General features: G+C 34.2%; 2 protein-coding genes and 1 pseudogene across 4 annotated transcripts; all 3 read left to right on the top strand.

The window, feature by feature from the left end:
• Positions 1 to 29,107: 29,107 nt before the first annotated feature.
• Positions 29,108 to 37,572, top strand: MMT (methionine S-methyltransferase). 3 transcript variants are annotated; one of them, XM_090307532.1, is made up of 12 exons: positions 29,108 to 29,492; positions 30,488 to 30,681; positions 30,894 to 31,100; positions 31,241 to 31,336; positions 31,923 to 32,115; positions 32,186 to 32,370; positions 32,454 to 32,690; positions 33,589 to 33,723; positions 33,906 to 34,223; positions 34,413 to 34,592; positions 35,029 to 36,000; positions 37,012 to 37,572. In XM_090307532.1, exons 1-12 carry the CDS (start codon positions 29,255 to 29,257, stop codon positions 37,306 to 37,308), a joined length of 3,252 nt encoding a protein of 1,083 aa, XP_090163658.1. In that variant the 5' UTR covers positions 29,108 to 29,254; the 3' UTR covers positions 37,309 to 37,572. The 3 variants fall into 3 exon arrangements, with proteins under 3 accessions (XP_090163658.1, XP_090163660.1, XP_090163659.1); XM_090307534.1 differs by lacking the exon at positions 29,108 to 29,492 and adding an exon at positions 29,809 to 30,004; XM_090307533.1 differs by lacking the exon at positions 29,108 to 29,492 and adding an exon at positions 29,809 to 30,374.
• Positions 37,573 to 43,727: 6,155 nt separating this feature from the next.
• On the top strand, positions 43,728 to 44,601 carry LOC120091588 (22.7 kDa class IV heat shock protein-like). Its single transcript, XM_039049683.2, has one exon. It carries the CDS (start codon positions 43,873 to 43,875, stop codon positions 44,440 to 44,442), a length of 570 nt encoding a protein of 189 aa, XP_038905611.1. The 5' UTR covers positions 43,728 to 43,872; the 3' UTR covers positions 44,443 to 44,601.
• A 1,038-nt stretch (positions 44,602 to 45,639) lies between these two features.
• LOC150032555 (uncharacterized) lies at positions 45,640 to 48,189 on the top strand (annotated as a pseudogene).
• Positions 48,190 to 72,089: the final 23,900 nt, after the last annotated feature.

The following is a 72,089-nucleotide window of genomic DNA, read 5'->3' as shown; positions in this document are numbered from 1 at the left end:
TCAGTGATACCTGAATGAGCTTACAGATCTGATGCATACTTCACTTAAGATAGGTAATATCCATCAGAGCATAATGAAACTTAAAGACCAAGGAAGTAACTGAGTGGTCCTAGATCTTTCATCTCAAAATGTTCTCCTAGATAGCATCGGTGATCCGAAATAGCCTGAGGATCATCACTAGTTATAATCATATCATCCACATATAATAGAAGGAGAACATGTCCACGAGAAGTTTTTTTAGTAAACAAGACAGAGTCATGCGCGCTGGAAGAAAATCCAAGCTGAGTAATAGTAGAATTAAAGGTTGCAAACCAGGCACGAGGAGCTTATTTGAGCCTATATAGTGCACGATGAAGAAAATAGACCTTGTTTGGTGGAGATGATGCGCCAGGTGGTAGTTGCATATACACTTCTTCAGACAATGTGCCATTGAGGAAGGCATTCTTAACATCCATTTGAAGAAGGGATCACTGCCTGGCAGCTGCTACGATAAATAGATTATGGACAAATGTCATTCGTGCAACTGGAGTGAAGGTTTCCTCATAGTAAATACCATATTCTTGTGAATACCCTTTGGTCACCAAACGGGCTTTATAGCGTTCAACAGATCCATCAGAGCGGGTGTTGATTTTATAGATCTACTTACATCCAATAGGTTTCTTGCCAGGTGGTAGATCAACATACTCCCAAGTGTAAGTGTTTTCTAATGCCTGAAGTTCCTCATCCATAGCTTGCTGCCAAAGAGGGTTAGTACAAGCTTCGTGATAGGACTGTGGTTCAACTAAGGACATAATAGTGGAAAAACAATGATAGTTATATAGATACTCTAAAGTTTCTCTTACCCGGACAAACTGACGAATAAGTGCAGGATCATGATCATCATCAGGGACAGATGGTAGGTCTAGGAGTGCAACAGAAGGAGAAGACTGACCGAGCTCTGGGACGAGTGGGATAGAAGATGCAAGTTTTGGTATGGGTGGAGTGGAAGACTCATGCTTTGGTATGGGTGGAATAGGAGACTCAGATGAAGACTCACAGGCGGAAATAGATCTGTGGTAGGACTAGTGAAGAATGATTGGGTACCAATAAAGAAGGCATGGAAAGAAGAAATACTAGAAAACATATGATGTTCCTATAAGGTGACATGGCAAGAAATACGTAACCGGTTGCATATGGGATCCCAACACCGAAATCCCTCGTGTTCAATTTCATAACCAAGAAAGTAACACAAACGAGCCTGAGGTTCAAGTTTGGAATGTTCATGAGGATGGAGTAAAACAAACAAACACAACCAAAAACTTTAAAAAGAGAATAAAAGGGTGGAGTGTCATACAATCGCTCAAAACGAGACACATTGTGGAGAATAGTAGATGGAATGTGGTTGATAATATAGACATATGTGAGTGCAGCTCCCCAAAACTTTTTAGGACAAGATGCGGAGAGAGTCGAGAATACGACGATGCTTTCTTTCAGCCCGACAATTTTGTTGAGAGGTATAAGGACATGAGCATTGGAAAAGAGTGCCCTATTGAGTTAAGAAGGAAAGCAAGTGAGAGTCCTTATACTCCATGGCATTGTCAGTCCAAAGAATTTTGATGGTTTGAGAAAATTGAGCTTGAATCATTTTAGCAAATATAATGTAAACTTGGGGTAAAGATGAACGATTCTTAAGAAAATATATCCAAGTAAAAAGAGAGTAGTCATCAATAAATAAAACAAAATACCGATAACCATTTATTGTAGGGGTAGAAGCATGGCCCCAAATGTCGGAATGAACAAGCCTAAATGGTTTATCACATAGAGATGCTGAAGTAGAAAATGACAAAATAGACTGTTTTGCCAACTTGCAATGTAAACAATCAAATTAATGAAATTTAGAGGCATTACTTAAGGTACCAAAAGAAATTAAGCTACAAATTTTGTCAGATGACGCATGGCCAAGACGAAGGTACCACTGATACGTATTGGCATTTGTGACAGTTGCAGATATAGATGGTAGAGCAAGAGGCTGAAGGGATGTAAGCTCAAATAATCTTCCCACCTTGCGACTCGTGCCAACCATCTGACCCGTCTGCAGATCCTGAACCTGAGAACGATGAGAGGAAAAAAGAATAGTTAGTCCCAGGTCACATAGTTCTCCAATAGAGACAAGATTAAAAGTCAAGTGCGGGACATGATAAGTAGTAGATAGACTAATACTCGGTGTACTAACAGTCCCAACATGTGAAATAGGCATGTGGTTACCATCAATAGTAAAGAAAATCTAAATAGAGACCCTTTGAGTGCGGAAATTGATCGTTCCAAATTCCATTCAGAAATAACACAACAATTACAGTCTAAATGGAAACAAACAAATTATGCATAATTATAAATTACAGCATGCTACAAGAAGATACAAGGGATAGAGTATGCGAACCTTTGAAGAACTCTTCTTTAAGTAACCCTCAATCATTCAACAAATGGTTCATAGCACAAACTTGAACGCAACGAACAGAATATAATCTCAACGAATGTCTGAATGAACCTTGAACCCAATTGAGTCCAACTCAATCCACGAATAGATTTAGAATACCACCACAATGATTACCTTGGTATCCTCGGTGTGAGAATCCAAGAGTAAAAGTCTAGAAGATCGCTGATCTGGATACTTGGAGAATTGGAGGGGGGGTACCACATCCGAGGCAGTGGCAGCCGCCGCGACAGAAGGACAACTTGTTGAGGTTTGTGCCCTAAAGTCTCGTGTTCTGTAGTCATGCTTAGGGGAATTCTTGGATTTATTAGTGTATCCTGGAGATCGAGGTGGTTTGGTAGGACAGTTGTCCAAGATATGACCCCTTCTGCGGTAGTACCTGCACTCAATGGTGGGGCAATTGGAAAACCTATGACCATGTTGTTTGCAATTCTTGCAAAAAATTGACTCAGTTGGAAATCGTGAATGGCTGGTTACGAGAGCAACGTCCGAGGAAGGAGAGGAGACTAACCCAAGTCGCCTTTCCTCAAAAAGAATTTCCTGAATCGTTGCATCAAGAGATGGTAGTGGACTACGATATAACAAGGTAGCACGAACAGACTCATACTCAGGACGAAGTCCTATAAGGACCTTGATAAGTCATAGATGATCTCAACTGGTCTAATTGAGTCTAAATAAGTTGAAGAATAGCCAGATACTCATTCAGGGATTTCCCGATCTTCTGACTATGCCAACTAGAGTAGTATGAAGTTGATAATAGTGAGTAAGACCCACAGTTTAGAATCGCCCGGATAGAAAATACTAAAGTTCTTTAGTTGTGTTGAACGCATCAAACTAAGTGTGAATGGCTGGGATGAAGGTATTACCCAACCAGGTGATTATCTGATGGTTCTTATTGTCCCAGTCTTCTATTCTATCCACAAATTTACTGTCTTCTTCAGTGGCTCCTTTGATAGGTTTAACGACATCACCTGTTACCACTCACCACAATTTATGACCAATCAGGAAACTCTTCATTTTATAGGCCCAGGTAATATAGTTGGTGTCATCAAGGATTATACTGATAGGACGAAAGATGTCATTTTTCTCCATTTAAAACGAGAAAAAAAAACCAGCAGTATGAGTAAAAAAGAAAAAAACTAAAACCAACTAGTAACAAGATCAACTCAGGATCGGCTAAAAAAACCAACAGGATCGGCTCAGGACTGGCTTAGCTCCCTCCTCGGCTCGATGACTTGGCTTGATCATGGCTTGATGTGCGGTTCTTCACGAGCTCAAGTGTGGCATGGGTCATGGCTCTGGTTGCCTCCAAAGTGGGGCACGAGCACCGGCATGGGTGTGGGTCAAGGCTCGGGTCAGGTTTTTTCACGTGCTTTGGATGTGGAGCATGGATTTGTCTTCACGGGTCAGGGGGCTCATTTTCACAGGTCTATTCTTCTTCACGTCGGGCAGGGTTCTTCCGAGTAAACAAAGGCCAGATCTGGGTTGCTTTCACTGGTGCGATGAACAGACGACACAAGAGGGATAAACGGCTGCAATCTGGGTTCTGTCTGGATCTAGGTTGCTTTAACTAGTTTGTTCTTTGGTAGCAATGAACGGACGAACGATGCGAGAGGATGCATGAGAACCAGATCTAGGTTGACGGCAGCAATGACAGAGAACAAGGAGAAAAAGAAACCAACTAGTAAGGCTCTAATACCAATTTGAAAACAAGATCTGAATGAATGGTTTCTGTGTGTTTCTATTGATTAATTGTACAGGTATAAATAGCCTGATACAAGAACTAAAATTAGCTAACAGAATTCCCTAGCTCAACCTACTATATGAAAATCCTAACAGAAGAAGTTTATAATTTAACACTTTAGATGAACAAACGCATAGTAAGAGGGAAGAGTCAGAAATGCGCCCAAGATGCAGCCGCAATATGCAAAACTAGAAAGTTTCCATATTTTTTGGGATTTGGATATTCTTTTCCAATTCAGTCCAAATCAGATAAAATTCTTCATTATTTTCATCCAAAGTCCAAACTAATAAGGAAATAGATGAAATTAATTTTTATGGAAACTCTAGCCAATGGAGGTCTATAAAAGGTCTTGTTCTCATCCTCAAATCAGTCTTCTCCTCCCTAGAAGAAACTCTTAATTTTCAAAAAAGAAAGCAAGACATGAGTTGAGTTGAATATGGAACGCAACCGAAGTTGGATGCCCACATGACACACGTAGGGGTAAGCCAAAACGAAACTCTTAATTTTCAAAAAAGAAAGCAAGACATGAGTTGAGTTGAATATGGAACGCAACCGAAGTTGGTTGCCCACATGACACACGTAGGGGTAAGCCAAAACGAAGAGCGTAACCAGGCTTCTTTTAAGTTTATAGGAGTTTCCATTTATGTTTTTAGCTTCTTCTTTTTTTTCATTCTTTATTTTCTACTATGAGCTAATCATTCTCTTGAGATTCAAAGATATAGATACTCTAAGAATGGAATAAAAACTCATGTGTTCCTATATTTTCATTCAACACTTAGTATAAGTTTACATGTATTACATATTATTAACTAAGCTTGATCACTTAAGTTGATATATAATGTTGACCATCATGGATTGAACCCATGACCCCTTAACCCCTTTGGCATTTTTTTAATGTTCCCACTGCCACTAGGCCAATCCATGATGGTTAATTGCATGCTTAATTATTTAAGTTTTAAATTAACCATAGATATATGTGTTTAATTGATTTTCAGTCTTCTAAAGGTAATTCTCTAAGAGAGGAATTCGATTCATGTTGTTAAATGTCAATTAGCATAAATTGTGAATGCAATTTGATTGCATACGACTTAATTTCTCTCGACTTGAAAGAGCAAAGATGTGAGCACATTTGGGTCAAATGCTAGATTGTGTATGAGTCTAGTTGAGCAATATACTCGCGGCCACATAATAGACGCAATGTCCCCCTAAAAGGTTGAAATGTTTTTTTTAAATCAAGTCGTTTACTTATGTTTTTTTTCTCTACTAGTTTATATTGTTTTCTAGCATTTATCATATAAAATTGCAAAAGCAAACCACATATTAAATAATTTTCTTGGGAGGTCTTTCTTGTGTCACAATTAATTTAATTTTACTTCGTTCTCATGGGATTTAATACTTGAACTTTGTCCATTTTATGCAGTCATATACTTGCACCTATGAAGATTGTTCCAAAGCCTATTATGGCTGCATAGTGGGTGCATATCCTCCGGAAGGTTCTTTTTTCTTTCATATCTTTTTACATCACTTTTTTTTACTGTTTTCTTTAAGTATTTGATCCTCTTTATTTCAAAAGTCACAAATCAAATCATTTTTTTGGTTATCCGTTGGTTTGAAAACTTAGAGGAGACATTTTTTGTATTGAATTTGATTTATTGTACTTCGTTTTCTTGGAATTCGATATTTGGGTTTTGTTGATTTTATACTACTTATCGACGACGTATACTTGCACCGAGGGAAATTTGTTCTAAAGCCCATCATTCAAGTACTAACATATAATCTTGTTAAAATATTTAAGATCTATAAGGTCTTTTGATGGTTCAACTATTTTCTTTCTTCTTGCCATGACCTACAAACCTTAATTGAAGACAATAGTTTTAAAGATTGGGAAATGAAAGAAAGAGAGTAAAAGGGTAACTTACGTAGATACCTTAATTGAAGACGGTAGATTTAATTATTGGGGAACGAAATAAAGTGAGTAAGGGTATTAAGAAGGGATAAGAAAAAGGGAGAGAAAATAGGAATGTGTTAATAAATTGAACCAAATGAGAGAGAGAAATGGAATAGTGTGGTGATGTGAGGTGTAAATAAATGGTATTTCTTTGATTTTTTTTTAAAATAATGTTTTTTAATAAATAATGACAAAAATAGGGTTGGGGGGAAATATTTTCAAAAGTAGGTGTTTTTGGAAAGTATTGGCAGATTTAGGGTAGTAAAATCGTGTACCCGGTACACGATTTCCATGCGGCATACTCGTGTACCGGGTACACGAGTCCATTTAATCCAGTCAACTGACCACGTCAGCTAACTGGTTGACCGGTCAAGCGAACTCGTATACCCGGTACACGAGTTCACTTATTATTATTATTTTTTGTTTAAAGTATAAAAATTTCTTTGGAATTGGGAAGCCCTTAGATTCTTATGATTTATGTTTGTATTATTTAGAAGAACGAGTTTTAGAAGGATTGCATAATTTACAAGCTTGAATTTTGTAAATATTTGAATGTACAAATTTTTTAGATGAGTTTTGAATACTTTTGTACTTCTATTATTTCAATTTACTAGTTTAAGTAAAACACAAAATTATATTTGGCTTACAAAACTAAAATTCATGAATGAAAAATTTGTAATCCAAATGTTCTAATTTATGTGTTGGACAAACAATGCTAAAATTAGTATAACTCAACGGACATAAAATTTGTACTTTCAACGGATACAATTAGTTATTTTGAGATTTGCAATTTGAAAATGATACAATGTGGGATTTAAAAACGACCCCCTGGCCCTTACTCCTCATGGGGGTTGTCTTCGTGTCCTTCTAAATTAGGTTCACCCCGTTTTCATGCTCGTCTACGACGAATACGTCTTTGATCGGTGTCAGCAACATTGAGTCAACTTGTTTGTTGAATAATACTTTCTACGTTCATTAATGTTTGCTGACACATTGAACCCAATTCTAGAAGGTTGTTCTGTACTGAATATTGTTGAACTTCGTCGATAAAATTATTTTGTAGAATAAAAAAAAATATTAAACAATATTCATATTATATATATGAAAAATGTCTAATTTGAAATATCTTATCATGCAGTAATAGTAAGCGCCGTCTGGTAAGATAAATCGCCTCGTGATCGAATTGTACCAGAGAAAGTAGTCGTCTAATATAGTTGATCCATCTGTTAATTCTCCCTGTGCACAATGATCACATCGTCCATGCCAGTAGAATAAATATTCCGCATGGATTCGACGCCAATCTTGGTTGTACTTACCCCTTAAATCGATCTGGTGTAGTTCTGAGAGTGTATGGACAACGAAAGTATCGTTTGTCGCATCCCGAATTGTCTAAGCACACGATCTGAATGATGCCACTCTACTATATGGAAGCATATAAGAGGCTAACAGTCAACCAGATGTGTTCACCATCACGACAATAATCAGGTAATGATGACCAAATCTGTGAGTATGGCGTCCAAATAACCTGACAAAAAAAAGTATACATATAAAATTTTTTTAATATTCATTTATATACATATTTACTACCTGATTGGGCATCAACATGTTGAATGTTTTCCAGTACACGAGTAACATATTTGTTGACTTTTCAGAGGCAACTAATACACCACTCCATCTAAAATTATAAAAAAATACAATTAATTTATATTCTTACATAAAATAGAAACAAAATAAATATATAAATAAATTAATACTTGGCACTAAGTGGCCGATGATCTGGGACCTGTAGTTGGACTTGTGGTGCTACGATTGGAAATCGATTATAAGCCCACATTTGTAATAGTATCAGTGGTTCCGCTATTCCCAACGCTTATGCATTGGAAGCCCGACAAAGTTCTTTGTATAACTATAAAAGACATGCACCACCCCACGAGTACGTACTAGCGTGCTCGAAATCAGAAAATAATGGGAGGAACATGAGATGCACTAGAGTATTTGACTTGTCGGCAAATAAAAATCCTCCAATAAGCTGCAGGATGTATGCTCGTGCGTACCTACGTACGCTGATGTCATCGGCATCGGGAGGTAATTCGGGAAACTGGGATGCCAACTAAGGGATACTCAATCTTGATCCCTTCAAATCCTCTAGTAGAATGCCTAAGAGCTCTTCACAGATGTTCTTCCAGTCATGTTGTAGTGAGCTTGTCAGTGGTTGCCCGTCCACTCTTAACCCAAATTATATGGCAACATCCTGCAGTGTAATAGTGCATTCCCCACAGGGCAGGTGAAATGTGTGGGTTTCTGGTCTCCAGCGCTCAACTATAGCAGTAATCAGGTGCCAATCGAGCTGGATGAAACCAATTTGTGCAACCCCAAGAAAACCTGCTTCTTGAACGTATGGAATGATGCGATGATCAAATGGGATAGTACTCTATGCAGTCACCTCCCTCCTTCGACAACTCAACACTGTAGTGGACGAACTATCTCATACTGCCTGTGAACGATGCATGTTTTATTAGTACAATTAGACAAGATTAGAAGGACCAGGCTCCATTACCTAAAAAGTTCAAATTATATTACATAATAAAATTGATAATATAAAAGATACATAAAAAGTACATAAGAAAATACAATTACATAAAATAAGTTTATTACATAAATTCATTATAAATACATAAAGAATACAAATACATGAAATATACAATTACATGAAAATTTATTATTTCTACAAAGAATACAATTACATGAAAATTTATTATTTACACAAAGAATACAAGTAAAAAAATCAAAAATCAAAATCCTAATGACCCGAAGACGACGAAGTACCAAGTGTACGGTGTGGACAAGTGCGTCTGTTATGTCCTTCTCTTTTACAAATTGCACATCGCACTTTTTGGCTTGCTTCTCTCCAATCCATTTCATTATGAATTCGCGTACTTTTTGGCCGACCTTGTTCTCTGAGTAAGTCCGCATTTGGACGAACTTCTGTAAATGATAATTCTGGCCAATAATCTGGGTGTTGAATTGGATGGAAGCAGCCTTTGTAACAACGCTTGAAATTGGACAATTTGTAGCATTCATCAATAGGTGGTAGGTATGTCATATGCATGTAATTACAAACTGCAATAACATGAGAGCATGGAATCTTGAATGATTGCCAGTTATTGCAAGAACACGTCCCTTCTTTCAAGCTTAAAACTTGGGTGTGTTGTCCTAATGATTGCTTCCAAATAATTCATCCACTTCAACGTCGATGTCACTATCTCCATCATTTCCAGGTTCAAGAATTACTAAATCTTCAGGATGCATCGACATATTTATTATGTTTTTTTTCAACTGTTATAGTTGACAAAAAAAAAATATGTTAATATGTCAATCCAACAAACTCTAATTTCTACGTTATCTAAGTTTTCAAAGTTTTCTAAGTTTAAATCAATCATATATAAACTATATAATACACTATACATAAACTATACATAAACTATAGTCTATACATACATACATAAATAAATTATACATGCATACATACATACAGAAACTATAACTATATATACATAAATACATACATACATAAACTATACATACATAAACTATAACTATTTACACATACATAAACTATAACTATAACTATTTATACATACTTAAACTATAACTATTTATACATACATAAACTATAACTATTTATACATACATAAACTATAACTATAACAATTTATACATACTTAAACTATTACTATTTATACATACATAAACTATAACTATACATAAACTATACATACATAAACTAAACAAAAATGTAGGAATATACCAAGCAAAATTCAGCCCAAAAACATGCAAAAACATACATATAAATACATATCAGCCCAACTAGAGAAAAAAAAAATATACCATGCAAAATTTCGCAGCAAAAAATGTAGGAAAATCGAGAACCACGATCGCTAGATTCGGTGAAGATCAAATGGAGGACTGAAAGTCGAGCAAAATCAAAGTTTTGAAAGATTTTGGTGAAATAGAGGCTTTGTTGAGGGAAATCAACGATGATTTTGGTGAGGGATTGACGGTTTGGGCGAGGAAAATCGGCGGTAGGGAATATGAGTAGCCGTTTCGGTGAGGAAGAAGGGTTGGGCGTAGGTTTTAAAGCGAGGGAATCGTGTACCCGGTATAGGATTTCCTTAGTCAAACCTGCATGACTGCCATGCCAGACTGGGCGTGCTAGGTGGCTAGGGAATCGTGTATCCGATACACGATTTAGGTCTTATCGTGTACCCGGTACACGATTTAGGTGTAATCATGTACCCGATACACGATTTAAACACCTATTTTTGGGAATACTTTCCCCCCAACCCTATTTTTGTCTTTATTTATTAAAAAAACATTATTTAAAAAAAATTCTCTTTCTTTGTATACTAAAAATAGGCAAATGTTTAAATATATTTAGGTTAATAGAACTAATGCAACTTTTGAAAGTTCGAGAATAATTTGAAACGAATTATTAACCGTTTTCTTGCTTATCCTAATGATAAGAATATCTTTTCTCATTTATTTAAGTTCAAGGATATTATTGAAACTTTAGAAAGTTTAGAGGTACTTAAAACTAATTATAAGAGTATTTTTTTAAAACTTTTTTTAAAATGTTTAAGGGTATTATTTAAATATTGGAAGTTCAAGGATATTTTTGAATCACAAAGTACAAAGTTTAGGAGTATTTTCTATAACTTAGCCTAAAATATATTATTTACTAAATTAAATTTGTTATTTAAAAACAAACTAAATATAAGGTTATTTAAGGAAAAATTGACAAAAATGACCTATTTGGAGTATGATTTTATATTTTTGACCTACTTTTGAAAAACAATTTTTTTTACCCCTTGATGATGAAATGATGTAAACATGGAAAAGATTTGTTGTACAATTACTTTTATGCCCCTTACTAAATTCTCACTTTCATTTTCAACAACCAACCTACCAAATTAATTCAAAAAAATTCTCCACCTCAAAGATTTATTCACAAAAAAATTATTTTATCCAAAAATAATTGACAAAAAATTATTTTTCACATTCCAACATTAAAAATTCCTCTATCAAATTTAATTTGTTTACAACCCCATAAAAAGTTACACCAAATTATTTCCAGAATGATATTTTATATAAAAAAAAAAACATGAAAAAATAGTTAGACGATCTTATAGCAATGTGAAGAAAAGTTAAGACAAATATTCACCGAAGCTGAGCGATTATTGGGACTGGGTATGGGGAGGGCACCGGGTAGAGAGGGGGCACATATTGGACTAAACGATCGTTTAGTACCATCGCCTAGTACTAAAAAATCGCTTAGCTATGATTGATGGGAATGGGAGGGCACTGGGTAGAGAGGGGGCGCGCAGAGAGGGGGTGGGTATTGGACTAAACGATTGCTTAGCTATGATCGATGGGAACGAGAGGGCGCCAAGTAGAGAGAGGATGCGCAGAGAAGGTGCGGGTATGGGACTAAACGGTCGCTTAGTAGTACTAAACGATTGCTTAGCTATGATCGATGGGAACGAGAGGACACCGGGTAGAGAGGAGGCGCGCAGAGAGAGGGCAGGTAGTGGACTAAACGATCGCTTAGTAGTACTAAACCATCGCTTAGCTATAATCGATGGGAACGGGAGAGTATTGGGTAGCGAGGGGGCACGCAGAGATGGGGCGGGTATGGGACTAAATGATCGTTTAGTACCATCGCCTAGTACTAAACGATCGCTTAACTATGATCGATGGAAATGGGAGGGCACCGGGTAGAGAAGGGGCAGTATTGGGACTAAACAATCGCTTAGCTATGATCGATAGGAACTAAACGATAATGTTGGATTTTCTAAACGATGGCACTACACGATCGCGCTAAGTGATGCAATGAAGTACTACGCGATAGAATTGAGCGATCGTTTAGATGTAGTCCTAAGCGATCGTGGCGTGGGAACTAAACGATACGTTGGATTTTCTAAACAATGGAGCTAAGCGACCAGTTTTCCAATCTGGTTCAGCCGCCCCTTATTAAATGCCCACTTTCAATTTCAACCACCCACCTACCAAATTAATTTATATTCCACCTAAAATTAATTTATCCAAAAACTATTTCTAGACTTGTATATCTTCATCAAATTCTCCACTAAGAAGTTCTCTTCATCAAAAGTCCAAAACTTGAATCTCACGAAGCTGTAATTTTGTACACTTCGTCATAAGAAGGTATGTATTTCATTTTTATATATATTCTCAATAGTTCACTAATTATTAGGAAAATTGGCAATGCCCTTCATTTGATATTTATTTATAAATTTTTGGAGGTTGATTTTTGGAGTTTAAGTTATGGTTGCTTTGTTAATTGTATGTTTTTTTTTTTTTTGTTAATAATGCCTTGTATTTGATATTTATTTATCAACTTATAAAAAAAAAAAACATTAAAAAAACATATTATTTTTTGATACCCAGTCGGGCTTCACCGGGTAAGAAGCAAAAGTTAGATTCCCGATCATGCTTCACCGGGTTATCCGACCGGGTGCACACAAAGTCCATGCTTCTGTTTTTTGGCCCAGTGGTGAACCCGGTCGGGTGGACCACCGGGACAAAAAACTGAATCATGTTTTTTTAAAAAAAATTATTTTGATTTTTTTATTGCATTATATTAATACATTTTCTATATAAAATGTAGGAGAATGCCTCGTGTTTGGATTTGTTTCTATGACATTTGGAATGAAAAGGAAAAGGATTACGATGGAGGAGAATTACGGGGGTTTGACATTGAGTTGGGCACGACCTATAATGAATTCCTGACCGAAGTTTATAGGATAAGTGGTATAATGTCGGATGAGTATGGTCTTGTTATAAGATGTATACTTCAATTGAGATCCAAAACCCCTGCATTTTTAATTCGTAATGATGAATATCTACACACATTCCTTACATGGGAAGAGGTCTCAGTAATACCTCTTTACGTATCCACGTTTCCAAAGTGTTCAACAAATCAAGGATTTCATCCAAATAATTCATATGTAAGAAATCCCTTCAACATCTAGGCCAGTACTGTGGAAGATGAAGTCAGATAGTCAATTTTCTCCCACATATTTTAACCCATCACTTACTTCGTTGCCTAGTAATTTGGCGACTCGTAACTTAGGGGATGATGTAAACCAAGGTCAATATTTCAAAGATTGGTCTTGGAGGGAGAATGACGATGAAGAGGAACCCAAGATTAACACCCACTAAACACATCATGCAGAAGAACGAACAATCGAAGACTATGGAGGCTCGTCACATGCAACGGGTCGTGACTTGTCACATCCTTCTAATAACACAATTAACATGCAGGTCAGTCTTATTCTTCTGAAGATGTGCAAGTTGGTGACATATTTATATCTAAGAAGGATTTAAAGATGCGGTTATTTATGTCAGCAATTAGAGGTAACTTTCAGTTTAGGGTGAAGAAGTCGACCACAACATTATACAAAGTTATATGTTTAGTTGAAGAATGCAAATGGAGACTGCATCTGACCCAAAGACTTCGTCTCTATCACTCCATATGGAGGAGAATGTGAGCATGACCATCTCAAAATGCGTGGTATCACATTGTCATTTAATATGTTTGCAATACGTCCGGATAATGATGAAACCGTTTCATATGCCCATACCTATATGAAATGTAAGTGTATATCAGTGGTGTACTTTTATGAATATTCAAACAAATGTAAGTGTAATTCAAACAAATTAATTAAGTTACTTGAAAAGCATGGGGAAACCCGTAAAGACTGTACGTCTGTTGTTTTCTATTTGCATTGCCTTGCATGTGTTTTATCTTTCAATCCTTGTTTGAATCGTTTAATTGTATTGGCAAAAATTTTCTTGCTCCAATCCTCATTACAAAATCTATTCCAATCGTCTATGATTGATAAATTTTCAAAATTCATTTGCCTTTTCCTCTCTCTACCCATCATAGCAAACTCAATAAAATAAAACAATGCAATTTTCACTACATCAAAATCATTTTCAAACTCAAGAATTGGAAAAATATAGTCCAACTCGTATGTCGTCATACCCTCATTGTCGTTCAGATACTTGGCTTTAAGTCTAACAAAATAATTTTATCCCCTCACATTTCTAGTTTGATGTTTTAGTCCTGTGATAAGGTTAAACTCTACTTGGCTGAAGGATACTTTATTCCCCATAAGATTAAAGTTAATCACATCTCTCCTAGGTTCCTCTACCTCCCGAAGAAAAATATAATGAAAACTGGTCCATTGAATATGTTGTTTGTGTCAAGGAGAGGACCAAAACATGTTTGTCTAAACATGACTAATTGTGTCAGAGATAGTTTTTTTTCTTAATTTTAGGGATAGCCTTTCCTATGTGGGAACTACATGAAAGGGTCGCAGGAAAATGGTCATTAGGATGTACCTTCATATCTAGTTCCATTATAACCTACATTTTTCATGAAATAGATAAATTAGAAGACAACACATCATGATCATCAATGCATACTTAAAAAAAATAAAAAAAAAATTATATATAAATATAAATAAATAAATAAATGGCCTAGCCTATACCCAGCCAGGTATGACGTCAGGCGAAAAAATAGAATACCCTACCCGGTCCAATATCCGGCCGGGTCAGGCCAGATCAAATTCCAGAAGCACCCCCCATGGCCCACCCCCCTCTACACAATCCAATACCTGGCTGAGCGATTGTGTAGTGCCATCGTTTAGAAAATCCAACGTATCGTTTATATCCCACGCCATGATCGTTTAGGTCTACATCTAAACGATCCCTCAGTTCTATCGCGTAGCACTTCATCGCATCACTTAGCTCGATCGTGTAGTGCCTCGTTTAGAAAATCCAACGTATCGTTTAGTTCCCATTGATCAAAGCTAAGCGATCGTTTAGTACTAGGCGATGTTATTAAGCAATCGTTTAGTCCCAATACCCGCCCTCTCTCTACCCGATGCCCTAGTTGAAAAATGAATACCTAACATAAACTAATACATTGAGTGAAACAAAATGAAAATTCATACCTTAGTTGAAAAATCCCAATGATCTTTAATGAAAAGGAGAATGACAAGGAAATGTGGAATGGGAAAAGTGAAATGGAGTGAGATTGAGCTTTTGAAATGGAGAAGAGTGAAAATGGAAAAGAAAAGTGAGGGTTTAGAGGGTTTGAGTGAATTTTGATATGTGAGGGTTATTAGGGTAATTTTTATTCATTTTCAAAATTATGGGGGTAAAAAAAACTTATTTTTTAAAAAGGGTCCAAAAATCAAAATCAAAGTCCTTATTTAAGCCCTTTGTTAATAAGCATCGATTATGGGGGTAAAAAAAACTTATTTTTTGAAAAAGGTCATTTTTGTCAATTTTCCTTATTTAAGCCCTTTGTTAATAAGCATCGATTTATTTTTTTTAGTTTCTCCTCCTTTTATGGGAAAAAAAGGTAATTCCCCATAATATGAATGAGAGAATAAACCGACGTTAAAATTCACCGAAAGTAAAAGTTTTTTTCCTTGATAAATATGTACCTCATTTGATTGGTCGCTTTGAGCCTATTGGATTCCTTCACCAATATATACCTTTAAACTGATAATCAAAGTCACTTCAGCTAGTTTTACTCAATTGACTTGATTTTCGGTCTATGTTGCTTTCTCCTAAATTTATTTAAGCATGATAAAGATGATTTTAATCATTTTTAAATCACACATAATTAATTAAGCTATGTTCAGGTTGATATTCTAACTTTATACATGTTAGTTCCACCCCCCCCCCCCCCTTTTGGATAATTAGTTTACTTCATTTTGATCTACTTTAGGCATTGGCACTAAAAACCAAGTAAAATATCAACTAAATATCAATGTTGTGAAATTGAGAAGTACAACGGGAACACGAGTACCAATAAAATATAATATTAAAATAAATATAGTATAATATAATAATAAAATAAATTAATATTAAAATAAATTAAACATAATATATAAATATATGAAATAAATAAATAACAAGAGTAAATAAAATAAAAAATGGATTTCTCCTCTTTCTCCAATCTTTTTGGATTTTGTCCAATGTGTGTATTTCAAAATCTATCAAATACCACTATTTAAGTTAATTACATAGACATTAATAATATGTAATGTTGAGATACATAGATAACATTTAGGAAATGAGGGCATGTCACACATGGTCAATAGACACTAAGCATGAGCATCTAATGGGCATCTATTATCATAATATTTATAGTACTTCCCCTTAGATGTCCATTATATATATGAAATATGTCTTGTTAAAACCTTGCTAGGAAAAAACATATTGGAAAAAAAATCGAAAAAAGAGTATATATTTCATATAATCTAATACTCTTAAAAAGAATACAGTATATTTATTTCCTCTCATGGGAACATCACTTAAGATCTTTGAGTCGTCACATTCCAATATTGTGCACAAATTTCTCAAAGGTTGTGATTGGTAATAATTTTGTAAATAAGTCTGCTAGGTTATCCTTCGAATGAATTTGTTGTACAGTAATGTCGCCATTTTCTTCAAGAACATGAGTGTAGAAAAGTTTTGATGAAATATACGTTGTTCTATCTCCTTTAATATATCCTCCTTTGATTTGGGATAGACATGTTGTGTTATCTTTGTATAATATCATTGAAATTTTTTTTACTAGAAGACAAACCACATGTTCCACGAATGTGCTGAGTCATTGATTTTAGCCATATACATTCTTGACTAGCCTCTTGAATTGTAAGAATTTTAGCATGATTTGAGGAAGTATTCATTATGGTTTGTTTCACTGATCATCAAGATATAAAAATTCTTCTCCATGTACTAAGTAACTTATTTAAGATCTAGCTTGTATGGGTTAGATAACTAACCAACATCTTCACAACCAACTAAGTCATAACTAGATTTATTAGAATAAAATAAATTGATGTAAATTAATTTTCAAATAAAATGTACCATATGTTTAACTCTACTACAATATCCCCCTTTTGGAGAAATATCATATATATTTAACTAAATTACTGAAAAATACTACAAAGTGCAATGTATAAACTAGTCAGGCTATATAAGTGCACTTATTTCTCAAAATTTGTGGTTCTTCAGGACCTAACATTCTTCATCATCTTTCTAAAATCAAATGATATATCCTTTTCACATTGAGTGAATGAACCACCATAGGAGTATTCAATGACATACATAAATTCACAAGAGATCTTTAATGTATAAATTGATGCAATTCCATTTACACTATGCTTTATTTGCAAGCTAAGGCAAAATTTATCATCTCAATTTATTTCTTCATAAATTCTATTGTCTTTGAAATCTCTCCAGGAGTTTCTGCTCAAATCATCAACATATAGTAAATCTCAGGTTGTGATTTCTTTATAAAAAGATATGGACAAATAGGGTTGTATTTGTACTCTCATACCAACAAATATTGAATAAGATGATTATATCACATTCATCAGGAATATTTTATAAGAATCTCTATGATATATATATATATATATAATTATCTAATATTTGAATTATAAGTTTATGGTACCTTTAATTCTCAGGAATTTTCATAAACAAATATCATTATTAAGAGATTCATATAAATGTAGTTTAACTGCATCCATAAGATGTATATTAAACTTTTGATACACAATCAGATAAATTGACTATCTCATGGTATTGTATATCGACCATTAAAGAATATGTAATCTCATAATTAATACCAGTCTATTGCGAGAATTATTGTGGGATCTGTCTCACTTTATATCTTATGACTTCACTCTATTTGTTTTACAAATACTCCACTGGTATCTCACATGTTTGACATTCTCTGATGTCTGGACTACTAGTCCTCACAATTTGAAAAATAAGTTAACTTATATTGGATCGTTTCTTTCCACATAAGTCAATCCTTTTTATGTCGATATTTTTCATACTCAATTTCATAAATAATATCATGAGCAGCATTGTATGGAAAAATGTTGTCAACTTATATGGCTCCATAATTTATTGAGATCTCATCATTATCCTCATTTACTTTTATTAGGTCGATGCCCTAAATCTCATAGGGTTCTATAGTTCGTAATTGTATTGTACAAACATTTTATTCATTTAATAAAATATGAGATATTTTATTTGACATTTAGTAGCATTAAACTCACAACCCAGTAAACTAACATCCAAGGTTATCAACTGTAGCTTAAACATGTATGTAGAGACATACAGGTAGATCATATTTAAGTGATAACCTAAATAGTCTGTAGTAGATGGATAAGGTTGGATACCTTATCCTAGTGACACTACGAGTACGACCCGCTTTGTAAATGTTACAATTGTTGTAAATGTTGGGATTGGTATCCTAATTCTCCCGGTGCTATCGTAGTTTGTAAATATTTTGTACACATTGTTATTAATAAAATAAATGTTATTTTATTTGCATTTACTCATATCCAATAAACCAAGATTCGTGATTATTTCATGTAACTTAAGCATGTATGTGAAATATACAAGTGGATCATGCCTTAAGTAATAACCTAAATGGTATGTAGTATAAGGATAAAGGAGGGATACCTTATCCTGGTGACACTACGGATACGACTCGCTTTATAGATGTTTATAAGTGTTGTAAAGTGCTACAAATGGTCTAATCCTGACCATTCATATGGAGACATGAGAGCTGGGGTGTCCTATACAAAAAGTTTGTATAATATCGGACCACGAGATGATTAGTCTCTTTATATAACGTAGTTGGTAATTGAGATTTACATTTCACTAAAATGACCATAGGTGACATGACCTTAATCCTGCATGAGTTGGGAACTTCTGCCTATGAGGATCGTTCTTTGATTAGTATGAGTGAGGGTGGCCAGATTGCCAACTCAACAAGCCTACCTTTTTTATGATTCGTCTGATTAGGGAGCTGGGAACTCAGATACATAAGATGAATTTCACTCCTTCCCTGAAGCAGGGGTAAGTATATAAATTGCTCCCTTAAGAGCTGATTCTGGGTCTTGAACATAGTGGCCACACCCTCTCTTTGGAATAGATGACTCTATGACTTACTGTTCATTAGAGAAATCAGTGGTACTTAAGAAGTTAGATGTAACTACAGGAGAAAAACGGTAAATTGGCCCAGCTATACTTATGAGCGATTTGTGAAGAGTTATCACACTATTGATTGGTCATATGAACATAGAAATCAGATTTTGGATGGTGAGAAAAGTGAGAAAAGTGTAACTGTCAGTCTTTAGTGGAGTGACCAACAGTTAACGGATGGTGGATCTCATGACTTACTAAAGAGTTTAGTTAGTTATTCAAGTATCATTGGAGCTTCAAGCTAAAGGTCCATGAGGTCCCCTTGGTAGCTCAATGGGTTGAAGTTGAGAATCAGATTTTGGGTTAGTTTGAAGTGTTCAAATTAACAAGAAGAAATTCAATTATATGTGATGTAATTGGTTTGATGTATTAGATACATTAATTAGAGGATAATATAAACATGATTTATATTAAGTACCATAAAATAGAAAAAGAACTATGGTTTATATGTTTCATATGATGAAATATTAGAACTATAGGTTATAAATATAATATGATAAGTTAGTTATCATATTTATTTATATGATAATTAATTCTTTTTTTCTAATAACCGATTTGAGTGGGAGGTTATTGGAAGTCTTATGGTAACCGTGAGATAAAAGAAAATTGGTTTTCCAAAATTAAGAGTTGATTCAATTCGAAAAATTCTCATGGAAAAAGCTATCAAGTAAAAAGAGTTTTTATCAAGCGATAGCGTTGACAGAGTCTACACAATCAGCTAAGAGTTGACTATACGATAGTTACTCGTTGATCGTTGCTACACGATCGAATAGCAAAGTCTATACGAAAGGCTTCCGTTTTCTAAACGATCGAGTACATCGTCTATACGATAGACCAGTTTTCATCTCCCACTTACTCGATTGTATACCTCTTGTCTTCCTCAATCCAATATCATACATAGCCCACAACTCCTCGATTCTCACACTGAGAATACCAAGATAACAATTATGTTGGTGTTCTAACTCCGTTCTGGATCAAGTTGGACTCGATTGGGTTCGAGGCTCATTCAGACGTTCGTGAAGGTCGTGTTATGTTCGTTACATTCGAATGTTGTTCTAGACACAATGGAAACTAATCGAGGGATACTTGAAGAATGGTTCTTCAAAGGTACGAATACTCCATCCCTTGAATCTTCTTATAGCATGCTATAATTTCTATTTATGCATAATCTGTTTGTTTCCGGTTAGACTGTAATTGTTGTGTTCATTCTGAATAGAATTTAGAATGATCCACTTCCGCTGCTCATGGAGATCTCTGTTTTAGATTTCCTTCAGTAAAGTGCTACAAATTATTTGATTTTGATCATTCATGTGGAGACATGTGAGTAGGGGTATTCTATACGAAGGAGTTTGTATAAGACTGGACCATGAAATGACTAATCTCATTATATTACATTATTCATAATTGAGACTAACATTTCACCAGGATGACCATAGGTGACATGACCTAAATCTTGAGTGAGTTGTGAACTTTTGCCTATGAAGGTTGTCCTTTGATTTGTATGGGTGAGAGTGGCTAGATCACCGACTCAATAAGCCAACCATTTCGGGGATTCATTTGATTGGGAAGTTGAGAACATAACTATACAAGATGGAATTCACTTCTTCCTCGACGTCGTGATAAGTAGATAAATTGCTCCCTTAAGGGCTGATTTCGGGGCTTTAACAATGTGGCACGACACTCTCTCCTAGCCCGAGAGGGGTTTGGTCATAGTTGGACTATGGTTTATTGTTCATTAGAGGGATTGGTGGTACTTAAGGAGTTAGATGTAACTATAGGGGCAAAACGGTAATTTTGGCCTAGCTGTACTTACGAGTAATTTGTGAAGGGTCTTCACATTGTTGACTGGTTATATCCAAATGACACAGAAGTATATCTATAATGTGAAGAGTGCAGCTGTCGGTCTTTAGTGGAGTGACCAACAATTAATGGATGTTGAATAATTTAATTAATTATTCAAGTACCATTGGAGCTTCAAGCTACAAGTCCATGACGTCCCCTTTGTAGCTCAACGGGGATTAAATGAGAATCAATTTTAGATTAATTTGAATTGTTCAAATTAATTAAGGGAATTAATTATATGTGATATAATTAATTTAATTTAATTATATAAGATATAATCAATATAATGTATTTGATACATTATAATATAAAGTTTATTTGAGAGGAAATAAATATTTGAATATGATCCAAATATTATTATGTGGATTTGATTCATATAATTAAATTTAGTATAAATGTGATTTATATTAAATTCCATACATTATTGAGATAATTCAAACTATAGGTTATATTGTATTTGATACGATGTAAACTATAGGTTATATGTTATATTGGATATAACATAGAGTATAATATATATATGTCATATATTAAGGTAGTTAGTATATATATATATATATATATATAACAAATCGAAATATGTTTTAATTTATTTAATATTATTTTAAATTTTTTAATTTAAAATGGATGGAGTTATTTTATAACTCCCTCCCCTAAATCTATCAAATGCTGTCAGATGTGGGAGTGGACTTCCAGTTTTTCACGTAGTTTTATTTTTTCAACACATAATGTCTGTGGTATGTATGTTTGGTTGAAGAAAATCTCCCCGAAGTTTTTATTTTCTCTCCATCTCTTCCTCTCAATCCTTTCCCTCTACCAAAATTCACAGAGCCCACCACTCTGTGTCCTCATTCCTAAAGATAATACACGAGGTTCTAATTGGTGGTGTCCTCGGAGATTATTCGTGATTTGTTCGTGGCCATTTTGGAGAAGAAGAATTACGTGAAGAAATTTGTTCTTCAAAGGTAAGGATTTCTAAACCCTAATTTCCTTTTCTATTTTTATGTTGTGGTATGCTGTAAATTACCTTTTTCTGCATAATTTTTTTACTGTAATTTGCATTCTGTGCAAAACTAAAATCGGGACCGATCCCCACATTTTCGCTCAGGGGCTTCATAGGTCCCTTCAACTTCAGTATCCTTATGAGTACTCATATCTAGGATTTCTTTTAGAACATCCATATTTTTAATTGAGTCATTTATTGACTATTTCTTTTTCGAGAATTTTTATCTTTGAAACTGAATGGTCTCTCACGCTTTTGGCGTGTCCTAGACTCATTAGTGACAACTTACTGCATTTAATGGAGCATTTGTAGTTGGTATATGCGACTTAGTCACTTTCTTAGCATTTATAAATGCATTTGGTAACTGATTTTCTATATTTGCAAATGTATTATTTTCTAAACTTTAGATATTGATCTGTACGGGGATCTAAATGAGACAAGAACAATACATTCCATATAATTTCTTTTTTCAACTTTTTAATTCCTTCCCCTAATTTTGGAAAAATTTTCATTAAAATGACAATCAACAAATCGTGCAGTAAATACATCACCCCGTAAGTGGTTCAAGATATTTAATAATTGATAGAGGAATCCAACATATATTCCTAAACTCCTTTGAAGACCCATCTTAGTACGTTGTGATGGAGCAATTGGAACATATATTGCACATCCAAAAATTTTAAAATGGGAAATATCTAGCTCATGACCATAAGCTAATTGTAATGGCAAGTACTTATGATAAGCTACTGGCCTGATGCATACAAATGACGCCATATGCAAAATAGTATGTCCTCATACAAATGTAGGAAGCTTAGCTCTTATAAGCAATAGTCTAGCAATTAACTGCAAACGTTTTATGAATGATTCTTGTAACAACCCAAATTTGTATGCATACACTACAGGAAATTAAATGTCAAATGTTAAGTAGGACGAAATTTTATTTAAGGGGTAGTAAATGTAATACTCTAACTCTAATTTAGAAAGCAGAAAAACAAATAAAATATATAATTAAGAATGAAAAATATATAAATTTAATAAGAAAATTGGGTGGAAATTTAGAATTGGAAAAAAATAAGAAATTTATTAATTATCCAAAAATAATGAATAAAGGGGCAGAATCAGGGAGGATTAATTAGAAGTTGGACGCTAGCTAATTCAGGAGACAAAGGGCAGTAGATAACTTTTTGTTTGGGCACTGCTCATTGAAAGAATTGGAGGTGAATTAATTACCCATATATTCTTAAAATTTGAAAAAGTTAAAAAGGGGCAGTGGAATCCACAAGCAGTGAAAGCAACCCATGCGTGAAAACTAGCGAAATTGAAGAGAGCGAGAGTGGAGAGAGAGAGATTAGAGAGAAAACTGGAGAGAGTGAGATTCTCAACGAGAAAGTGGGAGAGAGCGAGAGCCACGAGAACCAAAACAGCGAGAGCGAGAGCGAGAGCGAGAGCGAGAGCGAGAGCGAGAGTCACGAGAGCCAAACCAGCAAGAAAGCTAGAGAGAGCGAGATTTGGACAGAAGCGTAGATTATGCGTTGAATTTGGCCACGATCTTATAGATTATACACGGAAAAGCCTAAAATGGAATACAAACAAAGGTTGATGACGTAAGGGCAAACGCTAGCCAAAATTAGGTGTCTTATTAAGAGAAATTCTTAAACCTAAGTAATTTTAAAGAAGCCATTTGTAGGATGAGCTATCACACAGAGAAGAGCTGGAAAAGGCTATAAATAGGAGGCTTTAGGTTGGAAGTTAAACGGATTCTCAAACAAAACTCAGTAGTAAAAATCGTGTGAAAAGGGTGAAGTAATTCTGTTGGTTAGAAGGAGGAAACGCAAGGGAAGTGCTGCCCAAATTTCCTTCTGATTTAAGAGGGAAAGCTTACTAATTAAACCATAAGGAATAATAAGGAATAACTAGATCGCAGTCAAGGTAAATAGTTTATCTCACCCTCTCTTTAAGTGTTTCATGGTAGTGTACCTTTAATATGTTGCATAATTATGTTATTGTTATGTTACATTACATGTTTAAAATATGTTTATCGACAAGGGAACCCATGCATATGTTTGTTCATAAGATTAAATTTTAATTAGGTAAAGGTTATGCTTCTAGGGTTAGCAGGGCATGTATGGTTACACCCCTCTAGACCCAAATCTATGTCAAGATTATGCTAGGACTAACAGGGTATATATGGTTGCACCCCTCTAGTCCAATCTTACGTTTATGTTAATGGTTGATGTTGGATGCAACTCTGGCCCTACTGACTGCATAACCTGCTAATCATCAGATGGGTTAGTTTCCGCCTAAGTCCTCATCTTCCTATCAGGGCAGAGAAATTTACGTTAGAAGCATAATCGACCACCACATGTTATTATATGTTTTCGGTCCCAATCATATGTTTTCAGGACATGTTGCATGTGATTGTGCATTTGGTCACTGCCCTATGTGAGAACTAATTACTAGGTATATTATATACTCATCCTATTTTTACAGACTTTGTAGGTAAGGACACAGCATAGGTGGCAGAACTGGACGTCGCTCAAATGGCCAACCATCAAACTCACTATTATAGGCATATGCATTTTTGTATCACTACGCTATTGTTTTATGGATCCTGGTGTTTTGTAAAATAAATTTTTTATATAGTTTTCTACCTAATTAATAAAATATTAGATATGTTCTTTTGAGATTTTTGCCAAAACTCATCTCATGATAGAAAAGTCTAAGTATGCATGTCGTAGCGATCAGACCATAATATGTAAGGATTCGGTCGTTACAATTCTGCTAAACCATTTTTGTATGAATATGAGCTACAGGATGTTCAACACTTATTCTAATTGACATACAATAATTATCAAAATCTTGGGATGTAAATTCACCAACATTATCAAGATGAATGATCTTAATTGTATAATCAGGAAATTGTGCTCTTCACTTGATTATTTAAGCAAGTAATTTTACAAATGCAAGATTTCGACTTTATAATAAGCACACATGTGACCATCTACTAGATGCATCTATTAATACCATAAAATATCTAAATGGTCCACTTGGTGGGTTAATAGGTCTACACATATCACCATCATTTGTTCTAAAAATGTAAGGGATTCAATTCCTACTTTAGCTAGTGATGATCTAATTGTCCATTTTCCTTGAGAGCGAGCATCAAATGATAATGCATTAGATTGAATAATCTTCTGACTTTTCAATGGGTGTCCATTTGAATTCTCAATAATTCTTCTCATCATTATAGACCCTGGATGACCTAATCTGTCATGTCAAATTATAAATATGTCTGGATTCATGAACTTCAGGTTCATTATTGTATATGTTTCAATTACTCATATATGAGTATAATATATCCAAAAGATAAAGCAGACAACTCTTCCAATATACATTTTTCATATAAGACAATAGATATGATATAAAGATACTTCATATTATTCTTTCTATCAGTCTCTTTAAAACTAAGCAGGTTTCTCTTTGATTGACTAGAGAACAATGCATTGTCAATTGTAAATTTTATTCCTTTAGGCAGAATAATATTTGCTTTTCCAAAGTCTTCAATCAGGTTTGTAGAACCTCTGATATCGTATTGACTTTTGCTTCCAGCATTATCAGTTTAGAAAAATATTTTATACTTGTAAGTATTGTATGTATAGTTGCACTGTCTGCCAAATATAGATCTTCTTTACTCAGTTTTTAGTTACCCAACATAAGAAAATGATCCAGATTTCTTAATTAAAAGAAAATAACTACGATAAGAAAGACAACATTTGGAATATATAAATGTTAACATCTACTAAGAGGAAAAAAACATGGGGATGAATTAAAAAAAAAAAACAACATTAAGTCTAGATATTTTCAAAGTCAAAAGAAACACTTGATGTCCTATTAATTCTGCCGATTTTCTCTTTAGGAGATTCAAATAAGTCCGCCACATCCAAAATTTTCATATGGGATAGGTTAAATATGTCATTATCCTGGTATGCAAAATTTGCTTCTACATTTTTCTCCTTTTCCTTCAGGGATTCTTGATAGAGATCAACTAAGTGTTTTGATGTACGATAGGTAAGTGAACAATGCCCAGCCATTCCGCATCGGAAGTATTTATTTTCAACACTTTTTGAACTCTTATCTTGTGGAGTTTTTTCTTTGTGATCATCATTTTGTGTGATTCTTTTGAAATTTGAATGATTAGAACGACCAACACGAAAATAATAATTATTTCTTCCTCTGCCACGATCATGACCTTGACAGGGACCACAACCTCTACCACGTTTATAACATTCACATCATTCACTTTAGGAATGGTGTTATTCCAGTTGGTCGAGATTCACGATTCTTCATCAATAACTCGTTATTTTGTTCAACCACGAGAAGACATGAAATTAGTTCAGAATTCTATTTAAAACCTTTCTTTCGATATTGCTACAGGAGCATATTCGAAATGTAGAAAAATGTCTTCTCTAACATATTGATTTAAAAATTTAGAGCCTTAAATGCATCCATTTACGACGAGCTTTAGGAAGAAAAATTATTTTCTGATGATCACATTTTTATGACATCCAAGTTTATTTTGGCATCAAGCATTATTGACAAATAATTATTACCATTAATATTAAATGCTACAAATTTTAATTTTATAATATTTTCATAGTAATATCATTACAAAATATTATATTTATATTAGAAATTTAATATATATCAAATATGTAAAACAACATTTAATTCATTAATTATAACGAAGAGGAAAAAACTAATATACCTTTAGAACCTATCTTTAATCAGGAAAACGATAGCAACTCGTGTTGATAACGTGTTGTGAACTTTAGGAGCACGACGGAAAAAAGAATACCAATAAAATATAATATTAAAATAAATATAATATAATATAATATAATAATAAAATATATTAATATTAAAATAAATTAAACATATTATATAAATATATGAAATAAATAAATAACAAAAGTAAATAAAATAAAAATGATGAATTTCTCAACTTTTTCCGATCAAATGACACTATTTATAGGTAATTTGGCAAGGAGAAGATGGATTACATGTACACTAATAATGTGTAATGTTTAAACACATGAACAACATTTTGGAAAATGAGAGCATGACACATGATCAATGAACACTAAGCATGAGTATCTATTACCATAATATTTATAATAAATGTTACATTATTTTCAAATGATGATGATAATAATAAATAATAATAAAATAATAAAAATAAATCATTGTCACATCATAGCATACTCACATATTCCATGTCATATACTTGCTAAGAAACGATATCATGGAGTCAATCTTTCATTGTCAACAAATTAAATAAAAAAAAAAATTCATAATAGGTTTTTCCTTTTTCAACTAGTGGATATGAAAATTTGAACTCCTAATCTCAAGAGATATAATATATATTGAATCCCAAATTTTAAAGTCGATAGTACAAATCTTATATCAGTTGAGTTATGTTCATATTGCAATAAAATATTTTATTTATTAATTTTAATATTTTATAATTCTTTTTCAGCATTCACCTTTAAAACCATGGACCAATTACACTCATAAGTCATGATTGAAATTCATAATTTATCCAAAGTATCATCACTAATATAACATTAAATATCTTTTGACAACACATTTCTAAAGATTAAAGCATGCACAAGTGGGCCAAATAATATATAAGAAGCTCGTGGGGCATATGGAAAAGAGTAATTTAAAAGAATGAAATTGAAATCTATGAAAAGAAAATACTAGGGGTGTTCATGGATTGGGTTGGGTTGAAGGGTTTTTTTGACCTAATCCAATTGTTCGGGTTGTAAATTTCTTCAACCTAAATAACCCTTATTAAAAAATGAACTCAACCCAATCCAACCATGAAATATTTGGGTTGGGTTGGATTGGTTCGAGTTAATCGGGTAATTTATTTAAAATTTTGTTCTAAAAATAAGCAAAACGTAAATATGTAAAAATCTAATTTAATTATTTTATATATTGAATTAAGATTAATAACTCAATTTCAATTTATATAGTGAAAATTTTCTTTCTAAAATGAAAAAAAAAAAAACTACATTTAAGAGTTGTTGAAGAATAAATTATTTTTAAAATATTGGAATTAAATAAAATTAAAATCAATATAGGTATAAATAATCATGTTATAAGTAACAAAATAAAATATTTTAAAGTTAATAATAAATTCGGGTTGGTTTGAGTTATATTAGGTGAACTCACGAACCAATCCAACCCATAAATTTTTTTGTTTATTTGAACCCAATCCAACCCAAATAAGTTGAAAACCCAAACCGCACGAATTGGGTTGGATTAATCGGTTTTTTCGGATCATCGGATTTTTTCAACACCCTTAAAAAATAGAGACATTGAATGGAAAATTAAAAATCGAAAAAAGTTCGTTTTTTCTCTCTAAATTGATTGAGTTGTATTATTTTTTACCCTCAATTTTCAACTCCATTAAATTAGAACCAAACATTAGTTAGATATTGTAATGTTTACTATTGGTTCATTTTTGCTTATTCAATCACTAATTTTTATTAAAAAAAAAAGTTTATTCTTTTTGTAATATTCATTAATTGCAATAATATAACGTTTGTAAAGTGGATTAATACACAAATTGATTAACAAATCTATTAATATAGTAAAACTATTAAAGAATTGATCATTGATTTAGTAGACAGAACAAATCTATTAAAGGATTGTAAATATAACAAAGTTTATTAGTGATAGACTCTATTGTTATTAATAAACTCCTATAAATTATATCATTATAGTTGTATCATCGATATAGTTCATCACTATAGACTCCAAGAGCTTATCTAAATTTCGTTGTTTCTATAAATTCTTTTGCATTATGTTATATCTACTAATACTTTTAGTCTAATTGCTATATTTACACCTACTCTTATTAAAAATAATAAAAGGATGAGAATTTTGTTTTTAAATAATAATAAAAATATTACTCAGTCCAAGGCGATAGATCTCTACAGAATTGATGACCCGGGAACATTCAACAAACGGCCCTGCTTCTTCGTGGTTATTTGTTTCCTTCATTTTCAAGTTAACCTTAAACCTTCCCTCACATTTTCTCTCTCTCCAACTCTCTGCTTCTTCCCAACTTCAATGGCGTCGGTGTTGGATTCCACTGATGATTTCTTAAGCCGCTGTCAGCAGTCCGGCGACGCCGCTTACGCCGCCCTACGTTCCGTCCTCGACCGGCTTGAGGATCCCGCTACCAGAGTCCGAGCTCGTGTTTTCCTTGCTGATATTCAGAGGCGTTTTCCTACCAAGGATGATTGCGACCGGTGCTTCTCCTCCTACCATTTCCGGATCGAGGACATCTTTCTTGACCAATACGAAGGTCATCCACTCTCACGCGTATTTCTTTTTTTGTTGTTTTGGGCCAATGTTTATGTGTAGTTGCATTTGAAACGCTGTTTTCTTTAAGTTATGGTCTACGATGCATGAGTTCGTATTGTTATTGCAACTAATGGCAATGAGAGAATCGGCACGCAATTGTGTTGATTTTTGCTGTTGTGGATGAATTTAGTAGTCGAGTATATGAACTGTACCTGCTGAAAAAGATTTCTATTTCTTGTTTGATCTTTTGTCTTCTTCTTACAAGTCCAAATACTGTGGAGTATTTCTATATATATGTATATTTTCTTTTTCTGGATAAGCTGTAAGCTACATGTTCAATTCGAAGATTTCTTCTATTTTTCGTTTTATTTTTCTTTTGAATTGCGGGTTTGACTGCTTTGGATGCAACCATGGACCGATGTCTTATGGCCTGAAAATTATACCCGAACCATGATAGATCTGCCAAGTTTATTTGGAAGTTAGTGAATTCTCCATCGCGGTAGCCACTTTATGGTCGGTACAATTGTCAAAACATACTCCGGTTATTCCCGCTACCATATGTAGTCATTACTTAAATAGTGGTTAACGTGATCGGTCTGCGCAGTTCGTTATTAACTTTTCTTTTTCTTTCTTCCTTTACGCTGTTTGTCATGTTGTTTGGCTGCATGCAGGATCTCGGACTTCTTTCTTCCTCTGGCTCCCCCCTCCAAAACGCATTCAAATTTCTGAATTCTTATTGCTTCTGTTGTTTTTTTAATTGTCTGTCACCATACCTGTTCCTGTTCCTCGTTTATTAGGAGCTTGATCATATATTCTTCTCAATATAATTATCACCGCAATGAGCATATAGCCACTTCTTTTAGTCAATATTCCAGAGATGGTGGTTAGTTTTATTCCTTCCAAGTTTATAGTTCCAATTGCCTGCTTTTTTTGTTTCATTTTGCCAAATCTTTTTGAAAAAAATCTGCCTTAAAACCATTTTCTGGGAACCCTCAGGATACAGGGGGAGGAAGAAATTGACGTCAATGGTAATCCCTAGCATTTTTGTCCCAGAAGACTGGTCATTTACTTTTTTTGAGGGATTGAATAGGCATCCAGATTCCATCTTTAAGGATCGAACAGTGGCGGAACTTGGTTGTGGGAATGGGTGGATATCCATCGCCATTGCTGAGAAATGGTTACCTTCGAAGGTTTGTCTTCTTTCCATTATTTGCCCCTAACGGGAAGAGAAAAATCTTCTGTCTTGAACTTTTCATTTCCCTGTATGCTTTCCTTCCCGCATGTTGACAAAAAAGTATTCATTAACAGCTATAAGCCTATGGGTAATGCTTCCTGCTGAAGGTGTTGTCGCTGATACAAAATTTTGGCTTGTGAAATTTATGTCTCAAGTTAACATTTGTAGGTCTATGGTCTCGACATCAACCCTCGAGCTGTAAAGATTTCTTGGATTAATCTATATTTAAATGCGTTGGATGAGAAGGGCCAACCAATTTTTGATGGTGAGAAGAAAACCCTTTTGGATAGAGTAGAGTTCCATGAATCTGATCTACTGGCCTATTGTAGAGACAATGACATCCAACTTGAGCGAATTGTTGGATGCATACCTCAGGTACAACCTCTTTATGGAACTTCGAGTGATGCTAGTGCTGAGAAAATTTAAATGTACGGGAAATTTACACGATTGGTTATGGAACTATAGAAATAATATTAAAATAAATTGTGGAACTGACAATTGATTGCTTCTTGCAGATTCTTAACCCAAATCCAGATGCTATGTCCAAGATGATAACAGAAAATGCAAGTGAGGAATTTCTGTACTCGTTGAGTAACTATTGTGCACTTCAGGTAATTTAAAAATGATAATCTAGTGGTAGAGTTCATAATCATCTTATGAAAAGATTAGACCTTAAGTGTAGCATCATATATTTATTTTCTGCTTATATATGTGTATTTTATTTAAGCTAATTGTTTAAGCTGAAGAGAAGTTCTAGATAAGAATCGGAAAAGTTATTTGTTTGATAAATGAAACTTATCAGTCTCTTCTACACTTTCTTTATGTCCCAAAACATATTAGTGGTGAATTGTTAAGGAAGAATGGAAGACCTTTTGGATCTTTATAGTTAAATTCACAACGTTTTTCCTGTTCTATAGTCTTTATGCTTGCAAAATCCTCAGAATAATTTCCCACTGTATGACTGCTGTTTTCATTATCATTTGAAACCTTGTTTTAATTAGTACGGGGCTAATGGTAACCAGATTTACAGTTGCTCATTTAATCACCAGAATCTACTCGTATCTTTCCATTTTTCTTATTCCCATCCATGTTCTAGTTACATTTATCATCCTGCCTACTGATATGTTAAGTTTCTTTGGTGATAAACATTGTTCACTAGGCTCTATTGTTTCTCACTTGTACTATCTTTTAATGTAGGGCTTTGTCGAAGATCAGTTTGGATTAGGTCTGATTGCTAGGGCAGTTGAGGAAGGAATAAGTGTTATCAAACCCACAGGGATTATGATCTTCAATATGGGAGGTCGTCCAGGACAAGCTGTTTGTAAGCGATTATTTGAACGGCGTGGCTTCCACATTACCAAGCTTTGGCAGACAAAAATTCTTCAGGCAAGTGAATTTTTTTCATTGGAAAATTTATCTATGCATATTGAGTTATATTCATATATTGTATTTACAGGCAGCTGACACTGACATCTCTGCCTTGGTTGAAATTGAGAAGAACAGTCCGCATCGTTTTGAGTTTTTTATGGGACTTTCAGGGGATCAGCCTATTTGTGCTCGAACAGCATGGGCATATGGGAAGGCTGGTGGCCGCATCTCTCATGCCTTATCAGTTTATAGCTGTCAACTTCGTCAGCCAAATCAGGTTCAGTATACTGAACTGATCTTTAAAATAAAATATGAGGATATGGAGCGAATGATTAATATAAAATCTTAATGAGCTGACAGGTTAAGACAATATTTGATTTTCTCAAGAGTGGATTCCAAGAAATCAGCAGTTCCTTAGATTTATCATTTCAAGATGATTCTGTTGCTGATGAGAAGATTCCATTCCTAGCTTATCTTGCCAGCATATTGAAAGATAGTGCATATTTTCCATATGAGCCACCAGCTGGGAGCTTGCGTTTCAGAAACCTTATTGCTGGATTCATGAAAACATACCACCACATACCACTCAGTGCTGGAGTAAGATCACATGCTGGTTATTGACTTTTGAAGTTCTAATTTATTTATTATTATTTCTTATAAGCACGAAATTAACACGATTACTTCTTCGATCATATCTATAAAATGCTTAATAGATAATTCTTATACAAAAAAAGAAAGTAGACATGAAAACAAAAATTAAAATATGCTAGTTTTTAGTTTAAAGACTATCTTGATCGATATTTTGCTTCAGTTCTCTTGGCAGTTGTTAAATATTTTACAAAATTTGTTCAATATGTAATAAAATACATTGACTTCTTATATGAATGCATTAAACCACACTCACATTGTTCAAGCATATGATAGGCTAAAGAGTCTTGTGCATAGGATTTCATTTTTTCATATTCTTCCCATAACATATAGCTGTAACGAGATTAGGGAATTGAATAGCCACTGTAAAATCTATAAGACCATTTTAAAGTTTTTTTTCTAAGTGATTTGGATCATTTGTCATCTTTTGGTTATTTAAGGTAGGGAATGGATGATTAACAATGCTCACTTTATGCAATGGTCTTTATAATGCATGATACTTAAAAGTACCGAGTTTGTCGAACTGACGACATCCTTCAAACTGCAATTATGTCACTCAACCTTTATGTTGCATGCAAGTCTTTCTTCTTTGGATGTTAGATACATTTTGAGCCAAGTTTTTTCATTTTGCTGGTATAGCTATATAGATGTGTTCAACCCCTTCTAATCTTCCAATTTGAAGTTCTGCTCATCACCGAATGTGCATATATGTATCTCCTTGTGCTTAACACATGAAAGTACATAGTTTTTCTATTTAGAGAAGTGTTGCAGAATGTTTTTTTTACTTGTTATGAGGTGCGTACGCAGAACTGTATCTCTGATTAGTCTCTTGCCTTTTCTTGTGAAGAATGTTGTGGTGTTTCCATCAAGGGCTGTGGCCATTGAGAATGCTCTTCGATTGTTCTCCCCTCGCCTTGCCATTGTGGATGAACATCTAACACGGCACCTACCGAGGCAATGGTTAACTTCGCTCAATATTGAGGTAAATAGTGCACTTTAATCTCTTTTTCTTAAATATAATCAGTTGGATTTTTAGATTCAGTTCTTTGAACTATACTCTATTGCTACACCATGGAATGCAGTCAGTATATATAAATTAAGACTTAAAAGAGCATGAGTTATCGATGAGATATGCCTGGGATAATTTGTATGCATGTTTTGCAGACTGGAATTGATAGTGCCGCAGATGATGTACTTACGGTTATTGAGGCCCCAAGCCAGTCAGATTTAATGATGGAGCTGATAAAGAAGCTGAAACCTCAGATGGTGGTGACTGGGATGGCTCATTTTGAAGCTGTTACTAGTTCAGCTTTTGTGCACCTTTTGGATGTTACAAGAGAAATAGGTTCCCGTCTTTTCTTAGACATATCTGACCATTTTGAACTATCCAGTCTTCCAAGTTCCAATGGAGTCCTAAAGTATCTAGCAGGAAATTCTCTCCCTTCTCATGCAGCCATTGTGTGCGGCTTGGTGAAAAATCAGGTACTTCATTTTCAACTTACAGGTATCGGTTGTTTGCTTCAATCAAGTTATCACTAGAGAGGCTTACTCTTTGATGTAAATGCAATGAAATTGCAAATCTGCTAAATTTGATCTCTTGTGGGAAGTAATTATATTACTTCGTCATGTACTTATCTGCTTAGCTTAATGTCTACTCGATTCACTTTTCAGGTATATACCGATTTAGAAGTAGCTTTTGTTATTTCTGAAGAAGAAGCCATTTTTAAGGCCTTGTCCAAGACTGTAGAATTGTTAGAAGGGAACACCGCCCCTATAAGTCAATATTATTATGGCTGTCTTTTTCATGAACTACTTGCTTTTCAGCTAGCTGACCGCCATCTACCTGCACAGGTATATCAACATTTTTTTCTTTTCCTGCTAAATATATTTATTATATGATGGTGGTCTAACAACACAGAAATTGTATCAATCTGCTTTACTGAGTCATTTTTAAGTTTTAACTAGCTTTCTACATTACAGTACAATGTCATTTATGTTCCTAAGGAATATGTTGACTGAGTTGTGTATCATGCATTGGGATAATGGTGACAACAGAAGTTTGTAAAATGTTTGTTTCCCATGTTGAATGTTACAACCAAGTTGGGATTATGAAAGTGTTCAATCAGCCACATATGGGCCATTTGACATGCGACATTTTTCTCATTTTTTTTACTTAAATTTTAAAACTTCTATTATTTGCTTTACATTTGGAGTTCAGTGTCATTGTGTTGTTTGTTATATGTACTGTTTACCTTAGTTTTAATTGATTGATCATTCATGTCCTCAGAGAGAATGCGACAAAAGTGCAAGTTCAAGAGACATAATTGGGTTTTCGAGTTCTGCCATCTCAGTTCTCAGTAATGCTGAGTTGTCAATTGATCAGACAGAGAATTCTTCCCTGATTCATATGGATGTTGATCAGAGCTTCTTGCCTACACCAATTCCAGTCAAAGCTGCTATTTTTGAAAGTTTTTCAAGACAGAACATGTCTGAGTCAGAAATAGATGTCACCAATAGCATCAAGCAATTTGTCAAAAGCAATTATGGGTTCCCTATTGAAAACAATACAGACTTTACATATGCTGATAGCGCATTAACATTGTTTAATAAGATGGTTCTCTGTTGCATCCAAGAAGGTGGAACACTGTGTTTTCCAGTTGGGACCAATGGAAACTATGTTTACAGTGCCAAATTTTTGAAGGCAAAAGTTGTAAACATACCTACCAAATCCGAAGACGGATTCAAGCTAACAGAGAATGCAATTAATCAAGTACTCGAACACGTGAAAAGCCCATGGGTGTACATATCTGGACCAACAATTAACCCAACTGGTCTGATTTATGACCAGAAAGAAATAGAGAATTTGTTAACCGCTTGTGCTAAATTTGGGGCTAGGGTCATCATTGATACTTCATCTTCAGGATTGGAATTTGATTATGAGGGCTGGGGTGGCTGGAATCTGGAAGGAGTTCTATCAAGGCTTTGCCGATCTAGCAATCCATCGTTTTCTGTATGTCTGCTTGGAGGACTATCACCGGTGATGCTAACGGGTGCCCTCAAATTTGGTTTTCTGGTTTTGAACCAGCGACCTTTGATCGACTTGTTCCATAGCTTCTCAGGATTAAGTAGACCTCATAGCACAGTGAAATATGCTTTAAAGAAGTTGCTAGGACTAAGAGAGCAGAAATCAGGAGACATGTGGGATGCTGTAACCAGACAGATTAAGGACCTGAGAAGTAGATCCAATCGTCTGAAAGAGGTAATCATAAATTTTCGAATAAATTATATAAAATATTCCTAAACTTTGAGGTAGATTTCAATTATGCCTCTAGACTTTAAAATTTTGCACTTTTAGCTAGGAACTTTGAAATTTTTTCTAAAAGATATCTTTGAACTTTGATTCGGCAGTGTAAGTATAAAAATCGGTAGACATACATAATATTATTTAAAACTATATAGATATTAATATCTATGACCTTGATAAAGGGCTAAGGAAAGGTCATAGGTTCAATCCATGGTGGCCATCTGCCATGGATTTAATATCCTACCAGTTTCTTGACACTCAAATGTTGTAGGATTAGGCGAGTTGTCCTGTGAGTGTGAGATTAGTCAAGGTGCGCGAAAGTTGATCTGAATATTCACGGATATCAAAAAAATAAATATATATAGAATATTAATATCGTTATTACCATTGATTTCATCTTAGAGTTCAAGAGTACTAGGTATAACCTAACCTATACTTTTCTTTATATGGTTTTCTGTGAACTAAGCATAAGCTTTTTTTGGGTTTGGTTTGCAATATTAAATTAGAATGAATGAATGTGTGTGCTCATTTTGTCTGCTCCTGAAAACTACCGAGTACAATAAAAGAAAAAGAAACTTGTTTTTAATATATTGCTTCTACATATAGTTGCCTCATTTTATAGTTCGTTGAAAGATATTGTACGTAGTGTGCCCCTTGGGCTTGTTTGCATGCTGAACAAAAACTTTCACTTGTTGCCTCTTTAAGTTCACGTTTGGAAGTAATTTAAAATTGCTAAAATCACTTTTGTCACATTCGAATTCTCTTTGAAACATCCATTTAATCACTCAAATCAATTTATTGTTTAATTCTATATTTTTAAACGCAATTTTCATACTATTAAAATTGTTTTAAAAATCATTTTTCCTTGGTTTTGAAAATGACAAAAGTTTAACCATTTCATAACCACACTCAAACATGCCATAGTTTGTCTAAAATCTGACTACTATTCTCACCCCATTGAGACAGACACTTGGGAGCTGTGGATGGGATGTCCTTGAGTGCCATGCCGGTGTCTCCGTGGTTGCCAAGCCCACTCTTTACATGAACAAGACGATCAGACTCAAGAATGCCATTGATTATGAAGTGAAGCTCGACGACTCAACCATACGAGAAGCCATTCTCAAGGCCACTGGTTTATGCATCAACAGCAGCTCATGGACAGGAATTCCTGGATACTGTCGGTTCACAATTGCGTTGGAGGAAAGTGAGTTTCAAAAGGCACTTGATTGCATTGCTGAGTTCAAAAGAATTGCCTCCTCGTAAGTGCTCCTCTATTGCACTTTCATGTTTCCATTTTCTCGTTGGTCCTTTCTTTGAGTTGATCGACTCTAAAAAGGGCAATTAATTACTGAAAGTCATTCCTTTTAATCAATGAAAGCCCCCTTATTCCGTAGTATCTTTGTTGATACATGGAATTTAACGCAGATACTTTTGCTCTTATGTATGTATGTCATTCCTTCAAGTGCCTAAAAATTTGAATTTCATCTTTTAATTAATCTATTCTCTATAGGAGTCATTTTGCTTGAATAGGTGATTCCTAGGGCGAATTTCTGTTTCTTTTAGTGGACATACATACTTAATTAGATTAAAATCGGTTTAAATCTTATTTTGGTTCCTAAACTTTTAAAAATATTCGTATATGTCTTTGAACTTTGAATATTATTTTATTTTGGTCCCTAAACTTTTAAAAATGTTTGTTTTAGTCCTTGAACTTTTAAAAAGTGTTTATTTTAGTCCTTGAACTTTTAAAAAGTGTTTATTTTGTTTCTTGTTATATCAAGATTTTGTTAACTCTTTAACAAAATAGTGAGATTATTTGTATTTTTGGATAACCATGCTATCAAATAAGCTAGCTATGCTAAAAAATGTAGAGTTTCAATTTTGAATAAGGTGGCAAAGTGGGAGAATTTAAAAAACATTTTTAGTTCAAAATCTTGGTCGTTCAGTATTTTAGCGTGTTGGTTGTTGACATTTTACTTCATCTTCATTTTGCTCTATACATACTGAGTTTAATCATCTAAAAATACAAGTATCCTTACATTTCTTTTGAAGAGTTAATATAATTTTAATAGTAGAGACTAAAATAGACATTTTTTAAAAGTTTAGAAACTAAAACAAATGCTTTTGAAAGTTTATGAACCAAAATAGAATAAGATTCAATGACTAAAATAAGATTTAAATCGTTAAAATCTATTGTACTTTAAAGAGAATTGAAAAATAACACAAATGTTTAACACAAAGTTAGTATTTTTAGGCATGGTGTATTTTTTTGAAAATTAAGCTTATCGACTTGGATAGTTTTCTTGCTTTTATCATTTTTTTTGTTCAGAAAAATTCGTTTGGAAAAACCAAACCAAAATTTGATCATTAAGAAAATTTGTGTTTTAAAAAAAATAAAAATAAAATAAAATGGTTAGTTCAAATGGAATGGATTGGTCATTTGGTCGATTTAGTTTGATTTTAATAGACTTTATTGTGGGATTCTTCTTTTTTTTTTTTCCCCAAAAAAGGCAACGTTAGCTTCAATTATCATAAATGGTAGATCTAAACAGGAGGTATCTGTATCAAATATGTATATACTATGAGATTAGAGGTTCGATCCTCCCATCACATAAATTGTATATAAAAAAAGGAGGGTACTTATTTTCTGTCCGATTTGAGCTTTTCTTAGTAGCCAAGTTCTTATAGTTGGTTGTGATGCAATCATCTTTTCATGAACGTTCAAAAGATCCAACAATAAATCATTGTCGAGTACAAAATAAAATATATATTAACTCTCCCAAAAAGAAAAAAATCTTACATAAAAGTCAAAGTTGAAAGTTGAAGTGAGATTCAACTAACATAAAGTAGCATAAAATGAGTCATCTAATGAAGTAAAATATGCACTTATTTTTATGTAAAATAATAAGGTTGTTTTCAAATATAGTAAAATGCTACTCTCTTTTAGTGATAGACATAGATACTAGTCTATCAATAATGGATAGAGTCAACTTATTTTTAAATATAATAAAATGTCATGTTCTATCATTGATAAACATGAACATTTTGCTATATTTGAAAATGTTTTTAATAGTTTTATCATTTAAAATAATTACCCTAAAATAATTTAGGGAATAACATACTATATATTGGTAAGATAAATATTTTCTTTTTTTAAAGAAGTAAACAATACCACCGAACTGAAATAAATAAAACCATAAGGAAAAAGGATTCAAAAGTTTAGAAGCAAATGTAAAACTAATATGAAGTCCAAAGGTTTCCTTAAAAAAAAAAAAAAAAAAAAGAAAAAAAAAGAAAAATGAAAAAAATGATCTACCGACCATTGGAGAAAAAAATCTACTAAAATACTATTTTGATTCATGTACTTTAAAATTTTTAATTTTAGTTATATACTTTTAATAAATCTTAAATGTGTCTTTGAAATTATTTTTTTTTTATCGAAATTGGTTAAATAATACAAACTCTTTTTTATGCAAGAAAATATTTTATATGAATATGCAATAAATACATAAAAAAAAGTTTATGAAAAAATCAATAATAAATTAACAATGGAGACTAAATTTAAAATTAATACACACAAAACTAGATATTTGAAAGTATATGAACTGAAATTCATCAAATTTTAAAGTATAATAACAAATGATATCCAAAAAGGTCTACAAAGCCATGGGAAGGAGAGAAATGAAAAGAAGTTTAAAAGGAAGAGATAAGTTTAAATTTTAGTAGCAATTGTAGGGAATAAGGGAAATGTTGTCCCATAAAAAATAGTCTAAGTTGATCGACATGGAAAATTATTTAATGAGATTGTTACAATATGATTATCACTGATAGCTACCGGATATAAGATTATTTAAAGTCTACATTTTCTTTAGAACAATCACATGTGTATTTTAAATATTTTTCGGTTCCTATTTTAAATATCAAATTGTGTGAAACAAATAGTTATAATGTAGTTATCTCCTCCAATAATTTCTTCATGAACCTATATTGATTTAAGAAAAACTAAAATAGGATTATAAAATCAAGTTCAACAAATATGACTTGTGTGGAGTGAGGGAATTGAACCTCAAACCATGAGATTGATAGTATGAACATTATGCCAATTGAGCTATGCTCTTATTGGCAAATTTATGCCTATTTAGTATATATATTTTTAAAAGCATTTAATGGGTCTTTAACTTTAATTGGTGTTTGGGGTGTTGAGTTGGTTGTTATAATAAGTGGTTATAATATTTTGTGGGTTATAATAATTTATGTTTAAGGTGTAACCTATTTTAGTTTGAGTTATAGCAATCTGTGTTTGAGGTGAACACTATTCTAATCTGGGTAGGAATAATAAACACCGTAACAAAAGATATTCGAAACAGTAATAAGTTATAGGTTACAATAGTTGAAAATACCAACTATTAAAATTGAAGTTCCAAACATGGAGTGGACTTCTATAGCCCATTTCACCCACTTAAAGTTGGGGGCCCAGACACCCTAAATATTGTATCTAATTAGTCATAAACTTTAAAAATATCTATTACATTACCAAAATAATAATAATAATAATGATAATAAAATTAAAAATGTCTAGTAAGTCATTCAAATTTCAATTTTGTATCTAATAAGTCCATGACATGATTAACTGTTTTTAAAAGAGACTTTTATACGAAAAACTCCTTGTGTACCATATATTTTATTAATGTCATAGATTTTGAATTATTTCATTTAGCTTTAATTTTAGCCCATTTAACATTTTCACCATTATTTCAAAAATTTCAAAATATTTAATTCTTTCCTTATTGATATTATTCTCAAATTTTGATTTTAATTTTGTTCTTTATTAATTCCGGTTGATTTTTATTTGATACAAGATATTTCAAATTAATGGTTGTTCATTTTAGGATATTTCTTTTATTTCCTTCCATATTTCTAACTAAAAATTGATTACCTCTCTATTGAGATCACACATAATGTTGAATATATTGATAATATACTAGAAAATATGAATATACATTGCATACATAATAATATTTTTTTGGTGTTTACAAATATACAGGAAAATGTAAATATATAACACATAATTTGTTTGGTATATGAGACAATTTAATAGACTAATAATCTTGTTCGTGTTCATGTACTTATCAAATATGTCTTGATTTATTTTAAAAAAATTTAAATATATATTGAACATATCGTATTGTATATATCAAATATACCTTGTTTTCTTCTTTGAAACTTCTTGCCAATTCTTGTTTTCATTTATGAGGAGAACAATTTTCAAATTTTTGGAGAAACTTTCCTTGTTTGTGTAAGTTTTGAAAAGAAGACCATGTAGGAGTGTTCGTGGATTGAGTTGGGTTGGGTTTAGGGATATTTTAGGCCCAACCCTGTGGTTCAGTTTGTGTATTTTTCTAACCCAAACTAGCCATTGTTAAATTATGAACCTAAACCAACCCAACCCATAGAATGAGTCGGTTCGGTTCCATCGGTTCCCTTAAAAAAAAATTGAATCACTAATAAAAAATACATAAGATTCCACAATCCACAAGAACGATATCCAAAATTTATTATAACAAAACAAGTCTCCAAAATTCACAAGAATGACCATAATGTCTACAAAATTCAAAATATAGGCAACAATGTTTCCAAATGTCTACAAAATCTATAAGTAAGACTATAATGTCTACTAGGGGTGTTCATCCCTCTGGGAAGCAATCGGGATAAAAACCTAAGGACTAAGCACTTTTTTAGGGTTTTCAGTCTTCTTTCTGTAATGAAAGCATGGGTTAGGTTGAAAGACTTTTTAGACCTAACCCAATTGTCCGGGTTGTAAATTTTTTCAACCCAAATAATTTTTATTAAAAAATGAACCCAACCCAACCCAACCATGAAATATTTGGGTTGGGTTGGGTTGGTTCGGGTTAATCGGGTCATTTATTTAAAATTTTATTCTAAAAAGAAGCAAAACGTAAATATGTAAAAGTCTAATTTAATTATTTTCATATATTGAATTAAGATTAACAACTCAATTTCAATTTATATAGTGAAAATTTTCTTTCTAAAGTATAAAGAAACTTTGTTGAAGAATAAATTATTCAAAAATATTGGAATTAAATAAAATTAAAATCAATATGTATAAATAGTTGTGTTATAAGTAAGAAAAAAAATATTTTAAAGTTAATAATAAATTCGAATTGGTTCAGGTTGGTTTAGGTTATATTAGATGAACCCATGAACCAACTCAACTCATAAAATTTTCATTTATTTGAACCAACCCAATCCAAATGGGTTGATAACCTAACCCAAACCACACGGGTTAGGTTGGGTTGATCGGTTTTTTCGGATCATTGGGTTTTTTGAACACCCCTATTAATAATATTATAAATATTTTTTAAAAATTGAATGATTAGGATGGTTAAAAAGCAATCTGGGTCAGACTTTTTATAAAATAATAACCCATTAGGCTACTCATGTAAAAAATATGAAAGCTTACACAATTGTGTAATAGGCTATTTATTGAGGCTACACATATAGAAAGCCTTATTTAAAATTGATCAAATAGATTCCTAAACTTTCAATTTTGTATCTAGTGGATTTGTACATTTTAAAAATATTGAATACGCCAATGACTTATTAGACACAAAGTTGAAAATTTTGAAATCTATTAGATACGAAATGAATGTTAAAGTTTAAGGACTTAATAGACACGATTTAAAGTTAAGAAACTTGACGTAAACTTGATAGTTGAGGAACCTATTAATCACTCTCAAAAGTTCTGAAACTAATTAAATACAAACTTTAAAATTCAAAGACTAATGATTCATTTGGATTGTTTTTGGTGAAAACAAGTGTTTTTCAAAATGCATTTTCTCTTAAAGCACGTTTTATAAAACACCATTTATTAACAAAAACACATTTTGTGAAAAGTGTTTTTATTAACACATGTTTGTTTAGTTTTTACTACATACTAATAACACTTCTTTTAGAATTTGGATTGATGTGTTTCACTAGGAAAAAAAAACCTATTTCTCAAACTAATTTATGAAAAGGTAATCAAACCGTATAAATCTTATAATACGGTTTTTTTTAAAAAAATTAAATATTTAAATAATCAATCTAAATAAAGATACTTGGATATATGGCTACACCCATCTTTGATATTTGTGTAGCCCACTCCAATCAAATAAAATAATAATAATAATAATAATAATAAAAATAAAATAAATATTTAAAGCAGAAGAACAAAAGAATTTGTTAAAAATTGAGTAGACTTCGCAAACATGAATTATATGCACTAACTATTACTCATCCTATGAGGGATATACATAAAAGCATCGAAAACCGACTCGACCGATCAAAATTGACCGAATTAAGGTCGGTTGGTTGGTTTTTGATTTTCCTAAAATATATATATATATTTTTTTTTTGTCGGTTTGACACCGACTAACCGATGTATGGAATGATCTTATAACCGTAATTTAAACAAAAATCAATTTCTAATGTACTATAAAAAAAAAAAGAGAAAAAGAAAAAATCAATTTTCATACTACAATCTAGAAGTAGAAGGGTGGCAAGCCAATATCCTGGGTGAATCTGGAACATTCCAATCCCTTCAGTCTTATGCTTAACTACTCTCCAAATTACCAGAACCATCTACAAACTTCCAATCAAAATAATAAATTCAATACCATTTTTTTTTTGTCAATTCAAAAACTAACACAAACCTTCTCGATATAATCCCATCAACCAACCCATTGATCCCCAAAAACAGTCTAAAAGCACCAACTTAGCTGCAACAAATCAAACACCACAACCTTCATTTTCTCTCCAAACTTTCAAATGAGCAACCCAATTCCGCTCCTTCTTTGCCTCCTCACGGCGGCGTTCACGGCGGTCCGGGAAGCCGAAAGCTTTGTACCGTACACCGGAGCGCCGTGGGGCACGGTGGTGCCGTCCGACGACCCATTTAGAATCCTTGAACAGATGACTCTAACAATCCCAAGGGGAATGGAAACAGTGGCATTGGCACAAGTGGACTGGAAAGAGACCTCGTTTGAGCACAAGATTTTGATAGACATTCCAGGGATGAAGAAGGAGGATGTGAAGGTGGAGGTGGAGGAGAACAGAGTATTGAGGATCAGCGGCGAGCGGCGGGCGGCGGCGGCGGTCGAGGAGGGGGAGAGGTGGCACAGGGCAGAGAGGGTAAATGGGAAATTTTGGAGGCAATTTAGGATGCCTGGAAATGCAAATTTGGATGGGATTAAGGCAAATCTTGAAGATGGGGTACTCAAAATCAGAGTGCCTAAATTAGTGGAAGAGAAAAGGAGGCAGCCTAAGATCATTAGTGTTTTGGGGGAGAGACCTTCTGATGGAGAAACTGATCTCAAAGTGTCTAAAGATGAGATGTGAGAGTCTGAGAGAGACACCAAAAATGGTTAAATATTATATGTTGTGTTGAATCTAATGTATAAATGAACTGAATTAACTGAATTTTATGTTGTGATGATGTGAGAATTGTAATCAATCAAGTATTGGAGTAAAACTCTTGTTTAGTTTTGAGTTTTAAAATGCTATTTACCTTGAATGTTCTTGAGTGGAGGGATGTACTAGAAACTTACTAGGCCTAAGTTCTACTTTGTTTGGGTGTTTGTTCTAATTTATGGATTCTATATTTAGTTATGTTTTTCTAACTAACTATACTAATTAATTACTTTATTAATTTGATTTTCTTCTTTAAATTAGGTGGATTCTTATGGATTTTCTTGTCTCTTCCAGTGGTTGGATCAGTGTTTTAAAAAAGCGCAGTCGGGGGCGCGTGCCTTGCGGCGCCTTCCACGAAGCGCCAAGGCGCGCGAGTCTTTTATATGTATCTATCTATATATATATATGTGTATATATTACTTAAATACCGGTTTAAGTATAATATAACTATATTTATATTTTTTTAACCTAAATCTCGGACGAATGAAATGACGGCTGCACAAAACAAAAAAATCAAATCTTATTGGATGTTGCTTCTTCTTCACGGTTCATCTCCAATAATTGGTGAGTCTTTTCTTCTTTTCTCTCTCTACTTCTTCCTCATTCACGATTTCATTAAAAAAAAACTGAACTGTCCTCTTCTTCTTCTTAAAAATTTAAAAAAAAAACCAGAACTTCACGATTTCTTACAAAAAAAAAAAAAAAAAAAAAAAAAAACAACAGAACTCTCCTCTTCTTCTTCCTTTCTTCATTCACGTTTTCTTCAAAAAAAAAAAAAACAAAATTCAGACTGTCTCGTCTTCTTCCTTTATTCAAGTCTGTTCAAAAAAATTTTCAGAACTGTTTCTTCTCTTCCTATCTTCCAAACTTTAGTTACTTTGTTGTTGTTCTTCAAATCAGTCTTCAAAAAAATAGTGTGTGATTGTCAATTGTGAAGTCTCTCAAAAAACAGAGAGTTCTACAAAACAGCCACCATTACTTTGCTACCACATTGGGATCTTTGTTTTGTCATTAAAAAAAAAAAAAGACTTCTAAACAGAAAAGAAAAATCTACAAAACAGCAGCCGTCATCAAAATTAGTAAGTAGTTAATGTTTACTAATCAAGTTAAGTTTCTAATAATTAGATGGCTGACAGTTTAAGAAAGGATCCGGCATGGAAATATACAAAATTGCAAAATGATCAAGATGTTAATATATTAGTGTGCGGATTTTGTTCAAAAGTAACAAAAGGAGGAGTTTTTAGAATGAAACAATGCCTTGTTGGTGGTTATAGAAATGCCACGGCATATAGAAAATGTCCGGATCACGTGAAGGAAGAGATTAAAGAGTATATGTCTAAGAAAAAGGAGATTAGATCAAAGAAATTTGATTGTAGACATTGATGTGGAAAACTATGGTATTGAGAATGAGGACGAAGATGAAGTGTGCATAATAAATTCGAATAAAAGAGTGGCACCAATTTCAAAGAAGTCAAGACAAAAGGGTCCAATGGATGCATATTTTACACCAAACCCGGAAGATGTGGTGCAAAATAGAAAGAATGACAAAGGAAAGGGAAAACAGAGTACGATGAATGAGGCATACAAAAAGGAAATGAGGAGGCACACCATCCAAAGAATTGCTTGATGGTTTTATGATGCAGGAATACCTCTCAATGCTTGCAATTATGAAAGTTTTGCCCCCATGATTGAAACAATTGGGCAATTTGGTCCTGACTGAAACCACCATCGTATCATGAGTTGAGAGTGCAGTGTTTGGAAAAAGAATTAGAAGCCACAAATGAGTTGATGAATAATCATAAGGCCGAGTGGGCTAAGGTTGGATGTATTATTATGGCTGATGGATTAGTTAATAGTCCTAAAGGCACCATGTTTATTGAGTCTATCGATGCTTCATCTTATGTGAAGGACGGAAAGAAAATGTTTGAGTTTCTCGACAATTTTGTAGAATGCATTGGAGAAGCCAATGTTGCACAAGTTGTTACAGATAATGCCTCAACAAATGTTATGGCAGGTAAGAATACAAAGTACTAACTCTTTCTTAAATTTGTTAGTCTTACGCTTGTTCTTACTCATTTAAGAAGCCTAAAGAAGCCTAAATATGTTCTTATTTTACTTTGTTAATAGGGAGATTGTTAGAAGCAAAACTACCCCAATTAATTTGGTCTCCATGTGTCGCTCATTGCTTGGATTTGATGTTGGAGAATATATACAAGATCCCACATATTCGTAAAATACTAAAAAGAGGTATGGAGGTTAGCAATTTTATTTATGTTCATCCCGGATTGTTAAACATGATGAGGCAGTTTACTAATCAAAAGGAATTAGTTAGACCAGCTAAGACTCGCTTTGCTATAGCTTGCATAACATTATCAAGTTTACATCGTCAGAAAACCAATTTGAGAAAGATGTTTACTTCGGACGAGTGGAAAAACAACACATGGAGCAAAGAACAACAAGGAAAACGGGTTGTTCAAATAATTTTGTTGACAGCTTTTTGGAATACCATTGTATTTGCTCTTAAAGTATCCGACCCTTTATTGCGAGTACTTAGGTTGGTGGATGGCGAGAAGAAGCCTCCTATGGGATATATTTATGAGGATATGGATAGGGCTAAGGAGGCTATTGCCAAATCCTTCCATGGTAAGGAAGAAAAGTACAAAGATATTTTTACAATAATTGATCGACGATGGGAGCTCTAGTTGCATCGTCCTTTGCATGCAGCAGGATATTATTTTAACCCAGAATTCTATTATTTAAATCCAAATATTCAAGCAGATGATGAGATTGTTAACGAGTTATATTCATGTATAACAAAAATGGTTGCTTCCTTGAACATTCAAGACAATATACTTAGAGAGCTAACCAAATACAAGAAAGCTGAAGGACTATTTGGACAGCCTTTAGCAATAAGACAAAGAGACAAAATATCTCCAGGTAAACTTTAACTTATTCTATTCTATACCTACTAATAAAGTTTTGATCTACTGATTCTATTCTATAGTCGAATGGTGGGATGATTTCGGACAATCAACTCCAAACTTGCAAAAGTTCGCTATGAGAATTTTAGATCTGACTTGTAATGCATCTGGATGTGAATGTAATTAGAGTGTTTTTGAATAGGTCAGGTATCTTCTATTATTTGTAGTACCTCTAGATGTGAATGTAATTGAAGTTGACAATGAAATTTTTATTGTGTATACTTGCAACTTCATAGCAAGAAAAGGAATAGACTTGCTTAAAGTTGTCTGAATGACTTAATATTCATAAAATACAATAGAGCACTGAAGTCTCAATATAATATTCGGGACATCGTCGATCCTATCTCTTTAAAAGAGATAGATGATAGTAATGAGTGGCTTGTTGGAAGAATGGATGACGATTCAGAGGAGGATGATGATCTTGTTTTTGACGACGATTCTTTAACATGAGGCGATGTTTCAAGAGCTACTGGAGCAAAAGAACTTTCCTATTATTCTAGAGCTGGTACCTCAAGAACTAGACTAACGCTTCATGCTCATCTTCATCTTCCACACAACCACCATCCCAACCCACCCCACACCAGTTAATTTGGATGATTCTGAGACCGACGAAGAAGATATAGATGGTTATAAGTCGAATGATGGAGAGAATGAGGATGAAGACCTATTTAGTGAAGATGAGTTCGATATTTAGGATTTTTGAATTGTATTTGTGATTGTTTTTATGTTGTTTCACGCAACTTGGTGTTGAATGACAATGAGTCAATGATTAATATATAAATCTTATATATCTCTTATTGTTTTTTGTATATTCTTCTTTAAGTAATATTTCTATCCATCTATGTTTTAGTTGTGTAAATAAACATGTATATAGTATATATATATATATATATTTATATATTTTTTTTATATATAGTGCGCCTCATAAAAAAAAGCCCGCGCCTTTTTGTGTGCCTTGTACCTAGGCTCTAGAGGGCCATTGTGCCTTGGGAATTTTAAAACACTGGGCTGGATAATCTACCAACATGAGAAGCTTTACACAGTAATCAATTGTAGCTTGCACAACAGGTTTGGTAAGGAAGTCTACTGCATTTTCTTCGGTTCTAATTTTTATTACTTTTACCAGCCTTTTCTCGATTGTTTCTTTGATGAAATATAATTTTACATCAACATGATTTGATCTTTCATGGAATTGTTGTACAAAAAGTACTAATTATTTTATGCGTAAATCCAAGATCTTGAATTAAACCTTGTAATCAGATTGTTTCCTTTACCGCTTTTGAAGGTGTAATAAATTCTACTTCAGTAGTTGAAAGTGTAACAACTGATTGCAAGTTTGATTTCTACGATATTGTATTTCTTCCAAAAGTAAAAGTATATCATAGTTAATCATCTCCTTCGATCCAAATCACCTATAAAATCAAAATCGATAAAACCGAGTAGTTTCAAATTAGTGGTATCAGGTAGTTTAAATAATATTCCTCTATTGATAGTACTATTTAAATACCTAAGTACCCATTAGATTACTTCCTAATGGTTTCTTCCTGGGTTACTACACATCTACTAATCAAGTTAGAGGAGTAAGTCAAGTCCGATCGGGTGCATACCATCAGTACATAAAATTACTAGTGGCATTAGAGGAATTTTATTCATATACATTTTATCAGAGTCATTCTTAGGTGAAACTTGAGTAGATAATTTAAAATATTGTGCTAATGGTAAGCTAACAAATTTAGCATTAAACGTGTTAAACTTCCTTAAAATCTTTTTAGCATAATCTGATTGACTCAAGAATAATTCTCTTTTGATCCCTAATATTCTTTTCTTTTTTCTCCTTACCTAGAGATTTCAGAGCAAACTCTTTCTTTACATAACATTTAACTTCATCAATTTACAATATTGAATTAGTAATTATTAACATATTAGATGAACCTTTTCATTTAAGGGAGACTCTTTAATATAAACACATGATCATAATTGCTTCTTCTAAAGTTTATTTTAGTTACAAACTCATCAAATCTCTTATACCAACATCTAGAGATTGTTTTAAACCATAAAGAGATTTAACGTGTTTACAAACTAACCCCTTTGTCCTTTTTCAATATATCCTTCAGGTTGATTCATAAATATTACTTATTCTAGATTACCATGTAAAAAGGCTGTAGTAATATCTATTTGTTTAAGTTCTAGGTTCTTAGAGGTAACAATAGCGAATAAAATACCATGACAATCGAAACTTTCCTTTTTAAAAGTAGCCTTTAGTTATTAGCCTTGCTTTGTACTCCTTCTTCATCTGTTCTTTGAATAATCTTCTTGTAGACTTATTTACATGGAATAGTCTTCTGTGTTTTAGGTGGCATGGCTAGGATCCATGTTTTGTTTCTTTTAAGTGAATCAATTATTCTCATTCATGGTATTTATCCATTATATCTTTTCAGAACAGGATATAGCTTATTCGTAGTTTCTTGGTTCATCTTCACTTAACTCATCTACAAGATTAAGTGTATAAGATATACAATTTATATTTGTGCACCTTGCTGGTAGTCTGACTTCTCTCCTCTTGTTAGAGAATAGTTAGACAGATCTTCAGGTTGTTCTACATGTTGCTCCTGATCCAATGAGGTGGTTTGATCTTGATGATAATTTATTTCTTGTTCAGTAACTCTTTTTTTGTCTAATTCCTGCGAAGGTCCAGGGAGCTCCACCTTAAAGTTAATACTATCTTCTTTTGATAGAACTTCTGTATTTGAGTTTGATTTGGAGATCATGTAGAATTCTTGTTCCCTAAAAATAACATTATAACTTACAATGCTTTTGTTAGTATTAAAATCCCATGTTCCACTAAGATGGCCTATAAACATATAGTTTAAGAGCTTTAGGTTTCAGTTTTCCTCGACTTAAGTGAACATATCCTATACACCTAAAAGCTCTTATGTTTGACAAGTTACGGGATGTCTTATTCACAGTTCTTCAGGTGTTTTAAAGTTTATGACAGTATAAGGCTTCTATTTGTTGGGATTGATGTTCTGAATATTTTGTGTTCTTGTAGTTTGTAAACATTTGTAAGTAAATTGTTATAAATAAAATAATTGTTATTTTATGTATGCTGACACAATTCAATAAACTAAGATCCTAGGTTATTTTATGTAACTTGAACATGTATATGAAGACATGACATGCACGTGGACCATGTTTAAGTAATAACATGAACAGTATGTAGTAGATGGATAAGGCTCGGTATCTTATCCTTGTGATATTGGATATGATCCGTTTTGTAATTGTTACAATTATTGTGAAGTGTCACAAATGATTTGATCTTGATCATTCATGTGGAGACATGTGAGTCGGGGTATTCTATACAAGAATTTGTCTGGACCATGAAATGAATAGTTTCTCTTTATAACATCGTTGCTAGAATAGACTTACATTTCACTAGGATGACCATAGGTGACTTGACCTTAATCTTGAGTGAGTTGTGCACTCCTACCTATCAAGGCGGTTCTTTGATTTGTATGAGTGAGAGTAGTTAGATTCGTCGACTCAATAAGCCTACCATTTGAAAATTCGTCTGAGCAGGGAGCGGGGAATTCAATTATACAAGGAGTTCACTCATTCCCTTTGTTAGGACAAGTACATAAATTGCTCCTTTATGGGTTATTCTAGTTCTTGAATAATGAGGGCTCTCACCTTCTCACTAGCCAGAGAAAGGTCTAGTTGTAGTGGGATTAGTGTTCATTAGAGGGATCAATGGAGTTAGATGTAACTACAGGGGCAAAATAGTGATTCTGGTCCAACTGTACTTTCGAATGATTTGTGAAGGGTCAACACGTATCTATAGTGCGAAGAGTGCATCTGTCAGTCTTTAGTGAAGTGACCGACAGTTAATGAATGTTGATTAATTTGGTTAAAAAGTTTAAACAATGTATCTCATATTATTGGAGCTTCAATTTGTAGGTACATAAGGCCTCCTTGTTAGCTCAATAAATATTAAAGAGAATCGAATTAATTTTTGTTTAATTTGAGTTGTTCAAATTAATTAAAGGAATTACTTGTATGAGATATAATTAATATAATGTATATTGATACATTATTATAAGGGTAATTGCAATTGGTAACATTTTTAAGAATAATAATCAAGTGTATAACATCATTTAAAAAAAAATTGCAAATATAGAAAAGTTTATCAGCGATAGACTTCTATCGTTGATAAACTCTTACTAGTGATATGATCTATCACTGATAGACTCCTACCAATAATATGGTCTATCACTGATAGACTATTTAAATTTGACCATATTTGCAATTTTTTTTTACATTTTGTTATTCTGCTAATACTTTGGGTCTAATGTCTATATTTGTAACTGTCCCTAACTCTATTTAGGTCTCATTCTCTTCACTCTGAATATAGTATAGGGTGGTTTTAATGATTTGTGCCAAATGATTTTAGCTTTGACAAAAAAAAGTTACTATTTATCCCAACTTATCAATTTAAAATTGAATGCTACTAGTAATTTAATGTGGTAATGAAACATCTAGTAATTTAATTTTAATACTATTTTTATTGCCTATTTTGCAATTTACATACGACTTAGACTCTAACACTTTGATTTCTAACTTAGGTACTTTAATTTGTACTTGTTATGGATAGTTACTTTGTTTGGTCCCTTTTAGTATGACACTTTAATTTATACTTTTGTTTCACAATGACATTGCAATGCTTCAAAGACCTTCAGTTGGAATTTTTGTAATGAAAACTTGTGATAGCTAGTTTTTTTTTTTTTTTTTTTTTTTTTTTTTTTTTGTGATAGCTAGTGTGATACTAATTTGTTCATATTATCGAAGTTGGTTGATATAACTTGTAGCCAAGATAGTATTATTTCATTTTATTTCAATGATTGTTTGTGATATTGGGAATATGTATCTTCAATTATAACTTTTGATTTAAACAAATTGATTAGTTGATTCTTGATTTGTTCAAAAGATTATTATATTTTAAATTTGATAATAGGTTTATATATTAAATTATGTATTTTTTTAATTAATAAAATAATTTTACCGATGTTTTCTATAATGTCAGTAAGTTGTATTTTTTAAAAAAAAAAATAAAAAATTTATAGTGGCACAAATTATTAATTTTACTGACGCTTAAATATGTTGCAAAAGATACTTGCAATGACCAATGATCCACATTTAGCAACAGTTTTATATGTTGCTAAAACATAACTTTTAGTGACAAAATGCAAGCGTCACTGTACAAGACAAATAGTGACAAATAACATGTTGCTAAAAGTTAATATTTAGTGACGTCTATGCATCAGTAAAAGATTACTTTTAGCAACGCGCACTAAACACACTACTAAAACCTTTAGCTACGTGACAACGACATTTACAGTGACGTGCTTCTACGCATTGTTAATACCTTTAGTGGCGTTTTTGGGCTTTCAGCAACGCTTTTTGTGCGCTAGTAAAACTAACTTTTCTTGTGTGATGGGATATCATTTCATGGTAAGGATAGTGTTTAGAAATAAAGGTACGTGGTATAGCGGCATAGATGAAGACAAAGTCCTGCTTAGAAATATCGAACATGAGGATTTCCATGAGTAGCGGAATAGATCATTCTAAATTACAATCATATATGAATATTGCAAATTACAGTCGTAAACAAAACAAACAGTTATGTAATTGTTACAGAAATTACAACATGATACAAGAAATCAAGGAGAAAAGTTACGAACGTTTGTTGACTTGTCTCCACGTACCTTGCTCACGAACGCTCGAACAACACGATCACTCCGTAGCACGAACACCGTATACTCGTCCTCTGCGATCGCCTCGGTCACGAACAACCCAGCAACACGAACAGCCTCCATAGAACCTCGATGGTGTCGAGTTGAGTATGACACCAGCAAGAAGGGTACCTTGGTATTCTCGATGTGAGAATCCAGAGGGTGTGCTCTATGTGGACTTGGTTTGAGGCAAACGAAGGAGGATTCAACAATCGTGTACACGATTGGGCAAGTGGGAGATGACAGAAACCTATCATATAGGACGATGCCCAATCGTTTAGCAAAAGTTAAGCAATCATCTAGCAAAAACTAAGTGATCGTTTAGCTCATCGTTTAGCAGCGTGTCTGCCGTCTACAAACATTACACGATCGTTTACTAAAAACAAGCTATTGCTTAGTAAATCGGTATTTACTTGACAAGCTTTTGTGAGATTCTTTTTCCAAGAGAGAAATCTCAAAATTACTTTTGCCAAAACTTCTAAAAAAAAAAAAACTTAAAATTAGGAAAACAATTTTCCTTTTACCCACGGTTACCATGAACCACCAATAACCTTCCACTCAATTGGTTATTAGAGAAAAAGATTTAATTATCCAATAATTAATATTATTATAAATATAAATGATAACCAACTTATCATGTTATATTTATAACCTATACTTTTAATATTTCATTTCATGAAACATATAAACCATAGTTCTTTTTCTATTCTATGGTACTTAATGTAAATCTCATTTACATCAATCATCCACTAGATGTATCTCATATTCATACCAATCATATCATATATAATCAAAATACCTCTTGTCAATTTGAACATTTCAAATCAACATCAAGGACTGATCCTCAACTGAATCCATTGAGCTACCAAGGGGACTTTATGGACCTGTAGCTCGAAGCTCCAACGGTACGTGAATAACTGACTAGACTCTTTAGTCATGGGATCCACCATCTGTTAACTGCCAGACACTCTACTAAAGACCAACAAATTAACTCTTCTTACCATAGATATATTATGTGTCCATCTTAACCAATCAGAAGTGCGAAAACCCTTCACAGATCGTTCGTAAGTACAGCTGGGCCAATAGCCTTTATACCCCCGTAGTTACATCTAACTCCTTAAGTACCATTGATCCCTCTAATGAACATAAGTCATAGTCCTACTATGATTGAATCCTCTCTTCCAAAGAGAAGCTGTGGCCACTATGTTCAAGCCCCAGAATCAACCCTTAAGGGAGCAATCTCTCTACTTATCCCTGCTTCGGAAAAGGAGTGAATTCCATCTTGTGGATTGAGTTTCCAGCTCCCAGATTAGACAAGTCCCCAAAAAGGTAGGCACTTGAGTTGGAAATTTGGCCACTCTCACCTATACTAATCAAAGGATCGCCCTCAAAAGTAGGAGTTCTCAAAACACTCAGAATTGAGGTCGTGTCACCTATGGTCATTTAGATGTGATGTAAGTCTCTAGTATCAACGACGTTATATATAGAGTCTAATCATCTCGTGGTTCAGGTCTTATACAAACTCTTTGTATAGGATACACCCACTCGCACGTCTCCGTATGAATGGGCAGGATCTACCATCTGTAGTAGTTTACAACATTTGCAAACCTCTACAAAGCGGGTCGTATCTGTAGTGTCACCAGGATCAGGTATCCCACCTTAATCCTTATACTACAGACCTATTTAGGTTATCACTTAAGGCATGATCTACTTGTATATCACATATACATGTTTAAGTTCACATAAGATAACCAAAGAGCTTTGTTTATTGGATATGAGTAAATGCTAGAATTAAATAACGATTATTTTATTCATCAATATATCTTTACAAAACAACGAGAGTTTGGGAGAATTAGGACACCAATCCCAACAATCTCCCACTTGTCCTAATGACTCGGGAGACTAATGTACAATATATTACAATATACAATAAACTAGGGCATACCCCAGTATCATCTCCTACTTGCCCTAGACAAGATGTCGCATGTCCCGCAGACCCAGACTCTCCAGATGACCCTCGAACACTTTAGCCGTAAGGGACTTTGTAAAGGGATCAACAAGGTTATGCTCCGATGCGATCTTCGTAACTATCACATCACCGCGATGCACAATCTCCCTGACCAGATGATATTTCTATTCGATGTGCTTACTCCGACGATGACTCCAATGATCCTTCGAATTTGCCACAGCCTCGCTTTTATCACGATAAAGAGTGATAGGCGAGTCCATATTTGGAACAGCTTCCAAATCTGAAAGGAACTTCCTCAGCCAAACAGCCTCCTTAGCTGCTTCACAAGCGACTATGTATTCGGCTTCCATAGTGGAGTCTGTGATGCATCCTTGCTTGATGCTTTGCCAGACTACAACCCTTCATTCAGAGTAAACACTGCCCCCGATGTCGATTTGCGAGAATCTCTATCGGTCTAAAAGTCAGAGTCCGTGTATCCTGTAAGAATCAGATCCTTATCTCCATAAACGAGCATGTAGTTCCTCGTTCTCTGAAGATACTTGAGGATCGTCTTGACCGCCATCCAGTGATCAAATCCTGGATTGGACTGATACCGACTGACAATCCCTACTGCATAACAAATGTCGGGTCTGGTACACAACATTGCATACATCAAGCTTCCTACAGTAGAAGCATAGGGAAACCGTCTCATCTCCTCAACCTCTTAAGGTGTATTAGGACATTGATCCTTAGACAAAATGATTCCATGCTTGAAGGGTAACAAACCCCACTTGGAATCCTGCATCCTGTACCGGATCAACATTTGATCAATGTACAATGCCTGAGACAGAGCTAACAGTTTGTTCTTGCGATCCTGAATAATCTGGATCCTTAGAACATACCGTGTCTCACCCAAATCTTTCATTTGGAACTGGGCAGCTAGCCAATTCTTAATGTCAGTCAGATACCCTATATCATTCCTAATGAGTAGGATATCATCCACATCTATTACCAGGAAAGCTACTGAGCCGTTGATGATCTTCTTGTATACAAAAGGCTCATCAACGTTCTGATCAAAGCCATACGACTTGACAGCAGTGTCAAATCTGATGTTCCAAGATCTAGATGCTTGTTTCAGCCCATAAATAGAATTATTAAGCTTGCAAACTCTTTGCTCTTGATCTGGAACGATGAACCCCTCTGGTTGAGTCATATAGATGGTCTCCTCAAGATTACCATTAAGAAAGGCAGTCTTGACGTCTATTTGCCATATTTCATAATCATAAAATGTGGCTATGGAAAGAGAATCTGGATAAACTTGAGCATGACAACAGGTGAGGAAGTTTCCTTATAGTCAACTCCCTCAACCTGGGTATAACCCTTTTCCATGAGTCTAGCCTTAAAGGTTTGCACCTTTCAATCTACACCTCTCTTTTGCTTATAGATCCACTTACACCCAATAGGTCTTATCCCATCAAGTGGATCAACAAGCTCCCAGACGTTATTGAAGTACGTAGACTCCATTTCCTGGTTCATGGCTTTAACCCATTCATCTTTATCAACATCCTCCATTGCTTTCTTAAAAAATAATGGATCCTCGACCCCATCATTTGTAATGATGTTTTGGGCTTTAGTCAAACCCATGTAGCGATCCGGTGGGTTCATAACCTTCCTACTACGTCGAGGCAGTCATCAACTCTTGAGCTGGTTGACTAGACGTTCCGACCTTAACAACTTTTGTTGATTTGTTGGCATGTTCAACAACTCTTGTTGAACCCTCAGCAGTCTCAGTCTCACTAGAGATCTCACGCAAAATGAGCTTACTTCGTGGCTTATGATCCCTCATGTGGTCTTCTTCCAAGAAGATAGCATTTGTAGAAACAAACACTTTGTTCTCACTCGGATCATAGAAGTATCCACCTCTCGTTTTCTTGGGGTAGCCTACAAAGAGGTAAACCTTCGAATGCGGTCCCAACTTCTTTGGGTTAGTCACTAGCACATGTGCCGGACAACCCCAAATCTTGAAGTGGCGTAAACTACCTTTACGGTCTCTCCATAACTCAAAAGGTGTTTTAGAAACACTTTTAGAGGGAACGTTGTTCAGGATATAACATGCAGTCTCTACTGTAAAACCCCAAAACGAGTCTGGAAGATGAGCATAACTCATCATAGACGGAACCATGTCCAACAAGGTTCTGTTTCTCCTTTCAGATACTTCATTCTGCTGAGGTGTATCAGGGGTCGAGAGTTGGGACACAATCCTATGTTCTATCACATAGTTCTGGAATTGGAGGTTCATATACTCTCACCACAATCAGATAGTAGTGTTTTTATCGTCTTACCTAACAAGTTTTCAACTTCAGTCTTATACCCCTTGAACTTGTCAAGGGCTTCAGACTTACTTTTAGGTAGAGATACCCGAACCTTGAATAATCATCTATGAAAGAGATGAAATATTCATACCCACCTCGAGCTCTAATATTTATCAGACAACAGAGGTCTGAATGTATAAACTCCAAGGCTTCTTTGGCTCTGTAACCTTTTCCAGTAAAAGGTCGTTTGGTCATCTTGCCTTCGAGGCATGATTCACATACCGGCAAGGAGTTTTCTTCTAAACTCTTTAGAAGTCCACTTTTCACCAACTGCTCAATCCTATTGAGGTTGATGTGACCTAACCTTAGATGCCAAAGATGGGCATTTTCCTTGGAGAAACCTTTGGTCTTTTAGCTGTTGTTGCCGTACTAAACCTTTCAGTGTTAAACAATGCTTTTATGACTAACGACCTTAGTACATATAAGTTATTTTCTATTGAACCATAACCAATCTCCATTCCATTCTTGAAAATAAACACTTTATTCTCAGAAAAGGAGACGGTATAGCCTTGTTCAATGAGACAAGAAATCAAGATTAAGTTCCTCTTAATATGAGAAACTACGAAAACATTATCCAGTAACATATAACGTTTGTTGTCAACAAATAAATTTAGCCTGCCTATAGCAACAGCTGAAACAACCTCATTGACTCGAAGAGTCATCTCTCCCTGTGGCAAAGTTTGCCAGGAACTGAATCCTTGATAAGAGGAATTGACATGATTGATAGCATCTGAATCAAGGATCCAGGCAGAATCATCATTCTCTACCAGACACGTCTCCAAGACCAATAAATCATATTTACTATCTTGTCTCCTCTTTTGGAGTGTAGTGGGATCAAGGTCGTTTGCCACAAAATTCGTTTCACACGATTATTTCCACTATAAGTAGTCGGTCATGTTAAAAGCTTTAAACAGAAATACTAATGAGTTGCTAAAAAGAAAAACACATTGACCTACGTTAGGTTTTAAGCAAATACCCATTGTAAAACAAAACAACATCGAATAAGGTTTTAGCAAAACTAATATGAACCCCGTGTGACATCTAGTTTCACAATGAGACTTCAAAGGTTTAGGACAAAAGCCGCCAAAGGGAGGTCAGTTATCCCTCATCTGAATTGAGAAGTTCTCAACCAGTCATTAATACCAGAACAACTCTTGCTCCTATAACTTCAGCCATCATTGATTTGGCCAAGAGATCATTAACTTACTTAACAATCTCCCGAAGTGTGACCCGCCATTTTAGGCCTTAGAGGTCCACCCCAAAAAGCCAATTCGAAGGAAAAAAATCCGATTGGGGCCAAACCTAAAGCAATCCTATCCATTTTTGGAGTTCACTCTGATCTTGACCAACTACACAAAACCCATCTGAAAGGGGATGCTCAAAGGCGACACGAGGGAGTACAGAATGATCTCACGGTGTGAACCAATGACAGAGACCATAGAACTTGTTGACACACACCCTTCACTCACTTACTATAAATACTCTCTCCGTCCAACTTGATATTGACTCATGTAAACACCATCCGAAGGGAGATGCTCCCAGGGCATCACGAGGTCAAGCATGAATCTCACGGTGTGAACATTCTGGGAGAAATGTGAGTGGAATCATAGACATATCAGATACGCCTCTTCCTCACACTAAGTATTTTATAACCTAGGGTTTAGCTTACTTAGAAAAAACACGATGAAGGATTTTAACTAAGTGACTTTTAGATTTTCCCAAGAGTAACTTTTACCTTGGATAGTTGAACAACTTTTGATCATCATCCATTAAACTCTTTTACGGAGTCTTTGACCAAGTCGTCACATGCTTGTTGAAAATCTATCTAATTCACCTTTCTAGGTAGGTTCCCAGGTAGGGGTGTTACATTTCCGTCAACTTAAGAACCCCAGCCTAGCCAAAACCCGCCTTAGACAAAAGGTCCCTTATAGATAGGTTTACAACAAATTTAATCTTTTATGCCAATCAATTTAATCCTATTAAACCGATTTTAAAAGATTAATCTAGGTTACTAAACTCTTTAGAACCACTTGAACTTAGGTCTATCTCAATCCAATTTTAAAACCCTTTTAAAAAACTTGAGTTCACCCTAAGTCCGCATGCAACTCTTTCTTATTTATTTTAGGTCTAATTTCCTTTATAACACTTACAAATGGAAACCAACCACCACAATGCGAAGCTAACATGCAAGGTATTCATAACGCTTATAAACAACCTAAGTGTCATGTTCAATGCATTATCCATTCATTGCTACTTCTTTTATATAACACTTATACAAAACAAGAATGAAACAAACAAAACATGATTCCATTCACCCTTAGGCTATAACATTTATAATAAAAGGATGATGCATGATAATGCTCACTGCATACAAAATATAACTCTATATTTCATTATGCATGCGCATGCTTTCAAGTAATTTCTTCATACTCGATTATAACATTTATAATACATGATGCATGAATAATTGCACAACCTAAGGTGGGTTTGAAACTATATTTCAAACACTTTGGCATATAAGCACCACACATCACATGTATAATAAACCAATGTTGATGAACCGGGTAAAATTGTCTTAAAACCACAAAAAATAAAGCTAACTGTTACAAAGACAAGGAGTCTCCAGTTTAAACAGGCGAATCGGGTCTTGAATCGCTCGGGCTTGAAGCATGGCGTCTCCAACCATCGTGTACTAAACTCCCCGCGATTGTCTACACGATAAAACAAACGCTTTGCTCTATCGCTTACCACCGCTCCTAGAGCTAAACGATCGTTTAGAAAATACTACACGATTTTTTAGAAAAATCTAAACGATCGTTTAGCTATTACTACACGATTATGTACCTTTTACTATACGATGAAGCCTGAGGTACACGATCTCTTAGCGCGCTTCGCACAACGCCCGCCTTTTGCGATCGTCTAAACAACTACGATGCCGCGAAGCACCATCGCCTAAGCGATCGCTTAGCTAGTGCCTCTGTATCGCATACGCACGATCGTGTAGGTAGTAACTAAGTGATAAAGCTTGCTAACTACACGATCGTCTAGCGTGCGCCTTTTACTAAACGATGAGCATCACATGCTCCCACTATGATCGTCTACCTCCAGCACCTACACGATCGGGCAACCAACGCTACGCGATAGAGTAAACGATTTACCCCATCGCTTATCATGTGCTTAAAAATCATTTAGAAAGTACTACACGATCGTTTAGAAAAAGCTAAATGATCGCTTAGTTAAATTCCAACGATCGTTTACCCGAGGCTACACGATACGACCAACGCTTGGTCTTCTTCTTCATTGAGAACCACATCTCTATGCTTCAAAACTTCATCACGAACGACTCGACTAACTTAAACACTTTGAATTACAGACTCGATTGCAAAATTAATTATGCTAAAAAAACACAGGGGCCCTTACAATTAACACTTTGTAATACCAAAAGCTTTAACAAAAGGCAATTAAACCCAAAACATTCATCAAGTCATCCACAAATGCAGAAAACAATTAACCACAAATGCAGAAAACAATTAACCACAAATGCAAAAACCCACCGTGACTGTAAAAAGAGTTCAATACAGAGTTGTAATGGAATATCAGAAAGACCTGGCTCTGATACCAATTGAAGGAAATCGAACACGAGGATTTCCATGAGCAGCGGAATAGATCATTCCAAATTACAATTATGTATGAACACTACAAATTACAGTCGTAAAAAAAACAAACAGTTATGCAATTGTTACAGAAATTACAACATGATACAACAAGAAATCAAGGAGAAAAGCTACGAACGTTTGTCAACTCGTCTTCACGCTCCTTGATCACGAATGCTTGAACATAGCAACCTCGAACGCTCGAAAAACATGATCGCTCCACAACATGAACACCACGTACTCGTCTTCTGCGATCGCCTTGGTCACGAACACCCCAGCAGCACGACCAACCTCCACAGAACTTCAATGGTGTCGAGTTGAGTATGAAACCACCAAGAAGGGTACCTTGGTATTCTCGGTGTGAGAATCCAAAGGGTGGGCTCTGTGTGGACTTGGTTTGAGGTAGACGAAAAAGGATTCAATAATCGTGTACATATTGGGCAAGTGGGAGATGATAGAAACCTATCGTATAGGTAGATGCCCAATCGTTTAGCAGAAGCTAAGCGATCGTCTAGCAAAAGCTAAGCGATCGTTTAGCTCATCATTTAGCAGCGTGTCTGTCGCCTACAAACACTACACGATCGTTTACTAAAAACAAGTTGTCTCTTAGTAAATCGATATTTACTTGACAAGCTTCCATGAGATTCTTTTTCCGAGAGAAATCTCAAAATTACTTTTGCCAACATTTCTCAAAAAAAAAAAAAAAAAAAAAGCTTAAAATTAGGAAAACAATTTTCTTTTTATCTCATGGTTACCATGAACCACCAATAACCTCTAACTCAATTGGTTATTAGAGAAAAAGATTTAATTATCCAATAATTAATATTATTATAAATATAAATGATAACCAACTTATCATACTATATTATAACCTATAATTTTAATATTTCATCTCATGAAACATATAAACCATAGTTCTTTTTCTATTCTATGGTACTTAATGTAAATCTCATTTACATCAATCATCCACTAGATGTATCTAATACATCATACCGATCATATCATATATAATCAAAACACTTCTTGTCAATTTGAACATTTCAAATCAACACCAAGAATTGATCCTCAACTGAATCCATTGAGCTACCAAGGGGACCTTATGGACCTGTAGCTCGAAGCTCCAACGATACGTGAATAACTTACTAAACTCTTTAGTCACAGGATCCACCATCCGTTAACTGCCAGATACTCCACTAAAGACCGACAACTGAACTCTCCTTACCACAGATATATTATGTGTCCATCTTAACCAATCAGAAGTGTGACAACCCTTCACAGATCGCTCGTAAGTACAGTTGGGCCAATAACTGTTATACCCTCGTAGTTACATCTAACTTCTGAAGTACCACTGACTCCTCTAATGAACATAAGTCATAGTCCTACTATGACTGAGTCCTCTCTTCCAAAGAGAAGCTGTGGCCACTATGTTCAAGCCCCAGAATTAGCCCTTAAGAGAGCAGTCTCTCTACTTATCCCTGCTTCGGGAAAGAAGTGAATTCCATCTTGTGGATTGAGTTCCCAGCTCCCATATCAGAAAAGTCCCCAAAAAGGTAGGCATGTTGAGTTAACAATCTGGCCACTCTCACCCATACGAATCAAAGGACCACCCTCAAAGGCAAGAGTTTCCAAAACACTCAGGATTGAGGTCATGTCATTTATGGTCGTTTACGTGAGATGTAAGTCTCTAGTATCAACGACATTATATACAGAGTCTAATCATTTTGTGGTCCAGATCTTATACAAATTCTTTGTATAGGACACCCCCGCTCGCACGTCTCTACATGAATGGTCAGAATCTACCATATGTAGTAGTTTACAACATTTGCAAACCTCTACAAAGCGGGTCATATCCGTAGTGTCACAAGGATCAAGTATCCCACTTTAATCCTTATACTACAGAACTATTTAGGTTATCACTTAAGACATGATCCACTTGTATATCACATATACATGCTTAAGTTCACATAAGATAACCAAGGACTTTGTTTATTGGATATGAGTAAATGCCAGAATTAAATAATGATTATTTTATTCATCAAACAATGTGTATCTTTACAAAATAACGAGACTCCGGGAGAATTAGGACATTAATCCCAACAGTGATGACTTCCCTTCTATTGGTGAGCCTTATCCCTCAACTAAAGATCTTATTACTGAGCTTACTGTGGTACTCGCTTGAAGTGGCCTCAGTCTGGTAAATGTCTACTTCTGCCCTTAGTGCGAAATATGCTATTTTGTTTAGAATTAACATTGCTGATTCGTGTCCTTCGACACATGGGTCATGTCTTTCTCCCTTTCTAGCCAATCTTCTATATGATTGGGACCCTACCTCCTTTAATTTTGGTATGTTTATGTATAATCAACTTCTTCAGCATGTTGACTCCTTTACTATCAAGCTTCCCATTTGTTTACAAAGACTTTTTTTTTGGTATCTTACTATCCTAATGTCCTGCTATTATTGGTCTGAATGATGCTTTGGATCTAATCCCAAGATTCTAAATCTAAGTTACAAGATTTTTTAGGGTTCTCATGTCCCTAACATTGTACATAACATTCATCCTCCTAAAACTTTAGACATTACTTTTCCTGAGGACATGCAGGTTCTTAAGGGTGGTTTATTAATTCGTACTAAGCTTGAAACTCACATATTTTGCATTTTATCTTCTAATCACGTACTCTGAGTACCATTATTCATGATTTGACCAATTATCGGGCTCAAATTGATGTATTGGTTCATCTCTTAAGTTTGTCGCTTTAGCATTCAGTTGATGCTTTTACTTCTCAGCCGCCACCGTCTCTTTGATTTTCTTCTTGGCAAAAGGGGGAGATTATTTTGGTTTTGGTTTGGCCTTGGACTTGGTTTTAAGCTGATGAATGTTTTGGTGTTATTGTGCTATTTTTATTTTGCTTCTGGTTGGTCTGTTGTTTTGATCAAGTTGTATTGGTGGTTTCTATTTATTGTGAAATATTGTTCTTCTTCACCTTTGTGTGTTTGGTTGATTTACCAATAAAAGAAAATCTTAGCCAAAAGGGGAGCTTGTTATGGTTTTGATTGGCTGATAATATTTTCTTTTATTATGCTGGATATTTTGTCTTTAGCTTTATTGACAGAATTAGGATCTAGTATTTTTTCCTTTTTTTTGACAGATTTGCTGAGGTGATATTTTTCTTATTTATGATGTTGCCTTTCGGGTGGATTTCTTGCCTTTTATGTTTTTGTATTTAGTGTTGATCAAATGGTAGGTTTGAGGTGAAGCCATTTTCTTTTCTAGATTTTTCTTTGGTTGTTTGGTTTTCTTTCAGAATTATATGTGGTTGTAAATGTTACATCACGAGAAGAAAATAAGGTGTCTTGCAGTTTTGAAGCTTGGTCAGGTCAGTCTAAGCCAATCTATCATCGAGCTTTTTCAAAGCACTGGTTGTTCGTGTTTTCAACTAGTAGGCAAAAAGCAAGTGAGGTCATTGCAGTGGCATCAGATGTAACACCCCGTGTTTGAAAATTAAGCTAATTTTGGAACAAATTATGCCTTGATTTATTATTTCTAAATGAATTGGACTTCTCAATTTTAAATTCTAATATGGGAAAAATTAGAATATTAGTCAATTTTAAGTTATCTAGATTTTTTTATTAAATTGTTGGAAAAATGAGTTTTTAACTAAAAGCTTTAATTAAGAGATTTTGGAATTTATACTAGAATTTTATTTTCCAGATCTTTTTCGGTCAAATTATTTAGGAAAATTTTTATTTAGATTTTAAAGAGGGAAATTTGATTTTATTATTTTAAGGGGGAAAAAAGGAGGGACAAGTCCTAGCCTCAAATTTCACAAAATGACCCAAAATCCAAAAACTTTTCGCCAATGACCTCTTCCTAAAAACTTTTCTGCCATTGGCCTTTTGCCCATGCGAAATTCCAAAATTACCCCCAGTTTTTAAAAAGTCTTCAAACCACACCAAATTTCTTCTTCCTTCAATGATTTCTTCAGCCCTTCATTCAATGTGCATTCAATACACCACCAACATTCCACCAAAACATTTATTCCCTACTAATATTCTTCCAATAGCATTGAAGAGAATGAAACATAACTCTCATTATTCACTTTCTATCGTTGAACTCCCCACGAAATTCTCTCATTGTTCTCCCGTAGCTTTCACTCATAGTTTCAGCCCAACATCTTCGTTGATCGCTTTCATCGTCAGAATTTGTTCACATTTCTTCTTCCTTCAATGATTTCTTCAACCCTTCATTCAATGTACGATTTCTTCTCTCGGATCGCTTTCATAATAAGTGTTGTTTAGCATTAATTTACAATACGATCGTTTATACATTACTATGTGATCGTTTATACATTACTATGCAACCGTTTACTATGCAATCGTGTATAAATTAGTACACGGTCGTTCATAAATTACAATACGATCGTATAGTAAATTATAAACAATCATGTAGTAATTTATACACGATCGTTTAGTAAATTATAAATGATCGTGTAGTAATATATACACAATCGTTCATTACACCATAAGTGTCGTTTAGCATTAAATTACAATACGATCATTTATACATTACTATGTGATCGTTTATACATTACTATGCAATCGTTTACTACATGATCGTATAGTAAATTATAAACGATCGTGTAGTAATTTATACACGATTGCATTCTAATGTATAAACGATCGCATAGTAATTTATACACAATCGCATAATAATGTATAAACGACCGAGTAGTAATTTATAACGATTGCATAGTAATGTATATATGATCACATCTTTGTACGATTTGGTGGGGATTGAGATGAGTCTGGAAGAAATTATGTTGGTGGTTATATGAAAGGTCTGAAAGACAGAAATGATATAACAGTTAGTGAATTAGTGAGTATGATGCACCAATGACTGAATATCGATCCGGATATGTTTGATATTGATTGGAATGTCCTAGAACTCGCAGTTCGTGTTAAACATTCTATTTATCAATAATAATGACTTGTTGATTTTGCATTTTATTATTAAAATCTAAAAAACATATCCTTGGCTATAGTCTGAATACTGTAACTTTATGTAGTGATATAAACAAGATCAAGTTAACAGTATATAGCTCAAATGGTCTAATAAATATATGAATGAAATTGAGTATCTCATCTTGGTAACACTATTAGATGCGGCCCACTCTCCAGTTGTTACAAGAAGTTATAAAGTTCTATAAATGATGTGATCCATAAATCGTTCATGTTGAGACATGCGAGTGGGCCATTCTATGCAATGAGTTTGCATATAGACTGGACCACGAAAATAGTCACTTTTCTTTATAACGACCGTTTACTGTTAAAACTGACTATTTCATTTATCAAATAACCTAGGTTAAATTGATCTTAATCTTGAGCTAGCTATGAACTCCTGTTTGTTCGGGATTATCCTTTGATTTACAAACGGTGAGAGTAGTCCAACAACACTGCTCAATAAGCTTCCCATTTTGGGGATAAGGCCGGATAAATAGCTGGGGACATAACCTTGTAAGATGGAATTCACTCCTACCCAATTTAAGGTTAGCATATAGGTTGTTCTCTTAAGTACTGATTCCAGGTCTTGAACAATTGAGGCCCCTCCTTCTCAAGATAGAGAAAGGGTTTGGTTCATAAGGATTATGAATCAGAATTGTTCATTAGAGGGTCAGTGGGAACTTAAGGAACAAGATGTCTTCACAGGGGTAAAACGGTTATTTTGACCAACCTGTGAAGGATCGACTTACTGATTATGGTTATAAAGTGACATAATATATCTACAATGAGGGGAGTTCAACTATGGACTATAGTGGTGTGTCCCGTTAACGAATGGGGGTTAGATCGGTCTAATGAGTTTAGCCGATTAATCTCGAATCGTTGGAGCCCATGATCTGTAGGTCCACGAGGTCCCCTTACTAGCTCGTAAATGGTTAAGCTTTAGAGTAGCTTGAGAAATTAATTTGAAACGTTCAAATTAAAATGAAACGGAATAGGAGAATATATATTTAAATATATGAAGATGGTTTTGTGCAAAAATTAATTAATATTCGATATTAAATTAATTTTAGAAAATTGATTTTTCAGTTTTAAAATCAAAATTTTGATTTTAAGATAAAATTGGAAAATTAGAAAACATGCACAAAATGGTTTTTCATGGTTTTCCATTATCATCTTCTTCATGCTCACACAAAAATCACTTTCTCTTCTTCATTAACTCCAAGCATGACCTGCAAGCCATGCACATTTCTTCTGTTGCATGTTCATCTACAATAAATAAAGGAGAATGGAGTGAGTTTAGAGGCATGCATTCTACAGAAATTTTGAGAGAAAATTTCGGCTGAAGAAAAGTTCTTCAAAACTAGGTGCTGTAAGCTTCTCCTTCTGTTTTACATTGCTTCAAGCTGTTCTTGAGTCCCACAACTCGATCTAAAGCTCCAAGAGAATAGTGGGAAAGATCTTGAGGTGGTTCACAGTGATCTTTGGAGAAGACTTCTGCTGATTGATCGAGATCTTAAAGAGTTCTACAAAGGTATGATCTAAAACCCTCTTATTTAGATGAGCATGCTTAAGTTTCTGCCAAAATTAGTGAATTTCAATGCTTATTGATCCTTGGTACTTCTGTTGCATGTTATTACACTCTTATAGATATACACATCAAATGTTACTACAATATATTGGTCCCGATTCCCCAAATTGACATAGTCGACGATGAAGATCTTAGCTTCTTTTTAGAAGGCAGTGATGCATCCTAGATGCCATTATTTGTATCAGTTACACCTTGCGAAAGTCATGGAGTACACATGGACAATATGTACCAGCATTTTAGTCCAACCGATCAACCTAAGCCAATTCATACCATATCTTCACTTGATGATCATTTTGAGCCATGTAACTTGGGGGATGACTGAAATGAAGCTTGGTTTGGTTGGAACAATGAACCCAATGTACTTCCAATTCGATACTGAACATGGATATGGACAATTTTCAGGACTAAAAACTTCTCCAATACCTAACATCCATGTTCCAACCCCACCTGCTCTCGTTCGACCAGTAGTGATGCCTTCGGTTCTAATGCATTCTACCGTTCCAACCGAACCATTTGTTGATATACCCAGACCATCAGAGGGCCCATCGAATGACGACCTCATCACAATACCTCATGACTATCTGAATGGTGAGGATATAAAGGTCGATCAATTTTTCTTTTTGAAATATGACTTGTCAGTTAAATTATCAATGCTTGCAATAAGAAAGCACTTTGACTACCGTGTAAAAAAGTCAACAAAGAGCTTGTTAACTATCTGGTGTTCGACGGAGGAATGCAAGTGGAGGGTCCGTTCAAAAAAAATGAAAGAACGTGATTCCTTCAAAATGACGAAATATCCCAACGAACATATATGTTCTCTTGAAATGAGAACTGATAATCATCGACAAGTAAAATGTTAGGTTATTAGACACTTAATCAAGTCCAAATACGAACAAGTTGGTTGAACCTACCGCCCAAGGGATATAATTGAGGACATCTGGCAAGATTATGGAGTGAACATAAGTTACGGACGGGCTTATCACGCTAAAGAGTACAGATTGATGTATGCATGAGGGTCTCCAGAAGGATCATATGCTATTGTTTGGGCATATGGCGAGGCACTTAAGCTTGCAAATCCAGGTACGATATTTGAGGTTGAAGTAGAGGACGGACAATACTTTAAGTACATCTTCATGGTACTTGGTCCGTGTATCAGGGGTTTTCTAAACTGTATCCGCCCAGTAATCGTTGTTGATGTGACCCATTTGCATGAGAAATACAAAAGTATGTTGTTAATAGTAACGTGTATCGACAGAAACAACAACATATATACTATCATCTTTAGTATTGTAGATGGTGAGTGTTGGGAGGTACCAATGCGCAGTGGAAGAAACCAGGATCCATAAGCACTCTAATTCATTAATTTTGGTATAAAAGAAAACATGCTTCAACAAAAATAAATGGGTTTCATGACATACCTTTGAAGAACTTCCTCTAAGCTTTGATTCAGCTGCCAATCTCCACAGAATTTTGTCGTAGACCACTCTAAGATCTTCCCTACTATCCTCTTAGAGCTCAAGATTGAGTAGTGGGACTCAAAATAAGCTGGAATTAAGGAAATTCGGAGAAGCTCACAACAACAACGAAGTAGAAGAACAGTCTTCTTCTCTCAAATTTTTCTCAAAATTTTGTTTGGTTGCAATCCCTTCAAAACACTCCAAACTTTTCAATATATTGCAGACATTCATGCAAAGAAATTTGCTGCATGAGATGCAGCTCATGCTTAGAGTTAATGAAGAGTTACTGTGGGTTGTTGGTGAGCTAGTAGAAGAAAATGGAAAAACTATTTTCCAACTTTTGTATTTTTGTTTTCCTTTTCAATTTTATCTAAATTGATTTTATAAGTCAATTTTATTTAATAAATTGAATATATTATTAATTTTACAAAATCAATTTCATAAATTAATTTTCTTTAATAAAATTAATAAATAATTATTTAAACAATTTAAATAATTATAATTAATTTAATATCAAATATTAAATTAATTTTTAACACAATTCCATCTTCAAATATTTAAATCATATTTAAATATATTATTTCTCCAAATTCGTTTAATTCTAATTTGAACATTTCAAATTAACTTATCACGTTATTCTAGAGCTTATCCATTTACGAGCTAGTAGGGGGACCTCGCGGACCTACAAATCATGGGCTCCAACGATCTGAGATTAATCAGCTAAGCTCATTAGACCGATCTAACCCTCATTCGTTAACTAATGAGTGATTCCACTAAAGCCCATAGCTGAACTCCCCTGACTGTAGATATATTATGTCCACTCGATATAATCATGATTAGTAAGTTAACCTTTCACAGGTTGCTCGTAATAATGGCTGGGTCGAATATCTGTTTTACCCTCAAAATTACCTCTTGTTCCTTAAGTTCCATTGATCCCCTAATGAAGAATTGATTTGTGATCCAATTAACAAATCGAATCTCTCTCAGGCCAATGAAAGGGTGAGGCCACTTGTTCAAGACCCAAAATCAACACTTAAAGGGAACAACCTCTCTACTAACCCTAATTGGGTAGGAGTGAATTCCCTCTTGCACCCTATGTTCCCAACTATTCATCCGGTCTTATCCCCAAAATGGTAAGTTTATTGAGAAGAGACAATTGGTCTACTCTCACTGTTTGCAGATCAAAGGATAATCCCGAACAAATAGGAGTTCATAGTTAGCTCAGGATTAAGGTTAAGTTACCTAGGTCAGCGTCTTGAAATAGTCAGTCTTAAATAGTAAATAGTGTTATAAGGTAAGAGTGACTAGTTTCATGGTCCGATCTTGCACAAAATTCATTTGCACAGGACACCCTCACTCCTCATGTCCCAATATGAACGAATTATGATTACTTTATTTGTAGCACTTTACAACTCTTTGTAACAACTACAGAGTAGGCCACATCCAGTAGTGTTACCAGAATAAAATACCCAACCTTATTCATATACTATAGATCATTTTGACTATTTACTCGAACCTGATCCACTTGTATGTGTCCACATAAAGTTCAAGTACACATATAATAGTCAAGGGACTTAGGTTTATTGCATTTCTAAAAAAACAATATATTCAATAACAACTTTATTGAATTCTCAGAATAAGTTCTAATGTTTACAAACCATGAATTTTAGGACATAAAACCCAACAGTGAGAACGATGTATCATGGACTTGGTTCATGATTCATTTGAAGGCTTCGATAGGAGACATTCCAAATTTAGTGATTATATCAGATCGTCACATCTCAATTGCAAAGGTTGTTGCAAGTATATTCTCTGATGCATTTCATGGCCTGTGTATATACCATATTCGGAACAATTTGGTTGACAAATTCAAGAATAAGGACACCATACTTCTACCTAGCGGCGAAAGCTTATAGAATGTCTGACTATCCTGGTGTGACGGCCTATCTTGAGGAGGTTTGATTACAACGGTGGGCAAGGGTTTATCAAGTCCATTATAAGTATGACAAGATGACGGCAATTATAGTATAATGCGTCAATGGATTGTTGAAAGATGCCCGAGAACTACCAATCACAAAGCTATTAGAGCATATCTGCGAGTAGCTACAAGGTTAGTTCTATATCCGATGTACACATGCAATGGCATACACAATCATTGTAACTGATTACACAATGAGTATTAAGGAATTAGAATTGATGTCTAGAACATATCGTGTTTCTCTGGTGGATATGCATATAATTAATATGGACGATGGATATTTGGGGGTGTTGGTTGACCTTCGTTCACAGACATGTACGTGTATGGAGTTTAATTGCCTTGAGATCCCGTGCTCCAATGCAATATCTACAGTGACCCTGAGAAACATTAATGTTCAAACATTATGTACAAAATAGTTTACAATTGAGTGTATGCTTGTTGCTTACGCCGAACCAATCTTCCCAGTTGGACACAGTCAAGAATGGGTTCAAAGACCATATGTTGGAGATGTTGGAGATTTTGAACCAATTCTACCACCGCAAAAGGTAGCAAGTGTAGATCGACATCAAACCATCAAGATACCTTCAATTGGAGAGGAGCCACGACAAATACACAGGTGTACACGATGTGGTTAGAGAGGACATAACAAGAAAACATGCAGACAAACATTGTAACGCCTGGCATTAGCCCATCTAGACTAAACAATATGTAATTTTCGCTTTGTTTTTTCTGTACAACACCAATTATACTGTACAATATGTAATTTTAGTACCAATTAAACTATACAATATATAATTTTAGCACAAATTTATC

The sequence above is a fragment of the Benincasa hispida genome, chromosome 11 (assembly GCF_027475165.1).
Source record: "Benincasa hispida cultivar pf3 chromosome 11, pf3_genome.v1.1, whole genome shotgun sequence".
Lineage (NCBI taxonomy): Eukaryota > Viridiplantae > Streptophyta > Magnoliopsida > Cucurbitales > Cucurbitaceae > Benincasa > Benincasa hispida.
Note: the sequence above shows the minus strand (reverse complement) of the source record. Positions and strands in the feature narration are given on the sequence as shown.

Excerpts from the sequence above, each read along its gene's own strand:
- LOC120091588 (XM_039049683.2), top strand. The coding sequence starts at position 43,873 with ATGAGCAACCCAATTCCGCTCCTTCTTTGCCTCCTCACGGCGGCGTTC.
- MMT (XM_090307532.1), top strand. The coding sequence starts at position 29,255 with ATGGCGTCGGTGTTGGATTCCACTGATGATTTCTTAAGCCGCTGTCAG. Across the intron at positions 31,337-31,922 it reads GTAACTATTGTGCACTTCAG|GGCTTTGTCGAAGATCAGTT; the intron begins GTAATTTAAAAA and ends CTTTTAATGTAG. Across the intron at positions 32,371-32,453 it reads AACTTCGTCAGCCAAATCAG|GTTAAGACAATATTTGATTT; the intron begins GTTCAGTATACT and ends ATGAGCTGACAG.